Source organism: Trichosurus vulpecula, chromosome 1 (assembly GCF_011100635.1).
Source record: "Trichosurus vulpecula isolate mTriVul1 chromosome 1, mTriVul1.pri, whole genome shotgun sequence".
NCBI lineage: Eukaryota > Metazoa > Chordata > Mammalia > Diprotodontia > Phalangeridae > Trichosurus > Trichosurus vulpecula.
Genome location: NC_050573.1, coordinates 396,803,588 through 396,875,676, shown reverse-complemented (window position 1 = coordinate 396,875,676; position 72,089 = coordinate 396,803,588). Strand labels below are relative to the sequence as shown.

Below are 72,089 nucleotides of genomic sequence, written 5' to 3'. Positions count from 1 at the left end.
AAATGTGCAGATGAGAATAATCATTCCAAAGGCCATGAAGGCTGCTAAAGCAGGTGCTGTGAAGTGCTTAGAGCTTGGTCAGATATAGAAGACACCAAGGTGATCTACTGCATCCTGGGCCATCACCAGTCATCTTGTCTGTTCTGCCATTAGACTCTGAGGACTTTGGAAGAGACAGTGAAACCAAAGACTTGGGGCAATTCTGCCTCACTTCAACCCAATTCACAAACAAGTGAAGACATCACCCTGTGATGTCATTGGTCCTCTTCAAAAATGAAGGACATACAACAACATTCCATAGAAATGTGTTTTAGAATGGCCTTTCCAAAAGCTTAAGAATTAACTAAAACTTTGATTTAAAGAGCTGCCAAATCTCCCTTGCAACCGTATATGTCCTCTTTATTTAATCCTGTGTTCTTTTATTCCTGCGTCTCCCCTTCTCCTGAATAGTCAGTTTTACCAGAAAGGAAAAATAAGCAGGTGATGGCCTCTCCCTGAGAAGTCTCAGAATAGTGATCTGGCTCTCCTGGGAGTGCCAAAGAGAGGATCAATCTTATGTCAATAGGATGTGTGTGATGCATGGAAAAAATTTAGGGGAAAATTTAAGGCAAAGTTCAGATGATTCAATAATTCCCCAAATCCTTTTGCCTCTAATTACTTTATGCAGGTGAAACTATAAACAATGAAGTCTTGAAATTCCACAGAAGATGATCACCTAGATGGTGAAGGGATATCAAACCATGTCATACACAGCACAATTGAAAGTCCTAGAGAGTATAGAGAAGAGAAAGTTTAGAGAGGATGTCAGTTGTGTCCTCAAGCAGATGAAGTTTTCTTACGTAAAAGAGAAATAAGAATACTTGGCCTGAAATGGCTAAATTAGGCATGAAAGCTAAAGAAGCCAGATCTCCATTGTATATGAAGAAAAGCTTCCTCATAACTAAAGCCAACTGGAAATGGAATGAGCTGGCTGCTTCGAATAGAGTACCCCAGAAATGGAAGTCAATGGACAAAAACTGGGTGGATCCCATGAGAGATGCTACAGAGAAGACTCATGCTTTAGGAAAAGGATCAAATTGGATGACCTTTTGGATCCTTTTGAGAGCCATTCCAACTCTGTAATTCTATTATTCTGTATCATGGCTCATGGAATCTACTAGTCTTAGCTCTACTATGGACATTTCAGGCCAAAGTGGACTGGGAGCTAGTAATATCCTGGGAATTATCTCAGCTCTCTCCCTTCACATTGTATCTACAGAACAACATGCTCTTCTAACTCGGAATGAAATAAACACATTTGAAGAAATCCTAGTTTTAAAGCTGGAAAGAACCTTAGAGACCAGCTAGCTCTACCTCCTCATTTTACAGAGAATGAATCGAGTCCCTGTTTTAACAATCGGCTAGCAGCTTCTGTGGGGGCGTAAGATGCCCCCAACAGCCAGCACCCAGGAGGCTGCTGGGATGCCAGGAAAGCACAGGTTCTTTTTATCTGCTTAATCAAGGAAAGCACGGTGAAGGGGTTGACCAGCTTACTTTAATCCAGCATTCAGTTAGCATACAGACAACATTCATTTAGTTCAGGGGGAAAACGCCAGCATTCAGTTAGCATTCAGTTAGTTCAGGGGAGCATACACACAAGCATCAAGAGACATACTTCAGGGGAGAAAACCAGCACGCTGAGGTTCAGAACATTCATTTAGTTCAGGGGAAAAGAACCAGCATTCCGAACCTCAAAATAAAAATACAAACAAATTACAAATATCAACAGACAGACCCAATACAATTCATAGTTACCAACATCTGGGCTCGGCCCGAGAGCAAAGGCTGGCCCAGAGTCATGCTCCCCACCGCTGCCGCGCCAACTGGAAAAGGAAAGAGAGCTCTTCAAGCTGTCCTCTCCCCTCTTATAGAGTTTTTGACATCATCAAACTCCGCCTGAATGACCAGGGCCGATTGGTTCTTGAGTTGACCTCTCCCTCTAGCGTAGACTAGGTTAACACCCAATAGGGTGTGGCTCTGGAGTCAACACCTCCCCTCAGCCAGCCCCATGACTCATCACACAGGAAGTTCTCTTCTTCCTGGCATGGTTTCTGGGCTTCCTGCCCCGGAAGAGAAGCCCCCAGTACCCAGCGAGGCTCAATGAGGCAAACTGAGTCACTCAAAGAAAACGAAGGTCACTCTGGTTACAGTCCCACAGAAGCAAAGAGTAATGCCCAAAGCCATAGAAGGAGTATGTACAAAGCCAGGATTTGAACCCAAGCTCTCTGACCTCTAATCGAGTATTCTTTCTACTATGCTACACTACTAAAAACTTGGGGCAGTGAAAGAAATTATTATTTTAATATTATATTATATCACATTATATCATATCATATCATATTATTATAATATTATTATATTGTACTATTTATATCATATTAATAACTAATTATTTAAAATAAGATTGCGGTTTTTCCTTTCTATTTCCTTATTCAAGGAGTAGTCCCTGCATGTCAGTTCATCTCTGAAGGACATTGCTGATAGATGAAATTGCCCAAATCCTCCTGGTACACTCTCTTTGATGGGACTCTGCCCAATTAGAGGACCTTACAAACAGAATCTAATCTAGATGAATTTTTGCCCTTAGGAAATGAGCCCCCATCCTTGGAACCCTCCATTAGAATTTAGAGTGGCTCAGCTTATGAAGGAAAAAACCAACCAGAGTGGTCTGGGTAGAGCTGGATTCCTTTGTCCAGATTGCTGGTGGCAGCTGAGCCTCATAATCAAGTCATTCTCAGCAGGAGGAGCTGAAGACTTTTAGCCCATCTCCTCAATATGTCGAACCCCTTATTAATTGTTTGCCAACTAAGGTTGATTTTCACCTGTGAGGCACCTCCTTTTCTAAAAGTATTTAAGCATTCAGGGATCTCCACGGTTTTTCTCTGGTTACCAAGAAACATCACTGCCCATCAAATTATTATTTGCTAACCTACTTAATACATTGATTATTAATGACCCAGAAACTGTCTCTCAGATTTTCATTCATCTCAACAGCTAGGTGGCACAGCAGATGGAGTGCTGAGTCTGGAGTCAGGAAGACTCATCTTCCTGAGTTCAAACATGACCTCAGACACTTACTTGCTATGTGACCCTGGGCAAGTCACTCAACCCTGTTTGTCTCAATTTCCTCATCTATGAAGAAAATTGAAGAAGGAAATGGAAAACCACTCCAGTTTCTTTGCCAATAAAACCCCAAATGGGTCACAAAGAGTCATACACAACTGAAACAACTGAACAAAAACACTGAAGACTCATTCTTTTGGTCTAGTCTGCTAACAGGAAAAGCATTATACACAGAGTGAAGGGACCTCCCATCCAACCCTTCCCTCCCCATCTCTAGATAACAATCTATTCCTAGCATGAAAGAAAGGCATCACAGGAATCTCAATCTCAAAAAACTGTGGGTGTTTGACACTGTCTCCTCCAGTCCCCAATCAGATCCATCTCTAGAGCTTGGACTCTCTCAGACTACATCTTAATACCCACCCAGAGGGGGCTGGTAGAGAAGCCTTTGGCAGGCCTGGCATCCTTTCAAATTGAGAGACAAACCACCCAAGTCCAATTGAACAGGGTCTTTGAATCAATACAGGCCTTTTGTTAAGGTCCCATTGGTCCCTCTCAGGAGAAAAGCTGATAAGATTCAGAGGAAACCTCCAAGGAATACTACAGAAGACTTCCAGCTATCCTGGCTCCACTCCAGAAGCTAATCTGAAAGCCTGACAAGTTGGTTTCACCCCATTTGATGTTTGGGGAAACTTCTCATCTATACTCTACTATTTTTCTATCCAGACTCAGCTTGTCTGAGGGACAAACCCAGTGAGATCTAAGACAATGGAAAGGGGGAATAAAAGCGGAGAAAACATTCCGAAGTTTTTCCTTCCCTGATGGAGATAAACCAACACGAATTCTCTACTTCTGAGCATTGCCAAATGAATTGTTCTGCCTGAGTAAGAGGCCAAGAGGCCTATTGTAAAAATGCATACAATTTTCCACATTATGAGTACTATACAGCCAAAGATGTGGATATCCAGCCCTTTAGTGACTATCGAAACCACATGATGGGATGGAGTGACACACACTGAATCACAATTGACAATCTCCATGCTACTTGTCAAGAAGTTCTCATTGTTTCTGTGTCTTAAGCCCTAATATTTTGACTCTTGGGATTTCCTGGGGCGGTGGGGGCGGGGGGGGAGCGGGTCGTGGAGCGAGCACAGCTTTGTTTTTTGCTTCTGCTTTAATTTTAAATATAGGGACCCAGATCTGTGTAAAAGGTAGAACAGCATTTGAAGGCCAGTACTTTCTTATAAGAAAACGAAATAAATGAGAAAATATCAAGTATGTTTTGGAGGAGTCCCTTTGAGCCAAAAAAAACCTGAAAGAATTATAGTCATATTTCGGGCCAAAATTAAAATGTTATATCCCAAGCTACACAGACCACAGTCAAAGCGCCCATCTGAAAAAGATGTTTAGGGACAAGATAAGCCACATCTACCACACAGGACTCAACAGTCAGAATGATCATTACCAAGATTAATAGCATTTCCTTTTCTTCTTTACACTTTTATTTTTCATTTACAAGAGCTGTTTGCAGTGTGTAAGAGTGGATATTTTAAGAAAGAATCTGAGGGCTGGAGAATCATTTGTCCACATTCATACAAGATAATGTCAACATGGGCAGCATTTGCATCAACCCAATCCATGTTCTATACTGAACTTGTAAGACCTTAAATGAAATGCTTTTCTCTCTATCTCTGCCTCTGTCTCTTTTTGTCTCTCTCTCTATCTCTGTCTCTCTCTCTTTCTCAGTCTCTCTGTTTCTACCTCTGTCTCTCTGCACTTCTCTGTCTCTGTCCCTTTTTCTGTCTAACTCTCTATCTGTCTCTCTGTATATCCCTCTCTTTCTGTCTGTATCTTTCCATCTCTCTCTGTCTCTCTGTCTCTCTTTCTGTCGTTCCCTCTCCACTCCCCCTACCCTGTGTGTGTGTCTCACACCTATTCTTAACTCCGCCTTATTTAGCAGAAAGTAACTTATGCAGGTGAACAGCAAAAATTGCTAAGGTGCCTATGCAGGAATGTCAATTATGACAATATTTTTTGGAAGCTGAGGAAAAGAGGAGTCACACAGAGGGAGTGCTTCTTGGGGTGTTAGCCTCATTTGTTGAGAGTGTTGGGCTAGTTGAGTGAGCCTGCCCAAAGTTTACCTTGGAGCCCCAGGTTTTAAATTTCTGCTACAGCCCCATCCCATTTATTTTTCCAAATGATTTGATACATCTGTCCTTCTAACTAAACCTGTGCAAAGCTCAGGGTCTCCCAAGTAATGTTGCCAAATATGCAGCTGAATGTGTGTGTGTGTGTGTGTGTGTGCGTGTGTGTGTCTTGCGCGCGTGCATTTGGCTCAAATCTCTTCAGAATGTTCCTGTCTCGCTCTGGTCCCAGTGGTCTCTCTGATGTCTGGGAAGCAGCACCCTGGGTGGAGGAGATTTCTAACTAAAGGAATTCTGGGTTCTGGAGTAAGAAACCAGCAACAGACTCCAGAATCTCCCACCCATACCATCAAAGAGAAGGTGAGTTAAAAAGAGAGGCTAAGCAAAAGGACAGATGAAAATCAATGTCATACAGTGGTAGCTTTAAAAGAAAATGGGCAGCACTGAACATAAAATTCACGCTCACCTACCAATAACTTAAGACTCTTAAATTGGTAAAGAAAATTTACAAACTAAATCCATTGTGCAGCTATATAGCCTGTTGCTTATAATCATTAAAAAGGGAATTGTAAAAACTGTGAAACCATATGGACAAGGGACATCAAAAGGAAGACAGCTGATGGAGGCAGACCTTCTACAAACATTTTTTTGTCTGTCTGAAGTGTTCCCATTAACTCCTTCAGCAAGATATCATCATGGAAAGAGGCAGGACAACTGGTGTTCATCTAAACAAATTATGCTCAATTAAAATAATGGAATATTATTATACCAATAAAAATGATGAAATAGACTGTTTCATAGGAAACTAGGGAAACCTCTATGATCTGATGCGGAGTGAAGCTAGTTAGTCAATAAGCATATATTAAGCACCCACTGTGTGCCAGGCACTATGCTAAGTGCTGGGGACACAAAGAAAGGCAAAAGACAGGCCCTGCTCTCAAGAAGCTTTTGGCTCTTCAATGTATGCAGACAAATTATTTTGCTTCTCTGGGCCTCAGTTAGCTTATTTATAAAATTGAGATAATGATACCTACCTTGCAAAATTGGTTTGAGGATCAAACGCAATGATCCTATGAAGGTTTTTAATACCATAGAGCCCTGTATAAAATGAAATGGGGATTAGTCTTCTTTAGTACCATAGAACAAGCCAGTGGGGTGAGTTCTTATGCTTTTCCAGAGTATTGTTCAGTTGTGTTCAATTCTGTGTGACCCTGTGGACCATAGCAACACCAACACTGTCCATGGAGTTTTCTTGGCAAAGATACAAGAATGGTTGGCCGTTTCTTTCTCTAATGGATTAAGGTAAACAGAATGACTTGCCTAGGGTCACATGGCTAGTAAGTGTCTGAGACCGAATTTGAACTCAGGTCTTTCTGACGCCAGGGATGGTGTTCTATCCACTGTGCCATGTAATTGCCTCCTTTTCACTACATACCTTGACTAAATCTATTTAACTTCACTCTCAAACGCAGGTAATGTTTCACAAAGAACTTTCCCTACAGACAGGTATGTTGAAATCAAGTTAAATGCAGAGATGAAATATGGACCTTGGCTTTAAAGACATACCTTTTAAGTGGCCTAAAACTGAATAAAGAATGAGAATGTGGGGCAGCTAGGTGACGCAGTGAGTAGAGCACCGGCCCTGGAGTCAGGAGGACCTGAGTTCAAATCCGGCCTCAGACACTTGACACTTGTACCAGCTGTGTGACCTTGGGCAAGTCACTTAACCCCAATTGCCCTGCCAAAAAGCAAAAAAAAAAAAAAGAATGAGAATGCATTAAGTCTTGATGGTTAGAGTTCTGTGATTCCAAGTCAATTAAAAGCAGTAACTGGTTTGGAACAGTTGGACTTTTTCACTTGTTGATTACTTTATAAATTACTTTAACGTTTCATCAAATTCAGAAAGAATGTCTTTTTTTCCCTCAAATGACTTCAGTTTGGAGAAAAAGTGTCAGACTTGAAGCAGATTTTTACAGCCAAGTTACCAAAAACTGACAAAGTTTATTATGGGAATGTTGACATCACTTTCAGAACACCAACAGAGCCACTGTAATGTAATCAAAATATGTGGGAAACAAATTTTTTTGTTCAGTAAAAGACAAGAGAGTATGAAATCCATGCCCCCTCCCCCATGGAAATAAAGGACACTTGTTTGTATTTACTAGATTCTACCAACCACAACAATTTCAAAATTGAGAGTACATGAGAGACATGGAGGATAGCCTTGGACAATTTTTTAAAACTCATAACAAATATGCAGAGTCCAACAAAATAAATCCCCATATTGGCCATAGCCAAAAAATGCATGCCTCATTCTGTATTTTAAGTCCATCACCCTTCCAACAGGAGGTGGATAGAGTGCTTCATTTTTAGTCTTCTAGACTTGTGGTTTATGATTGCATTAATTAGACTTACAAAGTCTTTCAAAGTTGTTTTTTCTATAGTATCTTTGTCATTGTATAAATTATTCTAGTTTTCACTTCACTCTGGATCAGATCATAGAAGTCTCCCTAGTTTCCTCTGAAACAATCCATTCCATCATTTTATTGCTATGCTAATATCCCATTATATTAATTTACCATAATTTGTTTAGGCGAGCACCCAATAGGTGATCATTCCCTTGGTTTCCAGTTGGAGCTACCACAAAAGGACCTGCTATAAACGTTTTTGTACATATGGAACTACTTCCTCTTACTTTGATCTCTCTGGGGCATAGCAGCTCTGATTTTCAAAGCATTTTTCACCAAGAAGTTTGAAAGGGTGAAAGGAAACAGCTACATGCCTGGCCCACATGAAATGTAAACAGCAACAGGTTCTTTCATTTGCCCAACCAAAAGGCAGGAAAAAAATTAAAATGAGAATGCTATGTGGAAGCATGCTATCCTGGCCTAGATATTCCTTTGTATGGAGACTAAAGAGAAAAAAATTAAGAAAAAAATAATAACAGAAAAGAAACTTTCTGACAATCAAACATCACTACCATGAACTTACAAAGTGAATCTGATAATAGAGAGACATTTATTTACATTCACTAGTGGATATGCTATGAGCTATTCTAGCTCCCAGTAACTATCTGTTGGCCAATCTCAGAGTATATAAAGCAGGCCCACTTGTACATGTAATCATGGTAGAGTAGATAGGGCACTGAACCTGGAGTCAGAAAGACCTGAGTTCGAATCCCAACTCCCTTACAACTACATGACCTTGGGCAAGTCACTTAATCTCTCTGGACCTCAGTATCCTTATATGTAAAAGGAGGAGGTGGGACTCAACAACATCCTCCAAACCTACAAAACTGGACAAAAACCCCTGAATGAATGTTACCCTATTTACTACACTGAACACTATCTCAGAATAATTGAGCTAAAATAGAAATTCAGGCCATAAACAAACGTTGGCACCTTTCTTCTTTATTTTCTCATTTAGCCCCTTGTAAGCTCATGACTACCTGGGCAAGGCAGCAGACCCCTGAGCTCTGGGAAATTTTTTTAGGACCCAGCCAAGGTCATTAAAACAGGTCCAAGAAAGTTGGCATTGGGAATGAGTCAGACTGGATCCTCATTTCTTTTTTTCTCTCCTTCACCCCCTCAACCAATGGGGGGATGGGTAATTTATTAGGTGCTTACCATGAGCTAGACATTGTGTCATATCCTGGGAATACAAAGACAAGCAAGCAAAATAATCCCTGAATACAACACATAAAGGAGAGCTGAAAATGAGAGAGGAAGGAAGGAAAGACCTGGTGAGAGGATGGCTGGGAAGCTGTGTGGAGGCCTGCAGTCAAGATACAAGGGAAGCTCACCTATCAGAGCCTTAGAAACCCTGGGCAGAATCCAAGGTGGCTAAGGGATGGAGAAGGAGGGAAAGAGAAAGACGAGGAAATGGTCAGAAGGTGTGGTTCCAGGTTCCCCAAAGGGGACTGCAAAGGGTAGATCTGGGAGACTAGGTTTTAAATAAAAATTTAAACCCTGGTTTCCCCACCAATCATTAGCTTAGAGCCCCTAGAAAGTACAAAACACTCTTGAAACATCACTAACATATGTCAGAGATGGGACCTTTCCTGTATGAAAAGGGAAAGCTGCTGGGTTATCTTTGGAACTGCACTCTACCCATCATTATAAACTGAATCAAAGCAAAATTAAAAATTAATACCATTCCCTCATTTCTAGCCCTTTGGAAACCTCAGGCAGTGCTCAAAAATGTCAGAGGGAGGGAGAGAAGAGTGAATAGACACTGAAACATCACACGCACAAAAATCATTCATTTGGAGAGGCATTTACTGCCAAACATAGGAATTTATACGGATGGGAAAGATAGATCACTTAACCCCATTTCATTTTAAGAAAAAAAAAATCCAGCAAACTAGGCTTCTTAAAATTAATTTAATTTGAAGAGGATTCTGGGAAGATGGTGAAATTAGACAGGAAATACTGGGCTCTCTAAAATTTTCCCACAAACAAGTGAACTTCGAGCTGCAGAAATAATTAAAAGTCAAGATAAAGTAATTGTCATCCTAAGACAACTTGAGAGGACCTTGGGAAAGACTTGACCTCCCAGGGCTGAGGTTTGGCTTGGATTGTAGCACAAACAACTCCAGGCAGATACCTCAGAATCAACAAATAGCAAACCCTGGGGGCAGCTAGGTCAGGGCTTCAGGAATTTTCACATCACAGAGAGTGTTGAACAACTGAGCAGGGTAAGATTGAAGGGACCCTCTGCTGTCATGGGATGCCAGACCCAGATGTGCTGACCAGACGTCATCTCAGGATGCTGCTATGGGTGAAGAGGAGCAAGTTCACACATGGTCGGTGAGTGTGGTAGCAGAGGGGAAGGAACTCTGCTGCTATAGGAGGGCAAACTTCCTGGTTTTGGCTGCAGAGCAGAGAATAGAGACAGAAGTTTGTGGCCACAGGAGGGACCACAGGGAGCAAGGGCATTTGCAGTGACAGCATGGCTGGGGGCCCTGGCCATGGCTCAGGAGTGGAAAGGAGTGCCCAAGGTCAGGTCCCCAGAGAGAGCTCAGAAAACAACAGTAAGAAAAACCTGAATCCTGAGGCATTATCCCTCATACCTTAGGACTAGAACTTGACTATAACAATAAGCTGCTAAAAAAAAAAAAATGAGTAAGCAAAGGAGAAAGAACCTGACCATAGATAGCTACTGTGGGAATAGAGAAGATTTGGTTTCATACTCAGAAGAAGATAGATCAAACAAGAGGGGTGGAGGAAAAATTAGGGAAAAAATATATGAGCAATCCAAGCAAATTATGAAAAGAAAGTCAACCAATTGGAAAGAGAGATCATATGATAAAATGCTCTATATCATTATAGATTAGAGAAATGCAAATTAAAACAACTTTGAGATATCATTTTATACCTAAAAGATTGGCAAGGATGATATAAGGAAAAAGCAACAAATGTTGGAGGGAATGTGAAAAAATTGGGACACTAATTTGCTGTTGGTGGAATTGTGGATTGATCCAACCATTTTAGAGAACAATCCGGAATTAAGCCCAAAGAGTTATTAAATTGCCTATGCCCTTTGACCTATCAATACCACTATGAGGGCTGTTTCCCAAGAAGACTAGGGAAAAGAACCTATATGTTCCAAAATATTTATGGTGGCAAAGAACTGGAAATTGAGGGGATGCCCATCATTTGGGGAATAGCTGAACAAGTCATGGTATATGACCATAATGGAATACTACTATGTTATAAGAAATGATGAGCAGGTTGACTTTAGAAAAACATGGAAAGATTTGCATGAAATAATGAAGAGTAAATTGAGCAGAACCAAGAGAAGGTTATACACAGTAACAGCAATACTGTTCTAAGAACAACTTTGAACAGCTAAATCATTTTGAATATTATACTCAAATCAACTATAAAGGACCTATGAAGAAAGATGCTACCTGTCTCCAGAGAAAGAACTGATAAATAGAAGTATGTATAGTATGGTCTTACATATATATGTACATATATATGTACACATGCACACATACACACATACATATTTGTGTCTAATGGTGGCCTTTTCTAGAGTGGGGTGAGGAGGGAGGGAGAAAAAAATTAAAAGTGCACAGCAGCAAACAAAAAAACTTAGAAGACAGCCTAGTAAAACAGAATAGCTTTAAAATGATGTGTAGCATTTATTACATAGCTTTTCTTTTTTATTAGTATTTATTTAGTATTTTATTTTCCTAAAATTCGTTTTTAAAATTTTAAGTTCCAAATTCCTCTCCTCTCCTTGTCCCACTCATTGAGAAAGCAAGCAATTTAATGTAGGTTATACATGTATAGTCAATGTTACATAGTATAGTTTTTCAAAAAAAGTAAAGTGTTAGACGAATGTTCACGGTTTTAAATTTAGTCCTCTTTTTGTGTTGTGCTGTATACATGGAAAAGTTCTCTCTTTTTTGTCTTTTTGTATTTAAGTCCAAAAGGAATAAAAAAATTTTAAAAACCAATATTGAAAAAAATTAATTTAATTCATTCATTTATAACTGCTTCTAAGAGGCATGAGAAGGCATCACTCATGATTCATCCCCAAAATGTCCTTTTGTCTATCATCAGTGAAGAATGCAGAGAATCCTCTAAATAACTAAACCTTTTCCCTTAGTGGGAAATCATTTTATTTCAATAATTTAATAATTACAGATGAAAATCTTTCTGGATGATTTACTTCCCTGCCTACAATTTCACTTTGAACATCTGTTATTATATTGTGTAATAGTGCATTTCTGCCTATGCTTTCTAGTTTTTCTCTTGTCAAGATGTCAGCTGTCACTTCTGCTGTATCAGAGTGTGGATCTCCAACGACTCCCTTCTCAACTCTCATTCTGGCTTTTACTTAGCTGCTTTTGCCCATTGTGCATTGGGGAAATTAGGCAACTAAGCTGAATACTTATTTTCTAGATAAGTCAGTAAGGTTCTGAGGGAGAGAAAAGGGACTTTGTGGCTCTTACTTCAGATGCCCTTCCCCTACTCATTGCTCTCCAACCTCCCTATGCCTCAATCATTTTAGTTGCCCTTCTCAATACTTTATCTATCACGTTTCTCTTGAGGTTCATGGTTAAGAGAAAGCTTGGGGAAGTATAAATTCAAATTCAAAAAGCTTTTATTAACCACCCATAGTCTGCAGAGTCCTATATGCAAATACTCTCCCTGTCCTCATGGATCCTATTGTCTAATAGGGGATTAGACACAGACAGAAATGTCGATGATGCATATTACATGGCAGGTACATGAGAGAAGTAGCAAACGTTCTACATGAGATCAAAGGGGAAAACTTGTCATTTGAGCTGGGCTCTAAGGTAGGATAAGAGTTCAACAGAAGTAGGGAGGCTGTTCCAGGCAGAGGGGGCAGTGTGAATAAAGTCATGGAGGTGGGAAAACATGTATAGAAAATTACAAATATGACAAATCCCAAGAAACCTGGAAAAACTTGTATGAACTAAATGTAGAGCTAAATTAGAAAGAGGAAAATGATTTACACAATGATCATAGTAATGTAAAGGAAAATAGCTTTGAAAGTTTCCATAGCCAAACCCAACAGCAACCAATTATATGACTTCAGAAGAAGATGATGAAATATGCCTCCCACCTCCTGACCAAAGGCGATGGACTAGATGAAACCAGAGCTGAAAAATGAAACATGCATTCTCATTCACAGCCGATGTCTAGATATGTTTTGCCTGACTATACTTATTCAGTCAACAAAGTCAACGCCTATTAAAAGGGAAGGGAAGAAAAAGGAAAAAAGGGAGGTGAAGGGAAGAAGAGAAAAGAAAAGGGAAAGGAAGAGATGACCTGGAGGTATCCTCAGTCTTCTTCTCCTTTCCAATCTATCCCTCAGAGACTCAGGTAGAGTCCTCAATGAGAAATAAAATAATAAAAGACCATCAAAATTCTTATTAGAGCAATGAGATAATGATCATATGGTCATTAATTTCCTCACATTTCAGAGATTATCCAATCCAATTGAACAAGCATTTTTAAACACAATACATGCAAGACACTCTGCTAATCCCCAGGGTGTTTCTTCTTAGAAACGCTGCTCAGTGCATAGAAAGAACTCTGAACAGGCCATGAGGAGATCTGGTTTCTAGTCTGTGCAGCTTTGGAGAAGTCACGCAACTTGTTTGTGCCTCAGTTTCTTCATCCGTAAGATGAGGAGGGGACGGGAGACTGTGACACAATGTGGCACCAGGAATACAGAACCAGTTAATTCCAATTTATTATCCTCTTATATTCAGGTACAACCTCTTAAATGGAAACAAGGATGAGAAAAATACGGGGATGTAGTGACATCTAGTGGTGTAATACTTTATCTACAAGTCTATCTGGTTATAAATGCCAGTGGACAGTTACCATTCATTTAGAAAATCACATATGTGTGCTCCTCATTAACACACAAAGCAGAAACAGGGCAATAAATGACCATCAAAAGTTTTGTCACTGGATTCAGTGAGATCATCATCAATCATTCATTTTCCACCTTCCACCATGATTCATAGTTGATTCCTTCTTAGAAGCATGTGACTAAAAAATTAGTTTCCGGGGAATAGCAAAAATTTTCAGGTTATTTTACTCACAACTAGACAGTCTCTGAATGAGTGAGAAGAGGAAAGGTAATGTCCCATCACTAAACATATGAGCTGCTTATCCGTCCACAGAGCTATCATTATAACAACGATAATAGGGGCGGCTTTAATTTATATAGCGTCTGAAGGCATGCAAAGTGTTCTTACATACATTACAGTACCATTTGATACCGTCACATTTAATATTCCACCACTAATTTGGCACTTAATATACCTTACCTTTCCCCCTCCAGGGAAAGGTGAGGAATGTGTCTCTGTTCTATCCTCCCAATAACTGTAAACGCCTTGAGAAGAGCAATTATATCTTTTACTTCTGTAATCCTTTTTTTTTTTCCTTTTTCTTTATTGGACGCTTTGTAGGGGTGTTGGGTAGATCTGGTAGTTACATTGTTAAATAATACTTTAAAAGCCAACCAGGATCAGAACCAGGGCCCCAGCCCCTAGCTCTGAATCAGAAGCAGAAGGGGAGAAGAGAAGTGGAAGTGGGAGGGGAGGAGAGGTGGAGTTGGAACCTTCCTTCATACCTCCCTGAACCCAAGTTCCCTTCATTGTGGCCCAACTCTAAGGGTTGGGGCCCCAGGGCTGCCCTCAGGTGGCCCTGGGCATCAACATCTGGGTGTGGATAAGGTCAACAATATGGGAGTGGGGGAGGGCAGGCAACTGTGGTCCAGACATGGATAAAGGTAAGCAGAGAGAGGGTGGGAAACAGACAGGTGTTGTCTGCAGAGGTCAGAGTACTGCTAAGGCAGGAACAGAGAGTTAATGGGAGAGGAAAGGGAAGAGATGGCAAGGGATGAGGAATATTGCAGTGATGCAAGAGCATAGCCCTGGGCTTCAGACCTGGGTGGCTGGTCAGGGCGGCAGATAGTCCCCAGACCGAGGTCCTGCCCCAAACCTGTGGTGGCTAGCTCACACATTGTGGGTCCTCTTGGTGAGCTGGGGCTCCTCATCCACCAGCTTGGACTTAAGGTGTTCCTTGTAGGCTAGAATGTCACCAGACCATTTGGTGATTGTCTGCTTCTCACAGACCCAGATCTCCTGGGCAACCTGCCGGATGAGCCAGAAGTCGTGGCTGACTAGCATCATGCCGCCCTCAAACTTGATGGCATCAGCCAAAGCATCTATTGTCTTAATGTCTAAATGGTTGGTAGGCACGTCCAGGAAGAGCATGCGGGGGTTCTGCCAAGACAAGCACACTCGACACTTCTGCCCATCTGAAAGGTTCCAGTTTGGGCTCACCTCCTGCTTCCCATTTAGGCCATAGCGACCAATGATCTTCCTCATTTCCTCTTTCTCTTTGATCTCTGGGTAGCACTTCAGCATATATTCTGAGGAGGACAGATCCAAGTCCAGTTGCTCTTGTAAATGCTGGTGATAGTGGCCAATCTTGACATGAGAGTGTTTTCGAATATCCCATCTGTGGGCAGCAGCTGTCCTGTTAGCAGCTTCAGCAGGATTGACTTTCCAGCTCCATTGGGCCCCAGCAGAGCCACGTTGTATCCAGGTCAATTCCAAACTACAGATTGTTATAGATGCAGGGCCCATCATCTGTGTACTTGAAGCTCACATTCTGCACCATGATAACAGGTGGAGGAATCTTCCCACTGTTTCAACAATACGGCTAGCAGCTGCTGTGGGGGTGTAAAACCAACAACAACCAGCTCACAAAATGCTGCAAGCCCAGGTTCTTTTGATCTGCTTTGCTAAGGAAAGCAACGTTAAGGGGTTAACAACCTTACTTCAATCCAGCATACAAACACCATTCACTTAGTTCAGTGGAAAAAGCCAGCATCCTGAACTTCAGAGCAAATACAAACAAATTACAAACAGACCAAATACAATTCATAATTACCAAGAAAACCATCAACATCTGAGTTCAGCCAGAAAGGGAAGGCCCTTACAGCGGCTGCCCCCAGTCCCGAGTGTGAGAGCCTTAAGCAAATAGCTCTGTTCTCCCTTTTTATACAGTTTCAGACGTCATCAAACGTCATCTGAGCAACCAGAACTTAGGCTCCTATGATTGACTCTGGTGTTAGCACCTCCCTTCTTTGGCCCCACCTGGAACCCCACCTTAGTTACCGCTTAACACCTAATAGATAGGGGTTTGGGCCTGGGGCTTAGCACCTAGTAAGACTCAATCAAAGACACTGAATTAATCAAAGGAAACAAAGGCCAAACTCTTCAAGGATCCCCAATACACCCACAGGGCAGGAAATAAAATGAAAGTGTCTTATCACTAACAATCCTCTCTGTCAGCCCTGATGCCATCATCTTCTGCAGCATCTTCTCTTTGCTCTGGGCCTGCCGGGCCAGCTTGGTACTGCCATGGCCAAACCAAGCAATGTAGTTCTTCATGTGAGCAATCTGATCCTGTTCCCAGTGGAAACATTTCATCTGATTTTCTTCCAGTTCCAAACGTATCTTCACTCACTGGTCATATTCCCTGTGTAATACTTGAGCTTCTGATTATGCATGTGGATGATATTAGTACAAACACCACTCAGGAAGTCCTGGGAATGGGAGACAAGGACCAGAATTCTCTTGAAGGTCTTGAGTTCTTCTTCTAACCAAACGCAGGCATCCAGGTGCAGGTGGTTGGTGGGCTCATCTAACAGCAGCATGAAGGGCCAGATAAACAGGGCTCTGGCAAGAGCAACTCTCTTCCTCCAGCCGCCACTGAAGTCCTTGAGTTTCTTTTGTTGCATGGCAGGTGTGAAGCCCACACCATGTAGAATTTGAGAGGCCCTCACCTCTGCCTTATCAACATCCAACTCCTCTAACGGTTCATATAACTCCATCAGCTTCTCACATTCCGCATCCTCATGGGCAAGCCACTCAGCCTCTCTCTCCAGCATGGCCCGCTCTGTATCCACCTCCATCACACACTGTGGGGGTGTCTTGTCACCCGGGGGGCATCTCCCTAGGCAGGTGGTAGATATCAATGTGCTCTGGAATAGGCACTTCCCGCTTCCCAATAGCAGATAGCAGCACAGATTTTCCAATTCCATTCAGCCCAATGAGGCCATAGCGATGTCCTGAGTTCAGCTCCAACTTTGTGTTGCCGAGTAACTCCTCACCATGGAAAGTGAGGGAGAGGCTAATGATGTGGACTTCAGTGCTGTTGGAGTGAGAGGCCAAGATACTAGTTACAGCTCGGGTGGCAACTTTCTTCATCTCAAAGTCTTCCAGCTCCTGGGTCAGCAAATCCACTTCTAAGGTTTCTTTGCCATTGGCTTCCTCATTTTTCTCCTCTACCACCTGTGGCTCAGTGACAGCATCTCCATTTTCTTCACGCCCCTTTCTGGGCCGCTGCCTGGCTTTGACAGCTTCCTTCTTCTTGACTGCCTTTGTCTTGGCCAGATCAGAGGGCATGGTGATGAGCCACAGGTGTTAATTCTTTCAGCTTAACCAGGCCTCGCCCCTTGGCCTCTGTCGCAACCTGTAAAACTTTTTTATCAGTGGTGCCCATTACATAAAGAGTCCTGTGTTCATTTGGTAGGGTTCGATATCCCAAGGATACCAGCTCTAATTCCACACCTGTGAGTATGTTGGCCATAATGTAATATAGTGCATAAGAAAGTTTTAATAAAAAGAAAAAATAAGAATCAAAGAATATGATGCACTGCCAGAGGTGAATTGTATAGAACATCTCCAATTCCCACAATATCACGTACTAAATATTCCCCCAGAGCATCACTTGCAGTCCTGATTTCAAGGTTCCCTTCATACCGGCTTCCCTTCTGTGGCAAATTACTTCAAAAATCCCAGATGACTTCTGAGGTCCCTTCCAGCTCTAGATGCAGAACTTTTTCTGGGACCCCTTTTGCAATCTGATGAAACCTATAGAGCCATTCTCAAAATAATGTTTTCAAATATGTAAAATAAAATACAGAGCAGTGCAGAAGAAAGCAATTATACTAAACTAGTTATCAAAAAGCCTCTTTAAAAAAAAAAAGGTCACAAACCCCAGGTTAAGAACTCCTGATTGATCATTACCCATCTAATGTCCTCAGCTGTGGCTCTCTGCTGCTCCCCACCAGGCTGGAATGGCCCTTTACATTATCCTTTTATGGGATTCTCTTCCTCCCCCCATCCCAAAACTAACAAGCATCTAGTCTGAACCCTTCACTTTATAGCTGAGTAAACTAAGGCCCCAAGAGTTGAAGTGACTCTTCCAAGGTAACACATGTGGTAAGTAGCAGAAATGGGATTGAATTCAGGTCCTCCAAGCTGGGATCTGATCTTAGGTACTTTGATTCTAAAGAATAAGAATGATGATGATAGCTATCATGTCTATTGTGCTTTAAGGTTTGGAAAGTCTTTTATATGTTATCTTATTTGATCTCTATATCCTGTAAGGTATTATTTATTATCCCCATTTTACACATGTGGAAACAGAGGCTGAAAGGTAACGTGACTAGCCCAGGGTCACTCCTCTAGTAAATATCTGAGACAGAATTTGAACTCAAGTCTCCCTGGCTCCATTCTATCTACTTCGCCACTTAACTGCCTCTTTCCACCGTACCATGCTGTTTACAGATATTTTGATGTTCAAGGTTCGCAATCACATAGCATTAACCAGAAGAACATCTGTATTCTTTAAAAAAAAAAAAAAGAGTAGGCTTTTTTTAAGAGTAGGCTTTATTTGCCTCTAAGGAGGAATTGCTCACACATATGTTAAAATCACATAAGATTCCTTGATAGAGGAAACCACAGTAAAAAAACTCTCTTCAACAGCATAGTCATTATAAATGTCAAGCGTGAGGGAAAATAAGAAGATATATATTCTCCCAAGGCGCTCACCATGGTCATAAAGGATATCCTATACAGCATCCAAATGGAAGGAGGGTATAGACCAGGAGCTCTTGACCTTCTTTTGTGTTGTGGACCCCTCTGGCAGTCTGATGAAGCCTATGGACTTCTCAGAAAAATGTTTTAAATGAATAAAATAAAATACACAGAATTACAAAAGAAACCCATTATGTTGAAACACAGTTATCAAAATATTTTTTTAAACAACAGTTGACCAAGCAGTTACTAATAATGTAATATTCACTACATTATTTCCCAAGGCTTCCTCATGGAAATTTATGATTACTCAGTAAACATCGGCTAACAAACCATTACAAAAACAAGCAAAAACAAAAACCCTATGTATATGCCTGTCTTTCTACAGTTCCTCCAATAGTGACTTCTCATTTTTTGTTATCTTTGACAATTCACAGAAGATGCAGTAAAACTTCAGAATTGTTTTAATCTGCATTTCTGTTATTGAAGGATTGTTCAAACATTCCAACTGATGTGCCATCTTTCAAACACTGAATTTCTACCTCCATGCCTTTGTTTAGAATGTTCCATCCAGCCATTCCTTAATTGCTAAATGGTTAAGGAATATGAATAGAGCATTTTCAGAGAAAGAAAACCAAGATATCAATAGCCATGTGAAGAAATGCTCTAAGTCACCAATAATTAGAGGGATCCAAGTTAAAACAATTCTTGATTAGCACCTCACATCCATCAGATTGGCAAAGACAACAAAAAAGAAAATAACAAATAATGGAGGTACTGTGGAAAAACAGGTAAACTAATGCAATGCTGGTGGAACTATGAATTGTTCTAATCATTGTAGAAATGTAGAGGGAGAAATGAACCCAGGGATGTAGAAATCCCAAACCAAAATTCCCAAGGCAAGGCCACCTGGAATGAATTTGCGGACCCAAGCATTCTTTAAGTCAGGGAGGCAAAGATTTATTACACTTTAAGTAAATAAAGTGGGCAAGAGTTCTTAGGGAACCTGCAACCATACGGGGCTACAGGGAAAGTTTAAGTACAAGATTTAGGGATGAAACCTGTCAATTAGGTGTGTTGGGGTGGGATTAGGGAATGGTCAAGGCATGATTAGGGGTTGGTCAGTTCTTAAAGGAACATGCCCTTTTTGAACCTACCACGCAGGTATCTTACTCAGAGTTCACTGGGAAATAGCCCAAAGTGGGACTACCCAGGGGTGTGGTTTTGCCTGTGAAATGTCACTAAGTCACCAAAAGTTCACAACTGACTGGGAATATCCAGGTGGAGTTTACATTTGACTATGTCCAGGATACATGTTAGACTCAGTGTATGGTCAGTTATCAGCATCCTGAATCAATCTATAATTGGGCATAGATGCTTACTGAGGAAGAAGCAGAGATAATTTGGGGGCACACTGCCCTTTAGCTAGAGAGGCTGCCTGGGAAAGAATATGTTTGAGAACTAGATGTGTTCTGAAATTAGAATTCTGCCACAGGCACAGGCACCCAGGCAGAGGCTAAGGGGAAATGTGATGTTAGAATTAGGGTCCAAGCACAAGCACCCCATCAAAAAACAGTTTAGAACTATGCCCAAAAAGGTTTGAGACTGTGGATACCTCTTGACCAGGAGTAGGTCTACACCCTAAAATATCAAGGGAAGAGGAAAAGGACTCATATGTACAAAAATATTTATAGCAGCTCCTTTTGTGGTGGCAAAGAATTGGGAACAGAGGGGGTGCTCATTATTCGGGGAAATGGCTGAACAAGTTACAGTATATGTATATGATGGAATACCGTTGTGCTATAAGAAATGAGGAAGGAGATGGATTCAGAGAAACCTGGGAGGACTTGTATAAACTGATAAAAAATGAAACTGAACTAGATAAAAAAGAAACTAGAACAATTCATGCAACAACATTGTAAAGACAAATAACTTTGAAAGACTTAGGAAGTCTGATCAATACAACAACCAACCACAGTTCCAGATGACTGCTACCCATCTCTAGATAGAGAAATGATAGACTCAGTACAAATTGAGTTTTATGGGTTTGTTTTGTTGGGTTTGGGGGCTTGCTTTTTTGTTTTTGTTTTCTTTTGTTTGGGAGGGGTTGGACATGGCTAATGTAGAAGTTTGTTTTGCTTAACTATATGTAATTGTTACACTTTGTTTTTCTTGCTTTTTTCTAGATGGAGGTAAAGGGTAGGGGGAGGCAGGAGGGAGAAAACTTGGACCAAAAAATAAAATAAAATGGAATTTTCTTTTAAATCTTAAAACAAAGACTCAGAGCTAGAGGCAGGAAGAAACTCCATCTGCCTGAAGAGCTTTTTCAACCCAGCTCTGCTGAATTCTTACCCATTACTCCAGACTCAGGTTAAAGGACACCTTCTTCACAAAACCTGCTTGATCCTCACAGCAATAAAAGATTGCTCTCCCTCTCTGTGCTCACATAGCAATTTGCTAACCGCTGCCCTCTCGAGAGGAGCTTTGATACTTTGGAGGATCTTGTTTTCCATGGTTATTATCACATTCTGCCTTCATCCTAGTCTATTGTAGCTACTTGGGGGGTATGGGTAAGGAGGGGGAAAACCTTAGCAGTTTCAGAGTAGCAAAATGATCAGTGATTCTAAAAGCAATATACCTTTATTTTTGTGTACTTTAACTTAAACTAGAAAATCAGTCAACAAGAAATATTCCCATTTTTGTCATCTTATTACGTATCAGGCCCTATGCCAAACACTGGAGCCAAGAAAACCAAAAATCAGGCTCTGCCCTCAAGAAACATTCATTTTAATGAGAGACAGCATGTAACTGACAAGGTGCATAGAAAATAAATACAGAGTAGATACAAAGTAATAACTTTTTTCCTGAAATACATTATTTTCTTGTTTTACAAATTATTTTAAAAATATATTCATTTATTTGTTTTACAAGCATTTATTGTCTCTTCCTCCAACTGTACCAAAAAAACTTTCATAATATTAATTTTAGCAAAATAAATTCATACAATGGTTATGTATGTCTCATTCTGCATTTTAAGTCCATCACCCCTCTAGCAGGAGGTAAGTGGAGTGATTCATCTCCATTTCCCAAAACTCAAGGTTTATCATTCATTATTCAGACTTAAAAAGTCTTTCAAAGATGTTTTTCTTCATAATGTTGTCATTGTACCAATGGGTCTCCTAACTCTGCTTATTTCACTCTACATGAGTTCACAGAGGTCTTCCAAGATGCCTCTGAAACAATCCATTTTGTCATTTGTTGTGGCTCAATAATATTCCATTACATTCATATAATTGTTTATTTTTTCCTCATTAGGCAGGTAACCCTTAGTTTCCTTGGGTTTTCTCTACTATAAAGAGCTGCTATAAATATTTTTTGTATATATAGGTCCTTTTCCTTTTCAAAAAAAATTTTCTTTGGGGTATAGATCTGATATAGTCAGGTCAAAGAATATGCACAGTTTAGTTCCAAACTACTTTTCAGAATAGCTAGGCCAGTTTGCACCTCTACCAACAGAGTACAAATTTGCAGTTTCCCCTCAAATACTTATTTTCCTATTTAGTCATCTTTGCCAGTCTGTAGGGAGTTAGTGCCGACCCTGGGGCTGCTCGGACCCTAGCGCTTGGCCTGTTTCCTGGGTAATACCAGACAGGCTTAGTAGGAGTTGGAACGTAGGCACCCGGAGGAAAGACTTCCGTCCCTAGCAGCCCCCCTAACAGCCCCCCCCCTTGCTCTGATAGCCATCCTTTCTCATGCAGGCAGAGTCCATTCACCAAGGACTCACAAGTCCAATAGGAGGAACACAGCTGGCCACTACCTAATGCTCTTGAACCAGTGCCTAACACAAACATGCTTTAATTAATGGGAACTTCTTTGATACTTTACAAGGGCATCCTGCCCCGTGCCTCACATAGCTCATACAGCTCTGATATCAGCTGGCTACATGCCTGAGCCTTCCCATGCCTCCGTAGATACTGTAGGACAGCACCCCGTTCTGTTCCCATACTCCTATGGAAACCTTACCACAGCCCTAGTTTTCCCATACGCTTGTAGGCAACATAGTTTACAATAATCCAGATTCTTCCCACCAGATATTGCTACTTACATCTAATCTAAGTGCAACAATACATTACTGAAGCACATCTCCTTTTTCCCATGCTTTCATCCCCTTGAACACCTGCTTCTGCTTATGTAGTACAAAACCCTATAAAACTGGATAATGTCTGCCAATAAATCGGAGTTATAACCATCTTTGCTCCTGCCTCATCATTGCGTACTGAGATAGGGCAACTTGCTGGTCAAGACCCTAGCACCAGTCTTGTAGGTATGAAGTGGAACTTCATAGTTGTGTTCTTGTATTGGTGACTGGGAATATTTTTTCATATCATTGTTAACAGCTTAGATTTCTTTCTTTGAAAACAGTCTGTACATATCCTTTACCATTTATCTAATGGGGAATGGTTCTTAGTATCATAAATTTAAATCAGCTCCTTACATATTTCCTTATATATCTCGGAAATGAAAACTTTATCAGAAAAACTTATGGCAAAGAATTGTTTTCCCCACTTACCCATTTCCTGGTGGAAACAGGCAACTGGAAGGTGATCCCAGGTAACAGGGAATCTCAGAGATGAAAGCAGGAGCAACTGGGGAGACAGGAAAAAGTCTCCTATGGAAGGTAGCATTCCAACCAAGCCCTGAGAAAAGCCAGGGATTCTAAGAGGAGGAAGAGAGGAAAGAGTACATTCTAAGAATGAGAGACCAATGAAAAGGGATAGAGACCGGAGATAGAGTGTCAGGTGTGAGAGAGGCCAATTTAGCTGGAGGATAGAATATGTAGAAGGGAATAAGGTATGAAAAGACTAGAAAGGTCAGAAAGGTCCAAACTGTGAAAAGTTCTCCACACACATCCCTAAATCACAAACATAGGATTTTAATTTATGAATGGAAGAAATGAGAAGCCACTAGAGTTTATTGAGTAGAACAGTGATATGGTCAGACCTTCATAAGAAAATCATTTTGGCAGCTGTGTGAATGATGGATCTAAATGGGGAAGACTTAAGGCAAAGATACCAGTTAGAAGGCTTGTAATAGCCCGAGCAAAAGGTGATAAGAATCTAATCTAGGTTGGTGGCTACGTGAGCAGAGAGAAAGAGACCCATACATGAGAGGTTGTGAAAGCAGAAACAAGAAGCTTTGACAATAGACTGCACACAGGAAATGAGAGTGAAGAGTTGAGAAGGACACTAGGTTACAAACTTGTATGACTTGGAGGATGGTGGTGTCCTTGACAAAAATACAGAAGTTTAGAAGCAAAGGTTTGAAGAGAAAATTAACAAGTTGTTTCAAATATGCTAAGTTTGAAATGCCCAAGAAGCAGTTGGTGATGTAGGACTATGGCTCAGGAGAGAGCCAAGTGCTAGATATATAGATCTGGGAATCATCTGTGTAGACACAATGATTAAACCTGTGGAACTGATGAGATAGTGTAGGGGAAAAAAAGGCCCAGATCGGAGCTTTGGGGCATATACCCTGTCAGTGGGTATGACATGGATGGAGGGCCATTAAAGGAGACTGAGAAGAAATGGAAGGACAAGAAGAAAGAGAACTGGGGGCGGGGGTGGGGGTGCAGAGCCAAGATGGTGGCTTAAAAACAGATACTCGCTTAAGCTCTCCCCTAAATCCCTCCAAACACCTGTAAAAAATGACTCTAAACAAATTCTAGAGCTACAAAACCCCCAAAATGACAGGGTGAAATACGTCTCCAGCCCAAGATGGCCTGGATGTTCATTGAGAAGGGTCTATCGCACCATCCTGGGAGCAGAGCACAGCCCACCCTAGGTCACATCGGAAGAGACCAGGCTGGAGTAGAGTGAACAGAGCAGGCCTCAGGGCACTGAATCACTGAGCTGTGGCAGTTTCCAGATTTCTCAACCCACAAACGCCAAAGACAACTTAGCAGGTCAGTGGGAAAACTGTTGGACCTAGGTGAGAGAAGTGCGTGGTCCGGCCCCAGCCCCAGGGTGGCAGAGGTGGCTGCAGCTGTGGTGGCTACTTCTGGCTGCTTCCAGAACTCCACGCCCACAGACACTGGGGGGAATCAAGTGGCTGATCAGAGCAGGAGTGCAGAGATCTCTTTGCTGGCACTGAGGCAAGGTTCTCTTGCTTTGCCCTGCTTGGATCTGGGTCATAGTTCTGATTGGTGGTCCTTGGGGGAGGAGGCGCACTGGTGTGGGTTTGTGGTGACTGTGGAGAGGGAGTGCTCCTGGTAGTTACACAGCAGAAAGGAGTGTTTGCACTCACAGACCAGAGCACAGGCCAGGAGAGGAGTATCATACCACCTCAGAACAGAAGTACTCAGAAAACAGCAGCGCAAAACCCCTGAAGCTTGAGACAGAGCACTCTCCACTCTGGAAGCAGTCATACCCTGACAAAGAGGACAAAAGTCAAGTAACTGGCTGGGAAAATGAGCAGGCAGTGTAAAAGGCAGATTCTAAGAAACTGATTTGTTCATCTGCAACTAGGATGTCAGAAACAGTGGGGTGGGAGTATACTAAACTTTGAGAAAGGAGTCCAAGCAAAGAATCAGTGGATAGGGAGAAGTCCTTTAAGGGAGGCAATTAATTACATGGTGTAAGATTTTCTCTACAGTCCTGAACTCAGGGCAAGCGATATCCCAGGAAGCCCAAACAAAATGAGATGTTGTGAAGGTAGAAATGTTAAGATTTGGTGACTCCCTAGATATAAGGATAAGTTAGAGTGAGGAGCTAAGGATGACAGTTGTGGTTGCAAAACTGGGTGATAATAGGGAAATTCCAAAGAATGATGCATTTGAGAGGGAAATGATGTAATGAGATCCGTGAGATAAATTACAAACTATCCATACCAGCTCATCCTGTGCAACTCACTGTGTCCCATCAAAACTAAAGGGGGGAGGAGGGAGGGGGGCAGCTCTTACTCACCAGAGTCTAGAGATAACCAAAGGGTGTAAAACCAGCTCAGGAGTGCCTGCTACAGCAACAAAGTGGGTACACTGGAAGCCAGGGCACAGGAGGGAGAATCACAGCCTAGGTTCAGGTATAATTATTCACTGGGGCAGAAGAGAAGATGGGAGTCTGCACAGCTATAGGAAGGAGCCAAGCCCCTCATTTACCAACAAGGGGTAGAAGAAGACATGCAACAAGCCTTTCTACCATCTCTGACTGGTTGATCGTACATCCCTTGGGCTTATGGCATGCTTTCCCACCCAGGGTGACAGGACCCTACTTTCAAGATCATTGCTATAATGAATAACACACCAGACTCTAAGTTGGGCAAACCTGGTGTTGAGTCCTGCTTCTGACACGTAATAACTTTCTGATTCTAGGCAAATCACTTAATACTTTGGTGTCCCCAAGAAACTCTCTAAGTTTCAGAGCAGATGCTGATCTACACTAGCAGGGGAAGTCTTCTCTTTGGAAGTTCCATATATCAATGAAATCAGTCACACACACACCCCCCCCAAAATGCCCAGTGGCCGTGGGCTGTCACAAACCAGGGTCTGAGAGAAGTGTTCCATAGAAATCACCAGGGGGCGTCCTACCACCACATCAATCAGAACAGGCAGGCATTATTAACTCTTTTTTTCCCTCATGTACTCCAAGGATTAGATAAGAACCCATTTGTTGCCAAAGGGCATAATAATTGGTGAAGACACTGGAATGAGGAGAGTAGAAAGGAGGATTCCTCATCTACAGAATTAGGAGACAAATAAATACTCTAAAATTTAGAGTAATAGGTCCCTCTAGGTCCTTGGGTGCAGTCTTTTGACTGAGTCCAAGTTTTACAGAACAAATCCTTTTATTAAGGGGCTTTGTTCTGTGAAGTTTGGATTTGGTCAAAGGGCTGCACTTGAGGACCTAGAGGGCCACATGTGGCCTCAGGGTCGCAGGTTCCCCACCCCCACTCTATGGTTCTATTCAACAAACAAACATTTTTGAAGGGCCTATATACCAAGGGCAAAGGTGATAGAGGTCCTGCCTTCAAGGACTTCATAGGTCTAGGAGTGGGGATAAGACCCAAGCACAGATAACACAATACAGAACATTACTAGATTAGTACAATTGAGAGATCTAAGGTGCAAGGTGAGATCCTAGGAGGAAGAAGTTCCAGGAGGAAAAGGCAAAGCATTTGAATTGGGCCTTAAAAGGTAGATAAGAATTCAATAGGTGGAGAGGGGGAGAGAGAGAAAAGGGGGATGGAGAGCTAAAGAGATCCAAGGCTTAGTGAATAGAGCCTCCACCTTGGGGTTCAGAAACCTGTGTTAAAAACCAATCTCAGACACTGGCTTTGTGACCACAGATAAGTAATTTCACCTCTGGGTCTTATTTTGTTCATATGTAAAATGAGGAAAATGACATCTGTGTTACCCAATAATATGTCTATATCCGTGTAATGGATTTTGCAAATCTTCAAGTGCTACGCAAATGTCACTTGTATGAATAAAGAAGAATATGAGTAAAGGTCCAGGAGGTAAAAGAAGGTAGCATCCTGGTTAGAGTGCAAAATACACAGAGGAAAGTGCCATGAGTTGGAAAGGAGGATGGCAGTTAGAAAAATAAACATTTATTGAGCACCTACTTGTACTAGGCACTGTGCTAAGTGCTGGGGATATAAAGAAAGGAAAAGACAAATCTTAGTCTCAAGGAGCTCACAGTCTATTGGGTGAAACAACATGCTAACAACTTTGTACAAACTATATACAAGGATAAATTGGAAATAATCAACAGAGGAAAGGCCCTAGGTTTAAGGGGAATTGAGGATAACTGCTTGTAGAAGAGGGATTTTAGCTGGAACTTGAAGGAAGCCAGGGAGCCGAGAGGCCAAGGGATGAGAAGGAAAGAGTATTTCAGGCATTGAGGGACATGCAGTGAAAATTCCTGGCATTTAGAGATGGAATATCTTGTTAGAGAAACACGAAGGTGGTCCAGTGTCATTGGATGAAGAGTACATGAAGGGGATAAAGTATGAGAAGACTGGCAAGGTGGGGATGAGGAGGAAGACAGCATTAAACAGGGCTTTGAAAAGACAAAAGGAGGATTTTATATTTGACCCAGGAGCTGAGGCCTTGACTGAGAGGCAAAGGAGTTGAAATTTTATTCAGGAAGCAACAGGGAACTACTGGAGATTTAAAACAGAGAAAAGATACAACCTGTGATTCCAAATTGTTAAATTGAAGTAACTCAATCAATGTTCTCTATCTTCACTGAGACCAAAAGAATAAACAGACTCAATATGTATATGTATATATGTGTATGTATGCATATATACAAAGATACATAATATATGAAGACATGTACATATACACATTAATAGATAAATGCTTATATATCTTTATATACAGAATAATATTGACATCTTACATTTGCATAGCAAAGAACTTACCAGCCACGGAGATAGTTAAGCACAGGAAAACCTCTTTCTGAAAGAGGTTATGAAACCTCATTCCTTGGTTATATTTTGAAGCAATATCTCAGCTGGCCACCACTCCATTATGGATTAGTATTGTCAGGACTGTATGTGCCACACAACATCTGGAGATGGTTTTTTTTTTTTTAGCCTTTCCATGCTATGGTTCCATCCAAAGCAAAGCAAGATGACAAAGTTGGTGACTTTGAGATGTGGTCTTAGAATGATCTGATAAATCAAGAATGCATGTACAAAGGATTTCTTAAAATCCCAGAAGACAGCAGTAATTTCCACCAGCTCCATAATTTGTTACAGCTTTCTCAGTGTAATATCCAGTGATTGGTTTCGGGGGTGAGGAGAGGATGGTTTTTTTTCTTACTTAAAAGAACTCTGATTTCAGCAGTGAGGGTCCTCCTTCCAAGGATACACATCAAACTTCTTCTGTACCCAGGCAGACACTTTCCCTTAGTTGCTGTGACTAAAACCAGACACGTGGATCATTACTTTCTTTATTGCTCCATGGACAAATGTCTGTTTAATGATGAGCCTCTCAAAATTTATTTGGGTTATTCCTTGAATGCAAGGCACATAACCCTGGCACAATTCAAAAACTCTCTAGCTTGTTAAGACCTGCCAGAACTTGGGTCCTTCTGGGATGGCCGTGCCACAATGAGGCATCGGAATAGGATTTTTTGTGAAAGACTGTTTTCTCATTAGATTGTTAAATCTTAAAACCTTTGAATGTGTTTTTTTTTCATCATGCTCTTACAACATCCACAAAGGTTAACAAATCTTTGACCCAAATGCAGAGCTTTGCCTGATTCAATCATATGGCACCCATCCTATTGCCTTTTCTGCCTCATTCTGACCTTGTGTGTCATCACAAACTGCAAAGTAACTTAGTCCTAAAAAGCCCATAGTTGCTAGAGCTTTCATCCCAAAACCACTAGATCTGGAGCCACAGGGTCTGAATTCAAAAGCTACTCCTGAAGTGGTCAGCACCGGTGTAAACTTGGACAAATCCCTTGTGCCTCTTGGGCCTGTTTCCCCATCTATGAAATAAGCAAATTGGACTACATGGCTTTACAACTCTAGATCCATGACCTCTTGTCCTATGTGATTCAGAAGGACCAGTTGAGGGAAAAAGAAAAGGAGTTCTATTTTATCCTGTTGAAGTTAAGATGTCTCTAGGACATCCAGTTTGAAATGTCCAATAGGCCTGCCTCTAGTCTCTTACCGCTTCAATCCATCCTCCATTCAGCTACTTAAGTGATTCTGCTAAAGCTCAGGCCCAATCAGGTCACCCCTCTCTCCCCACCCCAACCCCATTTACTCAATAAACTCCAGTGGTTCCATATTACCTCCAGGATCAAACACAAAAACCTGCTAGATGTCAGAGCCCTTCATCACCTAGCCTCCTCCAACCTTTCCAGTCTCCTTACACCTCATTCCCCAACACAGACTCTTCCATTCAGTGACACTCCCCCCCTCCCCCCGGCTGTTTCACGTACAAGACATTCCATCTCTCAGCTCAGAGCATTTTCTCTGGCTGTCTATCGTTCCCTCCTCTACTCCAACTACTGACCTCCCCAGCTTCCTTTAAGTCCCAACTAAAATCTCACCTTCTTTAGGAAGCCTTCCCTAACCCCTCTTAATTCCAGAGCTTTCCCTCTTTGAATTATTTCCTATTTATCCTGTATGTGTCTTGATTTTCATACCTTTGTTTGCATGTTGTCTCTCCCATTAGAGTGTGCGCTCCTTGAAGGCAAGGACTGGTTTTTGCCTCTTTTTTTTTTTTGGTATTGTCAGCGATTAGCCCAGTGCATATAGTAGGCACTTAATAAATGTTTATTGCAATTACAATAGTAACATCAAAGATCACTGATCACAGATCACCATAACAGACATAATAATAATGAAAAAGTTTGAAATATTACGAGTGTTACTAAAATGTGACACAGACACACGAAGCAAGCATTGGAAAAATGGCACCAATAGACTTGTTCGACACAGGGTTGCCACAAACCCTCAATTTATAAAAAAATGCAGTGTCTGCAAAGCACAATAAAGTGAGCCCAATAAAAATTTTTAAAAAATGTTTATTGATTGATCTTTTATCCATCTGTCATCTAAAGAGAGATGGTAATTAAAGGCAGAAGAGGTCACCAAAAGAGCCTAAAGAAGAGATTCAACCTCTAAACATCCCTTACATCTGTCTCCTTTTCTCCACCTTGATTTGTTTCTATATCTACATTTCTCTCACACAATATCTTCTTTCTACTCACATAGTGACCACCAGTTCAGTTCTTTATCACCCCTTGGCTGAGCTATAATAAGGATAACAATAGTCAGCACTTATATAGACATACAGATTTACAAAGGGCTTTACAAATATTCTCATTTTATCCTCAAACAACCCTAGGAGGTAGGTGCTATTATCTCCTCCACTTTTCAGATGAGGAAACCAAGGCTGAGTGAGGTTAAGTGACTTGCCCAGGGTCACATAGTAAGTGCCTGAGGCTAGATTTAAACTCAGATCTTTCTTGTTCCTATTCCAACACCGTCCACAGGCCAACAGCCTGGTTTAGCCCTTCCTCATGGCTGATTTAGACTTATGACAACCTCCTAATTTGATTTCCCTGCCTCGAGCCTCTCTCTATTTCCATTCTAATCTCCCCACAGATGTCAAAGTGATATACCCAAAGCAAAGGTCCAATCTGGTCATTCCCATTGCTCATTAAGCACCAATGGCCCCCTATTATGATTTAGGATCTAATGAAAACTCTGGGATTTCAAGCCTTTCACAACCTGAGTCCAACATGTCTCTCCAGCCTTACATCCACTCTTTCACACACTTCTAAAGTGCCACTACGTCTTCCTTCTTTCTGTTCTTCAGCACAACAATCCAGATCTAAATGTCTCCAGGACTTTGACCAATCCCCTATGCCTGGAATGCATCCTCAGCCTTGCCTCTACCTCTTAGAAACCCCATTTCTTTTGAATCTTAGCCCCAGAGCCACCTTCAACATGAGGCCTTCCTTTCTTTATCCCTACCCCAGTGCAGTCATTCCTTCCCCAATTGCACTTTTTTTTTTGGTATAAACTTATATGTACATGTTTCCACTTATGGAACTCCATGAGGGCAAGGAATATTTCATTTTTATCTTTGTATCCCCAGCATCTGACAAAAAGGTGCTTAATCAATGTTTCTTGACGTCTCCCTCTAGTTAATCATTATAACAGCTAACATTTATTTAGTGCTTAGTAAGTGCCTGGCACTATGCTAAGTGCTTTACGACTATTTTCTCATTTGGTACTCACAACAACCCTGGGAAGTAGGTACTAGTATTTTTTACAGATGAGGAAACCAAGATAGAGGTTAAGTGACTTGCCCAGGGTCACACAGCTAGTCAAGTGTCTGAGACCACATTTGAACTCATCTTCCTGACTCCAGGCCAAACATTCTATCCATTGAGCTACGCTTCTCCTTTATTTATGTAACCTTTTATATTGAGGTCGTGTATTCATTTGGACCTTATTCTGACATATGATATCAGGCTATTTTCTGCCAAACTGCCAAAGTTTTCCCAGCAGTTCTTGTCAAACACAGGACCCCAACCAACATAGTTTCTATTTGAGATTTTGTCTAATGGTCTCATGTCACCCTTGTGGACAAGATAGAGTAGCATTGGTTAGTTGGTGGATTCGGTCATTAGCGGTCTTAGAAGGTATCTGTGCTTGGTCCCATGCTCTTTAGCATTTTTATCAATGACTTAGATAAAGGCATAGAGGCCATGATTAATTATCAAATTAGCAGATGACACTAAGCTAGGAGGAGGGAGTGCTAACAAATGGATGACAGAGTTAGGATCAAAAAAGTCTCAGACAAGAACACTGAGCTGAATGTTATAAGAAATTCAATAGCAGTAAATATAAAAGTCTTAGCCTTGGGTTCAAAAAATTCAGCTTCATGTAAACTGATTCAACCATTTTGGAAAGCAATTTAGAACTATGCCCAAAGGGCTATAAAATTGTGTATACCCAGGGCAGCTAGGTGGGGCAGTGAGTAGAGCACCAGTCCTGGAGTCAGGAGGACCTGAGTTCAAATCCAACCTCAGACACTTGACAAACTTATTGTGTGACCTTGGGCAAGTCACTTAACCCCAATTGCCCTGCCTTCCCCCACAAAAAAAAAAATTGTGTATACCCTCTGATCCAGTGATACCACTGCTAAGTCTATATTCCCAAAGACATCATAAAAAGGGAGGGGGAAGGATCTATTTCTACAAAGAATATTTATAGCAGCTCTTCTTGTGGTGGCTAAGAATTGGAAATCAAAGGGATGAATGCCCGTCAATTGGGGAATGACTAAACAAACTGTGGAATATGATTGTGATGGAATATTATTGTGTTATAAGAAATGACAAGCAGGATGATTTCAGAAAAACCTGGAGAAAGACTTACATGAACCGATGCAAAGTGTTGTACACAGTAACAGCAATATTGTACAATGAAGAATTGTGAATGACTTGGCTATCCTTAGGAATACAATGACCCAAGACACTCCCAAACGACTAATGATAAAGCATGCTATCCACCTCCAAAGAACTGATATTGTCTGAATAGACTGAAGCAATTTTTTACTTTCATTTTTTTGAGTCTTCTTCTACAAAATGACTACTATGGAAATATTTTACATAATTACACATGTATAACCTATATCTGATTGCTTATCATCTCAAGGAGAGGGGAGGGGGGAGAATAAAGGAGGGATAGAATTTGGAGCTCAAAATTTTTTTAAAATGTTAAAAATTAATTTAAGTATATTTTTGTAAAGATTCACTTATTTAAGTTGTACGCTTTATTGGAGAATATTTGACGAAAGTTATTTCAATATCTTTTATTATATCTCAATTTGTTGTGTTTTTCACTTTCAATAAAAGCAATTTGATTTCGTTTTTTCTTCTATTTAATAAAATTAGTTATTGGTTTATCTTTTTCTTTTTTTCAGATTGTTCCTAGTTTTATTGCATTTTCTGTTTTGAATTAAATCTTTGGTTTCAAATAGTTTTTAAAATTTGTTGAAGTTCTAGTATTTCTAGCTGCATTCCCTATTCAGCAATATTGTTCTCTCTCTTTTTAGTTAATAAAAATATTTAAAGACATTCTCCTCCAAGGAAAAAAAATAAAAAAATAAAATGTTAAAAATTGTTTTAACATAATTGGAGAAAAAAATAAAATATATATATATTTTTTAAATCAACTTCACAAATATAGAATAATGGAGAGGCTGGGCTAAATGAAACTTGTCTGAAAAAGATCTAGGTGCTTTAGTAGACTATAAGCTTAATAAATCAACAGTAATATGGTAGTCAAAAGAACTGATTTTAGGTAGCACTGAGCAGTACTGTCCAGACCCATGAAAATGACACCTTATTTTGCTCTAGTCAGACCACATCTAGAGTCCTACATTTAGATCTGGGTGCCCCATTTTAGATAGGTCAGTGAAATATCTGAGGAAGTTCAGAATTCAGAAGAGGGCAATCAAAATAGTAAAAATGCAATGAGCTGCCTAAGAAGTTATTAGTTTCTAGTACATCGGAGGTCTTCATGCAAAGGTACAATGACCACTTGTCCAGGACGTTGGGTAGGGGATCCTTGTTCCAGCAGGATCAGACTAAAGGCCTCTCGGCTCCCAACTAGGAAAACTGCAACTGAATATGGGAGAAAGAGAAAAAAGCCTTTGCTGAATTGGGAAAAGTGAAGAAAGGATCTGAGATGCCAAGGTAGAATACACGCATTGAGCGGTTTAAAAAAAAGAGTGAAAAAATAGCTCTGGAAGGCGCTACCTGAGTAGGCAAGAGACATTAGATAATTAGATAATTCGTTATTTTAACTACCAGCTGACCCTGTTAACCCAGGACAGCTTGGTTACTCTCTACCTGTAGTAGCCTCAGTGTGGGGTGGGGAATGAAGTGTGTATCAGGCTGTTAGAATGAATGATAAGGAGAGCTTGTATACTGAAATGGCCATGAATTATAAAGCATCAAAGAGAAACAACTGAAATAACGAGATTTGGGAAATAGACCCTATGTGTAATTTCACTTCTGAATCTACTCCCATTTTGATTAAATTAAAGGAACTTGGTTTATTTTAACAGAGAAGGCAAAGAAGAAACTAAATATTAATATTAAAGTAGCAATCAACAACTTCTGCTTTCCCTATGAACAGTTATGTTTTAAAAGTAACATTTAAGTTTGACATTAGGAACACTCAATTCCAAGGATCAGAAGCCAGAACTAATGAAGTTTCTAGACATTTTAGAGAAAGGAACAATTATTTCTTCTGGCAGGAGGCAGTCCTGTCTAGGAATAGGGGACTGGATTAGATCACCTCTCAGATCCTTCCAGTCTGTGATTCAAAGAAATAAGGGGGGCATGGGAAACTGTACCCAAATTCTAAAGTAAAAACACTTGATGGCCAAATCCATGCCTCAGAAATGCATGTCAGACAGATATCATGCCACCTGTTATTTTTTTAATGAGAAAAGTCTTTAAGAAAACACAATTGACTGCAATCTATAAACAGCTTCAAGTTTGCTACTGACAAACCATGAATATTATTGAAAAATAAACACAAATCGAAATGCTGAATTTACAATTTGCATTGGGATTTTAAGGTTTGCAGAGCTGTTTTCTGATTTTTCCTACCTGTCCAGTACATAATGGAAATAGCATCCCCCGTTTTGCACAAAGAAACTGAGGCTGAGTTTTGACTTAGTCAAGTAGCCGGTGTCTATGGCATGATTTGAATACAGGTCTGACTCTAAGTCTGTCTTCTTCTACTTCACTATTGTAGAGACTCAAAGTAGATAATGGACATGTGTTTTGAAAAGTACAAATTCATAAGCATTATTTAGCACTTCGTTTCAAAAAGTTCAAATTGCTTCGTGTTGTGATGTTTTTTCCATACACACCCACCACCCCACCCAAGGAACCAAGGACACAAGGACCTTTTTTTGTATTTTTGCATTCAGACCAGTCAGGGTGGGTAGTTATGCCAGAAAGTTCTACTACCATTTTCTCCTAGCCAAAAAAATCACTAATTACTGATGGATAAGCATGGCACTGAATTGGTTAAGTAACCAACATTAGGCATTAATCCATGAATATAATGTGCACCGCATTCTGGCTTCAATTATCATTCCATTAATTTATCCTGCTTTCCTTGTTCCTAGAACCAAAAAGTTATATGCGAAATTTCAGTATCAAAGTTTAGAACAAAACAGGGAACTTGTAGAAGAATGCATAAGCTTAAAATATTAATAAAAAGGTCAATTATGCAAGGAAAAGCATATGCCAAGGGATCCTAAGACTTATCTAAGGTGTCTTGAGGGGTCTGAGTGCTCCATACAGCTAAGTATTTACATGGTTTGGGAGATAATGAATGGGAAACCAGCCCACAAATTCCACAGGACTTATACAGAACAAGGTTCCGTTAAAAAAAAAAAAAACCCACAAGACAGATGTCTCATCTATTCATTTTCAAATTGTCAAACTGGGATCACATAAACAGCACATTTCTCATTTTTATTTCAACATTTAAGATATTCACAGATGGAGCATTATATTCTCCATGGCAGACAGTACCAAAGCATACAGACATTCCACAATGATTAACAAACTGATTTTAGTTACCAGAATTATACATTTGTAATTTGTGAATTTTTACCCCTTAGAGATAGCATTCTTATGTTTTATCCAAACAATTTTTCAGTTTTGAGCGTTTTGCTGGCCTCATTTCCATTAGAAGAAATACCTGAAAAACAGTATATGGTACAGGCATACTCAAATTGTATTTACATTTCCCATTGATGGTTTTTCAGCCTATTGGCATTTATCAGATATAAATCATACTGTATACATCAATGATAAACTATTACACCAGTGTGAACCATTAACTATACCATGTAGTATATTCAACCAGTCAATGGACTTAAATATTTTATTCAAAGACTTTATTCTATATCACCAAATTCCAAATATGGTTTCCGAGTTGTCAATCTACCACACTGATCTACTCAACTCTTGATTCTTTTGAACACTGAATTTTATTAATATTGGATAGCTTTAATTTTTATGGGTTATATACCAAATCTTAAACCACCAAAGTACAATGCACAGCTATCAAGGAACAATGTTGCCTAAAAACTCAGTAAAACAGACAATGTGCATTAGTCACCTGCAACACATTTGTTTTTAGTTTTTTGGAGCTATTCAAACACTTCTTCCAGACTACAAGGAACACTTCAGAAATTAGCTTGAATTGCAAATAACCTCTTACATTTTGCAATAAACTTACAAAGATGGTTTCTGTCTTTCATCATCAGTCAAAAAATTTCTTCTAATTTTTCTAAATATCCTTAGCATTTTTATATAAACACTCCTTTAAGGCTTACAAAGCACTTTCCTCACAACCAGAAACAAACTATTATCATGTCCATTTTACAGACTAGAAAACTGATATGCAAAGACATGACTTGCCCGTGGTCAGTGTCAGAGCCCAAGACTGAATTACAGGATTATAGATTTAGATCACAGATTTAGAAGGATTTCATAGGCCATGATCTGGTCCAACCCCCTCATTTTACAGATGAGAAAAGTAACTCCACATCTAGCACTTTCTCCATTACATGCTACTGCTTCTTCTATTTAAAAAAAGGCTGAACGTCATCATAACATCTTCAAGAGCTGACAAAGTAGGTGGTTTTCTCTGAAAGACATTTTGTACTTATAAAGCATAAAAGGGACAATGCATCAGAGAATTTTTTGCTGCATTAATAACAGGTTCGCACACTGGAGTAATAGTGCAATTTACTGAGGCCTAAATGTCAATACGTCAGTTCTGTAAGTGTTATACTTACTTCCATGGCCAAATTTTACTTGTCAAGGGATTTTATTTTGAAGAATGATGAATAAGGTAATGCTTCCCTTTAACTTGTCCCAACACCCTAACCCACACAAACGATAATAAAATTAACTATGTACTGAATACTCAGTGGGTGTATTTGATGTGTCATTTTAACAGATAACAAGTTAATACTAATATCAATGCAACTACTTGTACATATAGGTATTTTAACAAGCTGCTCAACACCTAGATTACTGATGGATTTCAGCACCATCTTCACCATAGCAAAGTCTATTAATGTGTTAGCTTACAAATCCATTTAAAGCTTTGAAATACACCATCTCATTATTCCCTAACAACCAAACTCAAGTCCTTTGCTTTAAAACTCACTCTTGTTAGTCAAAAAGGAACAATGCATTTAAATTATATCTTAGATAACTTGATAGGGTAAGATGCTTCCCTCAAAAATTGGGCAAAATTGCAGCCTAGAGAAACACAATTTGAATCTTTTGGTCTATATTATAGGTACTATTATATATCAAGAATTTCCTTATTCCCTCAAAGTATTTACTTAATCACAGGTAATGTAAGATACTATAAGAGTTCATCTAAAAAGTACAAAATCTCACTTATAAAGAGTAACTTTCAGTTAAGAATCAGCAACTATATTCATTGGCCAGATAGTCTTAAAATTAAGCTCCTGACTATTCTACTATAAAATATTTTCTGGACTGCAAATCAAACAAATACACTTAATAGGAAGGGTGGAGTTCCTAGGCATTTGCAGAGGACCAATGAAACACTGCCAAATATCTAAGCTGACTGATGGCAGTAGCCATTCGGGGTTTGCTACCAAATTTAAAGCCACTTTGTCAACAAGAATTTATTCTCAAAAGGCCTTCAAGAAACAACATATATGAGTAAATCATAATCGCATAGTTATATGAATTGATCTTAAAGTGCCACCACAGTAAAAGAATCACATTTTTCATAGTGCTACCTGAATGTATATTCTATTCTAAAAATGTTATCAAGTTTGGATCAGTCAAAATATAAGTATTCTTATCCCTACTTGCCTTCAATCTAAAGCTGTATGACCATTAGTCTCCCCATCTTTTCTAACTACTCAGTTACATTTCCCTTTAAGATTACCACAAGTATTGCATGGTTTCACACACACCCCTATCGATGCCCTCTTCAGATCTTATAGCTATTATGTCCATCACCATAGTGTTTGTGCATTTTCTATTTCACCATTCCTGTGCCTCCCTCTTCAGACACAATAGGGTAAAAAGGAGCTAAAAGCTAAGCGTAGGTCAATCAAATCCACTTAGGTACATGCTGGCACTTAAGTGCATGGCCAAAACAATATCATTCCCAACAGACTAATGTGGGAGAAACCACAGAAAACAAGTATCAGCCTACTCTTATAAAAGTTTACTATACTAATATAGCAACATGGTTAAGCGTAATTATTTCTCTGATGACAAAGTTTATATACTATCGTACTCTCGGATGGCAAAGTCTATATACTCTCCATACTCTCCATATCTAAAATAAAAAGTTAGGACCAGTAAACTTTCTGGATTTTTATTAAATCCTAATCTGAGGTAATTTAACAATAATATCTGATTTTACAGACATCATCCTAAAATCTGTAAACATCTTTCAAAAGTAAAGGCAAATTAAGACTTTCATATCATGATTTTCTGCAGACTAAACAAGGTGGCTTGGTAACTACACAGAACTCTGGGGTAATTAACATACACTTGCTTAGAGTAAATACAAGCAATGTTCATTTTTAAGTGTAATGCAATATTTATTACAGTGGAATTAATTCTAAGGCTTCCACATACAGTATTTAAATTGACAATTGGTACCTTAGTGAGTGATACCTTAGTATTTCAATACCACTGAAGTCTCTAAAAACTAACATTATATCATTTAGGGAAAGAAATGAAATTAAGTTTCAAAAAGACAAGCCACCCTAGGGAAAAATGAAAGAAATAAAGGGTAAAAGAAGTAAAATTATGACAGTGAAAAAAGTTTAAGTCAAATCAGTTTTGGATATTTGGATATTTTGAAGAGAAAAGATGATAAGCTCTAGCTTTCACATATCAAATGTTTATTGTTAAATTCAATGCTATTCAATGCCTCCTTAACATTAGTTGAGCTGAAACTAAAAGATCTACAAATTGTTAATACTGGCCTTACCAGCAACCAACACTTCTAATCAAACAAGGCCACAACAGTTAGATTTTATTACTTGGTTTTATTTTACACCAGGTGGTGGATGCAAAGCATTCCTTTTTAATAAAGTATAGACAATTAGCTTCACTCAGAATACACTTTTTAATAATGCACATTTAAAAAAAAGGATTCATCTTACAAATTGTTTTGCAATCCAAATATACAATAGCTTGGAAAACAAATAGTTTAGAAAACAAAAGCCAATGTAAAAAGACTGATTAAAACAACTAAAACAGTACAGGTTTCATATGGCTCTGATTTTACAGTTTTCTTACTGCATCATCAATATCAGAAATCTGTTCCTTCAGCTGGCTCCATTGTTCTGGATTTAAAGAAATACCTAAAACACAATTTTTTAAAAAACAGGGTTAAAATTTATTTTCAGTGCATATCTTTACAAATGAAACTTTACAACTGAAATATCACAATTCAAATTTTTTATTACCAATCTTAAATACCATTAACAGTTTTTAAAAAATTACTACTATGTACTTTATTTCTCCACAAAGCGCTCTCTGGCCAGGCCAAACAAGATCATTATTGCTCTTTACACCAGCTCCACTTTGATCGACTAGTGTATCTTTCAATTTTTAAACACATTCCTATGCAATCTTGGGAAGTAATAAGAGCAAATCATCAGGAAATTAGCAAACCAAGCAAGCATGCACAAATTAGCTAAATAACAACCAAATCCAGCACCCAGCAAGGTTTTCTCCAAAGGCCCAGAAGAACCCAGGTAAATCACTTAGTTCTAGAGTGTTACACAGCAGCTGCTAGGGTGCAGGCCCCAGGTCAGGACTCTTAAGACATCTCTGATGAAGCTAACTTGGGACAGGGAGACCACATAGTGAAGGATACATTAAGTAGTATTTCTCAAAACTATACAACACACTAAATAGTCAAATTTCACTAAGTTCTAGGGGTTACAAAACCTACAGTACAAATGAAGGGACAATAATCAACCTAGAAATAGTAAAGAAAGTAAACTTTATTTTTACTATCACATCTCCAAAAGTTAGCATGGGCTATATATATATGGCATATGTATGTGTGTGTGTATGTATGTGTATGTGCGTGTGTGTGTGTGTGCATGCATATCACACATGTGGTACATTAGCAAATTATCATATTTTGTACAAAGTTACCATTATGGGCACAATTAACTATTAAGAGTGATAAACTCTTTCACCTTGTCTAAATTTGAATGTAAGCTTATCAAGCCAGGTATTACATCTTTTTCTATCTTATTCTCCAAACCTCCAATATTTAATGAATTCTATGAGTAAATAAGTGGAGGAAAAGAATTAATTTTGGAGATTTCTGTATGCACAGAGGTAATAACAAAACTGTGAAATGCATTAAGGAACTAGGGAAAGGCTATTTATTCAAATAGTTTAACATTTGCAGCAACAAAAAATCTGACTAACATGCTGGCCTGACTACTGCTGAAAACAGAAAGGGAAGGAAGACAAATGAGACACCAATATTCAAGACTTGATTTGAACAAAAGATTTAAAGAAAGTGATAGATATCATAGAAAAATCATTAAGTTTAACAATATCACGTGCGAGACAATGAAATTTTATATAAAGAGGGAGGCCAGCAAGTGGAACTCTCCAAATGACAGGGAAGTGTGGTAAATAGAGAAAATAAGCAGCATTCTGTCTCAAGTTAATATTTTGAGGCTGTCCAAATGGTTGCCCATATGTTCATGTGGCTGCTTTGTCAAGGTTCTCTACTGTTTGATATGTGCACTGCTTCTATTACAGAATAACTCTTACTTTGGATTCAATGACTCACCAACCACTACTGGTTTTATAAGCTCTCTCTAATCACTCCCTAATAAGACTTCCATCTCTTTCAACCTGTTAGGGTTAAGTTCTCTCCAAGTCCCATCCTTGGCCCTCTTCTCTTTTCTCAGCATTCCTTCCCTATGCAAACTTAAGCACTTACAAAACTTCAAGAATCCCTTCTATGCAGGTAAATCTCCAATTTGAATCTCCAGCCTGATCTCTTTTCTAATCTACAGACGTACCTCTATACAATCTCTACCTGGATGTCATTACCACTGGTACTTCTAAATCACTATGCCCAAAACTGAGCTCATTATCTTCATCCCTAAACATTTCCCTAAGACTACCACTCATGAGAATAATAACACCTACCTCCCAGAGTCATTGTGAAACATCAAATTTGATTATAAAAATTTTAAAACACTATATAAATGCTGATTGTTATTCCCTATGCCTGCAATGTCCTCTCTCTTCAATTTAACCTATTGCATTCCTACCCATTGCTCATTAAAGGCCAAATAATATGCTACTTCTTCCATGGAACCTCCCACTAGTAATGATGGCTCCCCTCCCTTAAGCCACACAAAATACTTTGCTCTGCACCTTAGTGAACTTAAATAATTATGCATGTTATAGTAATATGTGTTTCTGTCTTCTACCCTGCCCCCAACCCCCACTAAACTCAATAATGTAGCATGCCTTAAGTCCTAGAGTCAGGTGAGCCCTGGGTTTGAATCTCAACTCCTGGAACTTAACAGGGATTTGATCTCCCAAGCAAGTCACCACTCTGAGGCGGTTTCCTCATCTATAACAAGCACTACCACAAAGGCACATTTCAAAAAAAGTGCTTTGTAAACTTTAAAGTACCGTAAGAAGCATGCCAACTTTTATTACTGTTCTATCTCTCAAGCACCAAACAATGTTCTGTACACAAATGGCCCTTAAATAAATGTTTGCTGAACTGAAAAATGAATTAAGCTATTTCCCTAATTCAAATGCAAAGATTAAGTCTTCTCTTTCCTTTGTGGCACCTAATATGGGACTCATTAAAGCAGGTACTCAACTAATGCTTCTTGCATAAACAAAGAAGATTTCAATAAAACAGACTGAGACAAGATGAAGAAGGGAAAGGTCAGAGATAGGGATAAATGTCAACAATTAATCTCTCTTACAAATCAAAGACAGAGACTATGTCCCTCCTAGGGAAGTGAACCTAAAAATATAGTATTCCTAACTAATTCTGTGACAGTCCAGTTGGTCTCCAATTATCCAAAGAAATGGCATAAGATAAAATAATTTCAATCAAAAATAATTAAAATATCAACTTGATGGATTATAAACGGACATTCTGGAAGTTCTCTAGACTATGATCAAAAAATGTTACATTAAACTTTACATGACTATACATAATATTTAAATCTGTGCAATAACAAATCATGTTTTTAAAAATTTCTAACTGGAACACATCCACAAGGGTGTCAAGGAGTAACAGAATAAAGTTAATCACATCATTAAGATTTCACAAGTGAAAGTACTCTTTCCACTGATAATTCATAATTCCTCCTTGCCTTAGTAGATGGTTTCATGAGTTTCTGTAGCCAAAAAGTTTGATCACTTTGTAACCAACTTTCTGGTGATAGGCTTCATGACCATAGCTGAAGTCTTTCTTGTATGGTAGTACCTGCCATGAACACAACAGACCCCACTGGAATAGCCTAAAAGAAGCTAAAGTCCCCATCTACAAGCCAAAAGGAAGCTTCAGAAAAAGATTTTTTTTTATCTTACACTAATATAAGTCCATAAAGAGGAGATTTACTTAACTTTGATAATTAATGATAAAATTTCCTAATGAGAAATCAGAACAATTAGGTTTTAAGCAAATTATAGAGACAAGAACCCTTGATATTCTGGTATATGTATTCTTTAGAGACACAGAAGTATAGTTCCATCTAAACAATCCTCACAGTTATCTTTCAAAGAAGAAAAAAAAAAAAACTCTCACCTTTTCTACCAGGTTTCATTTCGCCTTCCTGATCCATCCAGTATTCTCTAATATCAATTAGGACTTTTCCTTTAAAGTCCCGAACACTGACATATCTCATTTTTCCAATCTGCAAATAAAATAAGGTCATGAAAGATTCCTATAGATATTTATTTGCACAATAAATTGTGTATAGACTTAAATTACATTAATCATTGAATATTTCATTAAAACTACCTGATTCTACTATTTGGTTATGAAAAATCTCATGACTACTATTTGACTACTGATCTCAATAAAGTCAAATTATCTACATAATAAAATCCAATAAAATTTCTCTTAAAAATCTTCCAAATATTTTCAAAAACAGCTAGGAACGAAGGAAAATATTTACAAAATCTGTATTAATAAATTTGGAAAAGAAACTATTATTTTGGGTTTGTCAAAATAAATTTTTATTGATGTCTTACGTTTCTTACATTATCATAATTATGCCCAGTGTCCTCACCAACTCCCTCTCAGAAAGTCATCCCATATATCAAGTAGTACTTTTAAAAAATTTAAAAAAAAAAAAATCAACACAATTGATTGGCATATGGAAAAAGTCCAAAAACATGTATAATGTTAACCCCTGTCACTTCTACAAAGGAGTAGGTTATGGGTTTCCCCTCACATATCTTTGTTCAGGTCACATTTGATCTTTATTATTCTGTTACATTCACTTCTGATTTTTTTGGGGGGGGGAGGAGGGAATGTGGTTATTCTTTCCATTTAATATTGTTGTAATTATTGCGTATACTGTTTAACTGGCTCTACTTATTTCATTCTGCATCAGTTCATATAGATCTTTCCATGCTTTTCTGTATTTATCACATAGATCACTTCTAATAGCATAGTAATATCCACTACATTTATGTACCACAATATGATTAGTCATTCACCAGCCAATGGGCATCTATCTTGTTTCCAATTCTTTGCTATCACAAAAAATCCTGCTATAAATGTTTTGGTGTTTTATGGGAACTTTCGTCTCACTGATGGCTTCCTTAGAGTATAAGCCCATTAAAAGAGTTTCTGGTTCATAGGATATGGACATTTTAATCACTTTATTTGCATAATTTCAAATTGCTTTCCAAAATGACTGTACCATTTCACAGATCCACTATCAATGTATTAGTGTGCCTATGATTCTATAATCACTCCAACATTGACTACTGCCATTTTTTGTCATCTTTGACAAGTTACAGAGTGTGAAGTAAAACCTTAGAAGTTGTTTTGGTTTTCATTTCTCCTACTGTGACTTAAAGTTTTCTTTCATGTGTTTGTGAATACTTTGCAATTCTTTTGAAAATCGTTTGTTCATACCCTTTGACCACTTATTTATGAGGAAATGGCTACTACTCATATATATGTGTGTGTATGCACTATATGTTTATATTAGTTATACAGACATATTTATCAACTTTATACATGTTTAATATTAAACCTTTGTCAAAGAGATTACACAAAGATTTTTTCCCATTCAACCACTTCCTTTCTTATCCTAGATGTGTTAATTTTGTCTGTGCAGGATCTTTTCAGTTTCATATAATCAGTTATCTGTTTTGTATTTTGTAATTGCCACTTTCTCTTGTTTGGTTAAGAATACTTCTACTCATAGCTTTGAGAGGCACATGATCTGTTTCTCTCCTAATTTTTTTATGATATGATCTTTAATATTAAGGTCACACGTCCATTAAAATGTCAGCATAGAGTATAGTGTAAGGTATTAGTCTAAGCTTGATTTCTGCCTGACTGATTTCCAGTTTTTCCATCAGTTTTTAATTAATCCAAAAGGTTTTTTCCTAAGTAATTTATGTTTTCCACTTTATCAAACACTGGATTATTGAGTTCCATCATTTCTGATTCTCCCTTTTCTAGTATATTCCAATGGTCAATCAAATATTTTAATCAATACCAGATGATTTTGATGACTGATGCTTTAGAATAGTTTGATGTCTAGAAATGCTATTGTCCCTTGATCTCATTTTCTTTTCATCATTTTCTTCAATATTCTATTTTATCAAGTTCAATAAAATATCCCCTTAGAAATTTGATTAGTATAGGAAACTTGTCTTTGAAAGAAAATTCTTTAGAGTACAAACTACAGGGACATCTATTCCCAATTGATACTAAGTGATAAAATGCACGAATTTAATGCTTTTTGTTTTAGCCAAATGCTAGTTCCAGAGAAGAGAGACAGCAATCAACGAGCATTTTTTTAAGTGCCTATTATGTGACAAGCACTACGCTAGTAACTAGCAATACCAAGACAGAAATAAAAGTCTCACATATGCAACTTGCAAAATATATTTTAAAATAACATACAAATTCAAACAAATTACTTCCTATAGGAAAAGACCACACATACAACTTGTAAAATATAATTATTTTAAAATTACATACAAAGTAATCATATTTTCAGCAACCGGCATGGGGAGAGCATTCACAACTAGAGGTGGGAGAATCAGAAAAGGACTCCCATAAAACTGCTTCCAATAAGTTTTGAAAGCAACTAGGGATTTTAAGAGGCAGAGGTGAGAAGAGCATGCATTCCAGGCATGGGGGACAGAGGCACTGTGAATGCAGGAAGATGGGAAATGGAAGTGTCATGCATGAGGAATAAAAAAGCTAGTATGGCTGGACCAGAGTGCATAAAGAGGTTATGAAGTTTTAAATGGATTGGGGCTACTAAAGAAAGTTTTTCCTTTTAGATATCGTTTTTAAGTTTTGATGATCACTACGCTTGTTGTTTAGGGGAAATACAAATTTAAATGGATTACTAAAGTGATCAAGATACAAGATATAACATTAGGGAAACTACCATTCCTTGCAAGATGGAAGAAGGTGACATAGAAAGAACAGTAATAAATGCTTTAAACAAGGACTAAAGAAATGGCTCATAAAATAAGCTGAACAGCTTAGGTAATACTAATGGATGATAATTTTTAAAAAGATGACCATGGCTTTTTCTAATCCACCAAATTATCTTTTACATATTCTGTATATTCTTATGCATATACATGTCTCCTGGTATACCTTAAGACCAGGGATTGTTTCTTTTTTGTCTTTGCATGCCCAGTGTTTGGCACATAAGAAGTCCTTAATAAATAGCTATTGACTAAGAAAATATATCTAGCAAGTGACCTGTTAGAATAATAAACATTAACTATCTACTATATGTCAAGTTGTTTAAGTGCTAGAGAAAATTCAACTATTTCTATGGCCTGGTGAATAACCCTAAAATTGTTTTCCTGAAATGAATTTTTAAACTTCTTTTGAACCAAAAATTTTACATAACAGATCTTTGATGTTCAGTTGCATTCAACTCTTTGTAACCTGGCCCTTCTATCCTCCAGTACCTCTTTAAAGCTATCCAAGTTCACGTTTGTTGCTTCCATGAAACTACCTACTCATCTCATCCTCTGCTGTCCCCTTTTCCTTTTGCCATCAATCTTTCCAAACATGAGGGTCTTTTCCAGTGAGTCCTGTCTTCTCACTATGTGGGCAAAGTATTAAAGCTTCAGCTTTAGTATTTGACCTTCTAGTGAACAATTTCTTTAGGTATTGACTGATTTAACCTCCTTGCTGTCCAAGGGACTCTCAAATGTCTTTTTCAACACCACAATTCAAAAGCACTGATTCTGTGATGCTCAGCTCTCCTCTTAGGTCAACTCTCACAGCCATACATTGCTATATGAAAAACCATAGCTTTGACTACATGGACCTTTGTTGGCAAGGTGATGTTTCTACTTTTTTGGTATGCTATCCAGGTTTACCATAACTTTCCTTCCAAGGAGCAAGTGTCTTTTAATTTCATGGCTACAGTTGCCATCTATAGTGATCTTCGGGCCCAAGAATTTATAAAATCTGACACTGTTTCCATTTCTCCTCCTTCTATTTGCCAGGAAATGATGGGACTGGTTGCCAAGATCTTAGTTTGTTGCTTTTTTTTTTTAATATTAAGCTTCAAGCCAGCTTTTATACCCCCTTTTTTCATCCTCATCTAGAGGCTTCTTAATTCTTCTTCACTCTCTGCCAACAGAAAGCTATCTGCTGCATTTCTAAGATTGTTGATATTTGTCACTGCAACCAGCTTTTGCTTCATCCTGCATGGCATTTCAAATGATGTATTCTGCATATAAGTGAAATAAATCAGGTGACACTGTAGAGCCTTGTCTTACTCCTTTCCCAATCTTAAAGCAATCAGCTGTTCCATGTCTGGTTCTAACTGTAGCTTCCTGGCCCACATACAAGTTCCTGAAGGACAAGTAAGATGATCTGGTATTCCCATCTCTTTGAGGACTTGTGATCCACATAGTCAAAGGCTTCAGTGTAGTCAATGAAGCAGAAGTAGATGCTTTTCCAGAACTGCCTTGCTTCCTCAATAGTCCAGCGAATGTTGGCAAGTTGGTCTCTAGTGCCTCTGTCTCTTCAAAAACCAGCCTGTCTTTCTGGTAATTCTCAGTTCACATATTGCTGGAGCCTAGCTTGTGGAATCTTAAGCATAACCTTGTTGGGAGTGTGAATGAGCACAAGTGTTCAGTAATTTGAACACTCCTTGGCATTGCCCTTCTTTAGGATAGGAATATAAACTGATCTTTCCCAATGCAGTGGCCACTGTTGAGTTTTCCAAATTTGCTGACATATTGAATGCAACACTTTAACAGCATCATCTTTTAGGGTTTTAAATAGTTTAAGCTAGAATTCCATCACCTTCACTAGCCTTACTGTTAGCAATGCTTCCCTGAGGGCCACTTCACTTCATTCTCCGGGAGGTCTGGCTCTAGATTAGTAACCACACTATCTTGATTATCAGTGACATTAAGATCTTTCTTGCATAGTTCTTTTGTGTATTCTTGCCACCTCTTTTTAATCTCTTCGGCTTCTGTTAAATCTCTGCTATGTTTGTCTTTTATCATGCCAATTCTACATGAAATCTCCCTTGATATCTCTAATCGTCTTGAAGAGATGTCTTTCTCATTCCATTGTTTTTTTCTATTTCTTTGCATTGTTCATTTGAGAAAACATTATCTGTCTTGCTATGCTCTGTAATTCTGCCTTCAGTTGGGTATATCTTTCCCTTTCTCTTTCACCTTTCACTTTTCTTTCCTCAGCTATTTGTAAAGCCTCATCGGACATCCATTTTGCTTTCTCACTCTTCTTTTTCTTTGGAATGTTTTTTTGTTGCTGCCTCCCATACAATATCACAAACCTCTGTCCACAGTTCTTCAGGCACTCTGGCAATATTTATCAGATCTATCTCTGAAATCTCTACTTCTTATTCATAAGGGATGTTATTTAGGTCATACCTATATAGTCTAATAGGTGACAGCGAGGTGGCACGCTGGATAGAGCATTAGGCCTAGAGTCAGGAAGACTCATCTTCCCAAGTTCAAATCCCACCTCAGACACTAGCTGTGTAACCCTGGGCAAATCACTTAACCCTGTTTCCCTCAGTTTCCTCATCTGTAAAACGAGCCGGAGAAGGAAATAGCAATCCTTTCCAGTATTTTTGCCAAGAAACCCCTAAATGGGGGTCACGAAGAGTTGGACACAACTGAAAAAAATGACTGAGCAAACATACGGTCTGATGGTTTTCCCTAACTGCTTCAACTTCAGTCTGAATTTTGCAATAAGAAACTCATGAACTACACCACAGTCAGCTCCAAGTCTTGTTTAAACTGACTGTATACAGCTTCATCTTTGGCTGCAAAGTATATAATCTATCTGATTTTTATACTGACCACCTGGTGATGTCCATGTGTAGAGAGGCCTTTTGGGTTGTTGAAAAAGAGTGTTATGACCAGCAAGTTATCTTGACAAAACTCTAGTAGTCTCTGCCCTACTTCATTTTGTACTCCAAGGTGAAATGTGCCTGTTATTTCAATTATCTTTTGATTTCCTACTAAAATTTAGCATTCCAAACCCTTAAGATGAATGTGACATCTTTTTTTGGTGTTTTTCCTAGATGATGATGTAGGTCTTCATAGAACTAATGCCTCTTTGGTATCAGTGGTTAGAGCATAGATTTGTATTTCTGTGATGATGAACAATGTGCCTTGGATTCAAATAGAAAATTTGGTCATTTTTAGAAATAACATATTTACTTCAAAATAGTAGTAAATTGATCAGTATAGATGATCCTGTATAGATGACACATATAGTACTATGACTTCACACCTTGATTTCACACCTTAGAGATTATTTCATGAGTTACTATGTTAAAAGAAATCATTTGGTGGCAGTCTTCTAGCAACAGGCCTTTTCAAACTTAAATCAGAGGGGTCCTTACACAGCAGACTGTGGCCCAACCTGTATCCAAAGCCTTTCCCAGCTTACTTCCTACTTTCCAGAGGTTACACTCCAGTGGCGCAACCTTCAGAATCCAGGGATCACTTCCATGCCACAGGATCATATTAGAATTATATTCAAAAATTCCCATGTTCATGTTAAGTCTAACAAGGATGGTTTTTCTTGCAGTAAAGCACCTATATAGGGATATCTATCTGTTTCCAAGATATTTCAAACATGTCTAAAATAGAACTTATACCCTCTTCCAAATCCCTCCATTTCTGTTAAGGGCCCTACAGTCTGAGTCATCCTCAATTCAGCATTTTCCATATCCCTAAAATACTTAATCAACTGCCAAGAATTATCATTTCTCCCTCCACAACAACTCTTCCCTTCATCCTCTTCTCTGCACTCAAAGGGCCAGGCCTTTACCACCTGCGATGCCTGTGAAATTTACATGTTAACACAAAGCTGGGAGAAAAAACTAACACTGGATAATGGAGTGAGAATCCAAAAAGATCCTGACAAGTTAGAACACTGGGCTAAATCTAGTAAGAAGAAAACCAACGGGAATAAATATAAAGTCTTACACTGGGTATAAAATATCAACTCCACATGTACAGGATGATAAAGGAGACCTGACTAGGTAACATTTCGTCTGAAAAAGATCTTGAGTTTTAGTGGACTACAAACTCAATATGAATTAGTAATGTGATGTGTTGATCAAAAAAGCAAAATTAAAATCTCAGTCTGTTCATATAAAGATTCCTTTAGAGTATAATGGGTACATTATACTCTAAACTGTCACCAAATGACCTTTAAGGTCCTTTCCAGCTCTAAATCTACAACCTAGTTATCCTAAAATGAGATCTCATCACACAGCTAAAATTATTCTCTCCCAAGTTACCAACTGTCTCTTAATCATCTAATCAGATGGTCTTTCAGTCCTAATTCTTCTCCATCTCTCTACTGAATCTGACAGAGCTAACCACCCTCTCCTCCTAGAGTCTCTACTCTTCAGGGTTCTTGTGACATTACTCTTTCCTGGTTCTGTTCTCCTCGGTCTCTTTGGCTGGCACATCATGCCCCTCCCCCGAAGAGCAGGTACTCTTCTGTCCAAGGATCTCTTCTCTTCTCCCTGACATTCTCTTGTTAACCTCATAAGTTTACCTGAGTTTAACTATATCCTCTCTAAGCAGATGACTCCCTACATAATCAGCCCCAGTTTTTCTCCTGAACCACAGACCCATATCAACAATTTCCTTTAGGATATTTCAAATTGGATATCCCAGGATCATTTTAAAACTCAAGCTGTCCAAAACTGAACCCATTATCTTTCCCCTGAACCCTCTCTTCTTCCAAACTCCTCTACTTTTTCTGTTGAAAGCACACCATCCTTCTAGTCTCCCAAGTTCATAACTTCAGTATTATCCTGGACTCCTCACTCTCCCTCATCATTAGCAAATCCTGTCATTTCTATCTTCACAACATCTCACATCTGACCCCCTTTCTCTCCATTCACACAGTTGCCACCTCAATTCAGGCCCTTATCACTTCTCACTTAGATTGTTATAATCGCCCCACCTCAAGTCTCCAATTTAACTAACTCCAATGTCTTCCTAGGATAAAATGTAAATTTCTCTGTTCAGTTTTTAAAGCCTGTAAAAACTTGATCCCCAATTTATTTTTTCAGACTGACTATACATTCCTCCTCCTTCTATACTCTGTAACCAATCCAAATTGTTCTTCCTGTTCCTCATACACAACACTTCACATTCCGTCTCCATACTTTCACACTGGCCAATCCCACATGCCTGGAATGCCCTCCCTCCTTACCTCTGCCTTAATGCCCCTATCCTTCCTAGAACATGCTGCTCAGGCACCATCTTTTGCAAGAAGCTTTTCCTGATACTCCCAACTGCCAGAGCCCTCCTTCTAAAACCACCTCATATTTAACCACTTTAACTAACTGCATATATTTGTATTTATTAACTTTATATTTATGATAAATATATTTTATATGTACTACTTATCTCCTCCATTAGAATATAAGCTCACTGAAAGTAGAGACTATTTCATTCTTTATAATTGTATTCTCAACACCTAACACAGTGCCTGACACATAGTAGGTGCTAAATAGATATTTGATATTGAGTGATAACTGTGTTAGAGTACTTTTTTACATTTATTAAACCAATGTCAAGTACAAGAGTTCTGATACTACCATTTCAACATCGAAATGGAAAAAAATCTTACTATCATGTATTTCAAGTGTCAGAACACTAAGTGAATGTACCCCCAGCCCTACCTTTCAAAATACCTTGACTCCATACTCCCACTCTGGCAAATATCTCCTCTATGTATAGCTTAGATTAACAACAAGGAATTATTACTTTTATTCTAAATTGCATATAAACATTATACAATCTCACAAAGCATGTTCCTAAATTTCAGGCTTATAAGGTAACTTTAGTTATGTTATTTTACCCTTTGCTTTGCTCATAGGCTGAAAAGATGGGAAAAATATGAAACACCTTCTCCTCCCCCCAGTCCTCCCAACATACAAAAAGGGCAAACTGGTTACTTGTTATCTCTAAACAACTTTGATCAGCTCTTCAGAAACAGGCCCTGGCTCATACAGGCATCACTAATAACTGTGTATTCAGCTTCACAAAGAGACCCTTAGTACTCATCAAATCTATTTACTTGTCCCTAGAGACAGGATTCTAAGTCATTAGAGAGGGATTTCTTTTTTACAAGACTGCTTCACTGAATTAAAACCTATAATAACCTTTGACTAACAAAAATGTACTTTAAAAAACTTTACGGTCATAAAGTCCTTATTTGTACCTAAGAGAAAATCTCTCTTGCTGTAATTTATGATTGTTGTCACTTGTTTTATTCCTCCAGAACAGACTTTTTTCAGAGGTTGAGGGAATAAGAGTGGCAATCTTTCTCCTGGTCCTTAAATTTTCTTCCAGGACAACTAAAACTGGTCTAGGTCACTAATGAACTCCTTTTTTCAAAATACAATCACTTTTTATGCATCCTTATTTCTCTTTGGAGAGGCAGCCTTGACATTTAAGAGTCTAGAGACACCTGGGTTAAAAATCTCACTTTAAATACATACTATTTGTGTAAGTATGGATAAATCTTTTAATATCTCTGAAGCCACATCATCTCATGTATAAAACCTCAATGGTAATATCTCTAGTATTTCCCAAAACAACTGTGACAATCAAATGTAATAATTCATGTAAAATGCTTTGAAAACTTTACAGCACTACATAAAGGTCATCCATTATTATTTCTGATATAGCTGATAAATATCTCCCTCTTGAAACTCACATTCTTCTATCCTGTGATACTTTACCCTCCATATTTTCTTCTTCTCTCTTAACCTACATCTTCCTTGCTCTTCTACCTTCTACATATTGGCTGCAAGTTTTCATAGAAGTTTTCATAGAAGCCTCTTACACCTCTCTGCCTATACTCACTTCTTCAGAGAATTCAACCAACCTTAAAATTTCCACTTTCACCAATGATACCCAAAAATCTACACTTCAGGCCACGACTTCTCATTTATTCTAGTACAGAATGTCCTGTTAAAAACCATAAATAATGAAGACTATAAAGAATTCAAAGAAATCTGGGAATACTGAGAAATTGATACTGAAAAAAGTAAGTAGAACTAAAACAAGTTACACCACAATGATCACAATAATGTAAAAGAAAACAACGCTAAAGAATGAGAACTCTGGTCCCTTACCTTTAACATTCTTTTTTCTAGGTGGATCAATCAAATATTTATTAAGCACCTAATGGGGATTCAACTACAAAGAATGAAATACTCTACTCTTTAAGGAGTTTACATTCTAACTGGGAGGACAAGTGCTTATCTAAGTACAAACAGAATATAAAGAGAATAAATACAAAGTAAAAAAAATAAACTGTAGTTTTGAAGGGAGGGCAATGGCATTGGGAGTATCAGAAAAAGCTTTATGCGGAAGATGATGTTTGAGCTGTGTTTTGGAGGAACAGAAGGATTCTATGAGGAAGAGAAAGAATAGATTCTAAGCATGGAGAGATGGCCAAGGAAATGTGAATAAGGAACAAAGATTTATCTTAGAGGCATATGGGCAATAGGCAAAACGCAATAAGAGGCAATAGGGGGGCCCATGGGAGCAACACGATCAGATAATTACTTAAAGGCAAAGTGATGGGGTATACAATATATAAATAAATAGGTAGATGCAAGATACATATAAGAGGATATGGTATTCTAAATGGTCTTTGTATCCAGTTGTGATATGATCTCCCAACCCCAAGGAATAAACCATCCTGTACACTAATCCAAATTACTCTTCCTAAAACAATGCTTTCATCAAACCATTTCCCTATTTAAGACCCCTACGCTCTATTAAAAAAAAAAAAAACTCCCTATTGCTTACCAAAACAAGATCAGAGTCCTTAATCTGGCATTCAAGGCCTACTGATGAAGGTACAACTTTGCCTAGTCATATACCTCACATAATCCTTCCTGATCAGAATTAGACAGGGCTCCTTATCATCTCCTTCATAACAAATTCATTCCTATTTCTGTCTTTGATTATTCCATTAACTCAGCTAAAATGCAGTCTTTTTGCTAATTAATAGTCTATCTATCTCTTAAAGCTCAGCTCAAAACTCACATACAATTTATTTTTCACTTTGAATTTCTGTAACATTTCTTTTGTGTGAATTTGCCATCTAGGTGTTTCACAAAGTAATCAAGCAATACATACACAACTTCAGCCATAATATTCCAGCTACTATCCTATGCTAATTCTCAGTGTTGTCCAAACAACTATTTCACTTGAAAGAACAATGAAATGTTTCAACTAAGACAATGATGATGACTACAAAAGAAAGTCATATTATTATATAGGATCAGACAGGGTAGGAAAGTCACCAGAACCAAACTCTTCATTTCACAGGGCAGACATTCAGGGTGTCTTATCCAGTGATTTACTCAATATTACAGAGTAGTAAATACCAGTCAGAATGCAAAATGCAGTCCTGTCACTCCAAATCAAATGTCCTTTCTACTTCCTTTTTATTGCATGATCTTTAGCACCAAAATATATGGGAACTATTCTGATTCTAAGAATACATAACTGTCAGATTTACCTGGAACATATGATCATCTCGGCTGCTGCTTTGCTTGGACGAAGCTGGTGCTTTAGAACTTTCTCCTGTCTTTTGCTTCTTTATGGGTTTTTCTGGAAGTGCTTGCTTTTTCCTCTTTGCCTTAAAATACAAATTTTAAATATGGTCAAAGTATGCAAACAGAAAATGTATTTTTAAGTTCAACATGATGCCACAGTTGATAAAACCACAAAGAACCAAAATCTCAAATGTGGGGCAATGTTTTAAAAGGAATAACCTCATTTATTCATTAGGAACATAGTCTTCAATCCATACATACAAACTAGGTAGTGGGTTTTCTTTCTTATTCAAATGTATTACTTGCACTTTTTTCTTTAAGGTCACTGTAATTTTCCAATGCCTTCCTGTGAAAATAAGCTCCCTCCCTTACCACAAATAAGTACAGTCAAGAAAGCAATCAGCACATTGGTCCATTGGCCAATTCTGACAGTTCACCAACTCCATTGAGAAGTATGAGACATTCTTAATCAATAGTCTTCTGAAGTCGCTATTTGAAATACCGTTTGAATAAAGAGTAAAACCATGACTGGAATTTGTGACCCATTAAGTTATATTAGTTATTAAATTGTTTATTATTTATTTAGAGCAAATCACACAGTATATAGTAAACGAATGAGGAGGGCAACTTAGAACACTCCTACCACATACTGAATAGAACAAAATAAAGACATATTTTGGGCTGGGCTCTTAAAGTTAACATCTTGAACTTGTGTAATATTATGGAAATCATCAAAATAATGACATTTTTCAGTGTTATATTAAAAGCTTTCTAAATAGTCATTGAAAACTAGCCAAAAAGCCCTAATAGTATTTAAAGGAAGTCCTTTTCCAAATCAGTAGAGGGCAGTCATGATCTTTAACTGGAAAAAAAAAAAATTTTATGGGAGAGTACAAGAGACACCAAACCAGTGAGATTTCACTGGTACTGGGAATTCCTAGCCAGGGAACAACTTCTACCAATAGGAATGAAACTGTTCTATAACTTATAGACTTAGAGCATAAAGCACTGAAATGTTACATTGCCACTACGCATCAGAGAAGTGAGACTCAAGCACTAAACCATAATGTCTCTCAATATATGAATAAAATTATTATACTCAGCATTTTATTGGGTATGATGAAAGAAAACTAAAAGCTTCAATGAATTAAAGTGAAGCACAGTCAGGATTTGTAGTACCATTTAGATCTAAGTAGTTAAAATTAAATCATACAGAAGCCTGTTAATGGGTAAATTAAAAGCACTTTAGTCAAATCAAGAGGTTTCCCCTTTATTCCATCTTCTTGAATATCAAAGCTTTGTTTAATAAGCACTGAGGGTAAAAGATCTCTATTATCTTTTTAAGGCTCTAAATAACTAGATACAACTTTTTAAAAATTCTTTCATTTTCATTTAACAAACAGATGCAACAGATGAAAAAACTGGAACACCAAAGACCTAAGTCTACATATTGCATGTGCCTATAGCATAACACAAACAAGTTCAGTCAGGTTACTGTTGCTGGAAATAAAATGCTTTCAGAAGAAATTGACAGCTAAAAAAATTCCAATCGGATATCTAATATAAGTTTGAAAAAACATTATTTTGACCGGAATAGAAAGATTATTGTACTCCTTGAGATTATCCGGTAGTAACCTCAACAAACAAGGAGTAAAGTTAACGGAAAACTTGACCTATTTCTTCATATTTGCTTACAAATAAATAGTTCCATTCAAAATATACACAATGCAAAGTGTACCAAATATAAAATTTGAATAATTCTTATAGACAAAATTAACATGATAATGTTAAACAATAGCTTGGGAATGGTGGTTAAGCCTATAAAATCAACAGCAGGGTACGAGAATTCAAGGATGGTCTAGTCTCATTACTGAATATAGGCATCATGGAAGAAAGAACAGAATGCTAAACTTAAAGAGGAAGGAAGACCTGGGTTCCAATCAACCTCTTACACTTACCAGCTGTGTGACCATGGATAAATGACTTAACACCTCTCTAAGCCTCACACAATTCTCTAAGAATTCTACTAAACTATAGAAATAAAGGCAGTGATCCGTTCCATACCAGTAAAATCACAGACCTTTGACATACACACTGATAGATCTCAACATTCTACAAAGGAAAATTATATCCTAAGACTTAAAATGAGAGCAAATAGTAGCTCCTTCCATTGTCCTATAGAGATATATGTTAGTGTTGTAGATTTGCAATCAGAAGACCCTGGTTCCAAACTTAGCTCTCCCACGTGCTACCTGTTCTGGGTTTTTAATATGTCACTTGCTCATCTGTAAACTAGAAGACTTCGCGATCTTTAAGATCGCTTCTAATTCTGAAATCCTATAATTCTTGGTACAAAAAAGGAAGCACAGCACACCACTTTTAGACAGATATACCACCACAGACATTATGCAAATGAACTGTTTCAAATGATCACCTTTTTGTCAATTTCACTGTCAGAATCACTCCCAGATGAGCTTGAAGAAACAAGTTCCTTTGATTTGGGCATCCTAGAAAGAAAATATACTGTAAGAATGTCTTATAAGTTAATTTAAAATGTATTCTAATCATTTTAACTTAATTTCATGCCATAGAGGAGCCACGGGCCAAATTCTATTACAAATAATCATTATGTTATAGTCAATCTCTATTGCAGTAGGAGTGCTATGATAAGTACATTGCTAGAAATCACACTTCTGGTCTGTGTGAACTAAACAAAACAGAGTATAGCCGTAAATTACCAAGTGAAAAAAGTATCCTGAACCCAGGGGAAGCAAAGAGGGAAGTGAAATACAAACACCAACATTTTCCTCCATGCTCCTGGATTTTTTTGAGCTTATTATTCAACTTGATTTAACAAATGTTAAACATTTATTGTGAGAGAGAAAAAATTAAAGACAAGGCCCCCTACCCTATGGGGGGTGGGGGAGGAAGGGGATACATACACACATTAAATTCTGTAGTGTCATACAACGTAGAGTGCTGGATTAGGAGTCAAAGTAACTGGGTTCAAATATTGGCTTTGTCACTTACCACCCACCTTGGGCAAATTACTATCTGGGATCCTCAACTGTAAAAGGTCCCTCTCAGCTCTAAATCTATCATCCTACTACATTATGTTAAGAGAGATACAAAACAAAATGCTATGATAGGTACAAAAGGGAAGATTCTTAGTATCAGGGAAAATTTCATGAAGGAAGTAGCAGCATTTGGAACATTTAAAATAGGGAAAATGTTACAAAATAATGTTGAAAATTAGAGTGAACATCCAATTGAAGAGTGCCTTGAATGCCAAAGATGTCTAAAATCAATAGGCAATTCAAGGAACCACATAGCCTAGGAGTAACAAAATTTAGAAGATGGATTAGAAGAGAATGAAGGCAGAAAAACCACAGGAGGTTTCTGCAATAGCCCAGATGGGTGTAAATAAGGGCTTTGTGCTAGGATGGTAGTAGTGGAGACTGAGATAAGGGGGGAAAGGAGCAAGGTATTTGAGGATAGCATGAAAGAAGGGAGGTGGTAATAAACTGTGTGAAGCTGGAACAAAAGAACTGTGGGTTACTCAGCTGGGCTCTGCTGTCCTACTTCTCACTAGGAAAGCAAAGAGCACACACAATAAGATATTTGTTAAGGAGAGATATAAGGTCAGAGGAAGCATTTGAAATTCAGGATTATTCACTGTATAGGATTACATTATTTCAATCAACAAATACTGAGTGCCTACTATGTGCAAAATATTCTTGTGATAGATATAAAGACTGGCATTACTGCTGTCTTCAAAGAAATGAGCAGGAGAGGAAAAAGGGGGAAGAGAGCATACAGTGGGGAGAGATGGTAAGTACACAAATGACTATAATAAAAGAAGACCATGATAGATACTACTAAATTCAGAGACGGTTACAGTGTAAAGCTCACTGGCAAGGAGCAGGAGTCTGGAAGATTCGAGTTCAAAATCCCACCTTAGACACTTAACTTAGCTGTGTGACTCTGGGTAAGTCACTTAACCTGCATTTGCCTTTTTTTCCTTATCTGTAAACTGGGGATAATGATAACACCTATCTCTCAGCCTTGCTGAGAGCATAAAATTAGGTATTTGTCAAGCACTTTTGCAAACCTCTAAGGCTATATAAATGCTAGTTGTTTAAGTAATCTCAGCTTAGAAACTAACCTATTGAGTGACCTTAGGCAAGTGGTTTCATCAGTGTGGGGCTGAGTACATAGCACTTCGTAAATCTTTGTTGACTGAGGGATGATGCCTAAGGTCCTTTCCAGTTCTAACATTTTCTTTAACTCAGAGTAAGGAGAGATTATATACAACTGGAAAGTCTTCTGAAATAGGAAGCACTAGAAGGTCTGAATTGGTAAAACAGTATAAGGGAAAAATAAGTTCAAAGAAAGAAAAGGGAAAAACATTTAGTAAGCCCCTACTAAGTGCTAGGCACTGTGGTTAGCACTTTACAAGTATTACCTCATTTAATTCTCACAACCACCCTGGAAGGTGGGTGTTAATCTTATCGCCATTTTACAGTTGAGGAAACTGAGGCAGAGGTTGTGACTTAGGCTAAGGCTGGATTTTAAGGCAGGTATTCCTGACTCGAGGCTTAGCACTTTGAAACATGCAAAGTGTGCATTCAGGAAAAAGCAGGTAATTTGATTTGAATTCAGCCTCCTTTTAATGTAAGATACCTAGAACATGAAGGCCCTAGAATGCCAAGCTGAAGGCAATGATGAAATATTAAAGGATTCTGAGTAAGAGAGTAGTAAGACTCTACTAACTTATATGCAGATATATTTGTCATAACATTTCATAATAATTTTATTAACACATTCTTAATTTTCACATAGCATTAAGACAAAGCATTATCTGGTAATCAATGTAACCTGTCACTTTTCTTTTCATACCTAGTGCTAACCCTGTACTAATTATAGGCTTTCACAATTCACAAAATTATAAGTAATCAGTTCCTAAGACTATAATAAACCAGAACAATTACCAACTATGTTACACCCACTTCAAAATATCCCTACACTTAGAAAAACAATTCATCTTGCCATGACACTTCAGATTTTAATTCAAGATAGCCTTACTAGTAGGTAGAAACCAAATTGGGTATTTTGAGATTCTACCTCTTTTTCCTTTCTAGAAAATCAAAGTAATGAGAACATCTCCAATTTCTTCCTCAAGTCAATCATTACTAACCAGCTGTCTATAGCTGAAAATATATGCTAAATAAGCTTCAACATATTCCTTATTAGGTCAAGGTAAAAATAAAAAACTGGGACATCCTCCACCGGTAGCTTACTCCAAAAGTACATATCATATACTCAAAATAGTTGTCAATTTTGACTGTTAAAATCCTGAAGGTGAAGAGAAAAAAGACAGGATACTACCATTGTTCATATTCACCTTCTTTAAGTGGCCAAACTCTTAAAACACACTATTTACCACTACCCTGAATCAGGTGTCAATAGACTGACTTCAATTACCTGCTCTAGGAGCCAGTATTCTGCAAGGATGAAAGATCATGAATTAAATATAAGCCACTGCAATTCGCTTAACTACCAAAAGCACAATCTCACCCAACTCCTTTAGTAAACACTTCCCTGGAAGATTATTTAGTACTCTTCACCACAAGCATTATCTCAAAACAGCAGTACAGCTTTCATCTAGATTAAGAACTAGCTAAACGGTAAAGAAAGCAAACTCAAAATAACCAAAGCCCTACCACCAAACCAGCTTCAATTCATATTCATTCTGTCAAGACAGCATTTCTCAAAGAAAGCAACTAAGCGCTTTTAATTTTTTTTTCCTAAACAGTATCTACCCAGCATTAATCCCACCTAATTTAAGCAGGAGGGGAAGGTTGTCCTGGATAGGTTATACAATGCATGCAATGTGAAGAAAGGTGTCTTGTCTTTCAGAATGGATGGATGGGGGCGGGGGAGGGGGAGTGAAGAAAGAAGGAAACTGAGGAGGAGAAGGAGGAGGGGGATGGTGATAAATGAGGAAAATCAGCACTAGAAGGCCAGGAATCATACATGAAAAGGAGAAGAGAAACTGCGGAAAGATGGAAGGTTAGGGAGGACGACTTGGGGAGGAGATGCGCGGTGCATCAAGCAGCTGGGAAGGGGCTGGTAGTGGGGGACATGGGGGGGAGGGGACTGAGGGAGGGTGGTGGTGGGAGGAGGGTTGGGGGCCCACCAGGGTGGGATGGCTGGAGAGGAGCCGAGGAGACTCTGTGTGTGGTAAGGGGAGGGACTTGCTCCAAGCGCCATTTTCTCCTTCTCTCCTTTCAATGCGTTTCCTTTCCCTGCCCCCCGCCCAAGGCCAAGACCAGCCCTCCCCCAATCCCTTGGACCCACTCCCCGTCCGCTCCAGCCCAGCACGAGCCCGCGGCACGAACCACGGGCGGAGGGAGGGAGGCCGGGTGGTCCGCGCTGCCGCATGGTCCCTGCCCGTGGCAGAGCGCGCTGCAGCCCCGGCCCCCAGCCCTGGGCCCGCGGCCCATCCGCCGCCACCCTCGGGGGCCCAGGTTTCTTCCTAAGAGCCAAGGATTCGACAGCGGGTCCCGCCCCTGGAGGCGCCTACTGCTGCAGCCACGGCCGCTGCCTCCTCCTCGGCCACCCCGGGGGCGCGGGGCGTGGGGTCCGCCTCCCGAGGGTGGGAGCCGAGAGAAGGTCAGGGACTCCGCCATTTCCCGTCCCGGGACCCGAAGCGGCCGCTCGGCCCACGGCACGCACGGGCTCCGGCGGCGCCGAGGTCCCCCGGCCTTGGATGGTGCCCCGGAGCGGCGCGATCGGCGGAGGGAAGGGAAGGGGAGGGCAGGAGGCGCCGGCCTCGATGACTCACGCTCCGTTCCTGCGGCCGCACACTCTGCTGTTAGCTTGGGAGTGACAGGGAGCCGGAAATGACGAAAGGAAAGAGTTGTCCCGCCCCTCCTCCCTTGGGGGCGGGGACAGGGATATGTTAGGTGTGGGGGAGTGTCCTTTTGAGCGAACCGGAGGCCCTTTTCCAGGTGTTTAAAGGGACCGCTTCCAAGAAGGAAGGGAAGGAAGAGGAAGGAAAAGGAAGGAAGGAAGGGAGGAAGGGAGGAAGGAAGGGAGGAAGGAAGGAGCAAAATAGTGTAGTGCATCATCCCATCATCCCCACCCTTGACAGGCTTCTTGCAAAGGGTTCTGTTGATTCCAGAGCTGACTGGGTGACACCAAAAGCAGAAAAAGTCTTTCAATAAATATTTATTAAGAACATACCATTAAAAAAAGACATCTTGGAAGAGTGGACAAAGTGCTAGCACCTCCGTTTGGAATCCCAGCTCTGCCAATTTACCTCTGTGTGACCTCAAAAGGAATTCACTTAACCTCTCTGCTGTCAATTCCTCACATAAAATGAGAGATTTGGACTAGATGGTCTCTAAGTTCCCTTCCATTAATAAATGCTTATTGACTTGACTTCCGGCTCTGAATCTGTGAGTTTATGGGACACTGCACAAAACTGATTTTAAACTATAAGAGAGTATAAAAGTGGATAGCATTGTTCAGTAGAGACTAAACCCATGATTTCATTGGTATAGAAACTCCCAGGTGAAGAAACTCCCTCTCAGTGCAAATTAACTGAAAGCTTCAGATGCAAGAGCACGGAGACACTAAATGACCCAGGGTCCCATAGACAGTAAATTTTAGAAGTAGGACTGGTTTTAAGGTTGGCCCTCTACCCACTACAGTATAGTCCTCTCCCACTTATGCTATCACTATTGTTCCAAAAGAGCTATAATGTACTGTCCCTAGCCTCAAGACTTTAATCTAGTTGGGCAAACAAGACATGCCCACGTAAGAAGGTAAATAGTTGCCCAAGAGTTAAGTAACAGTACCAGACAACAGTACAGTAATACCTTTGTTAAACAAAAGAATTTGTAAATTCCAAAGAGATGATGTTTGAAAGAACCCTAAAAGCCATAAAGTACCGTGTAAATGTCAGGATTAATTGCCAGTAATTTTGTTAGGAAAGATGGGAACTCCCAGGAATATGTCCCACAATAAGGATTCCTTCCCTTGGCCCTTTTTCCTCCATCCCTTCCTGTTTGAGCAAGCTGCATGTCTACAACCTGTGGTTCCAAAGGTGTCTCTGCTTCTCCTGGAAGAGTCTTGCCCACTGATCTGAAGGATGCCAAGTGCTGCAGGCAGTCAGGGAAGCACCTCCCCCACCAGTATGTAACTGGGCCATGCAAACCCTGGGAGTCTGACAGGTACCTAATACCATGCCACAGTGCCTCTTCATAAGCGTCTCAACTACCAATCCATGCTAGAATTTCCCCCACCACCCCCCTCCATGCCCAGGTCAATATTTTTAAATGAATCTGTGTTCCCAGATGATTTTTTTTAATGGAAGAATATAAGATATCACAAAACACTGTTTTTTAAGTTCCATTCAAGTTCAGAGAAAAGAGAACTCATTATGGTCTAGTGCATTCTAGAAAGGCATCATGGAAAAGGCAGGCCTAAAGCTATACATTAAAAGATGGGTAGAATTTGGATAGCAATTGTAATAAGCATAATGAGAGAATGAGCCACTTTTGGTAGAATAACTCAAGGTGGGGGAGAAGGGCATACTGAGTCAGAGAAAGCAGAGAAAAGCCTGTCTCCCTCTCTTTGGACTCAGACTCCCTAATACTAAATCCAAATTAAATAAATCTAGAGCAAAAGCTCCTTGTGAGAAAGGGGTACCCACTGGGCTGCAAATGACATAATATTGGGGGCTGCTTTTTAGCAATGGGCCAAAGCACATGTGTTTCTCTATACCCTTTGGTCTCTGGCAATTTAGTCAGCTAAATTGTAATTAGCTAATTGTAATAACAATTAGCTAATTTTCTAGCACATATAATGACCCTTCAGTCTCCTTCTCTACTTTATGGAGTTTATATCAAATAAAAAGTTAGGAGTACAATCTGATGGTTTTACCTATGAGCATGGCTTTTACCATACTTTGTATGGATCTGGACATTGTCTATGAATTAATTTGTGCTATTTCAAGGTAGTGGGGTAGAAAGGCCTTGTCATCAACTGTGATGTTTATGTCACTACTGGGTTTGTTTGAATTTATCACCTTTCCCTTAGTTGGTAATAAAGTACTTTTTTTGAAAATCCAAGCGTTGTCAAAGGATGTCCCTACCTATAATAAAAAACTCCAGAAGTAAATCTGAGATCTCTGAAACAGTGAGGCAAGGATTAGTGGTAAGGAGGGAGGGGGAAAATACCACCCAATAAATTTGAGGTATGCCTCATTAGAAATGAATAAAGAAAACCTCCAGTAGAACTGGGTCTTGATTGCCAATGCTGTCCCCTTCTTTCCAATTTTGTAATCATAGCTACAATTTAGGGATAGGGAGAAGAACCAGGAAAAGGAGACCATCACCAACCACCACACTATTGTGGTGTCAAGGAAGGCAGGAAAGAAGAGAGTTTCATTGAGAATGTAGTCAGCTATGTCAAATGCTGATGAGAGGTCAAGAAGAATGAGAACTGAGAACAGGTTATTGGATATGCAAATAAGATATTACTGGTGACTTTTGAGAAAAGTTTCAGCACAGTGGTAGGTACCGAAACCAGATATGTTAAACAAGAGTTAGTGATTGTGAGGAAACTGAAGTAGTGTGGTATTTATTAACTTTATATTTATGCAGCATATATGTTTTATATGTACCTGTCTCTCCTATTAGAATGTTAAGTTCCTTAGAGGGTAGGTATTATTTTATTCTTAGTGGTTATCTCATCAAGGCTGATTACAGTATCTGGCACTTAGTAGGAGCTTATCAAAAACTTGATTGATTGGTTTGATAAGCAACTCATTCAAGAACTTTGGCAATGAAAGGGAGAGAACTAGAACCATAACTAGAAGGAACAACAGAGTTCAGTAAAGTGTTTTGAGATGTGCGTGTGTGTGTGTGTGTGTGTGTGTGTGTGTGTGTGTGTGTGTGTTTGTGTTTACTTCCATATATATATATATATATAGATATATAGATATATATGTATGTATGTGTGTTTATATGGATATGGAGACAGCACACTATGTAGGTTTGAACAAAGCCAGTGTAGAAAGAAATTGGACATACTTAGGTGAGGACATGATTGAAGAAGTTAAGTTTCAAAAGATTTTGGAGGAGATAGAATTCCAAGATAACAAGATTAGCTAGTATATAGTGCTTTAAGGTTTACGAATATTGTCTATCTGGTCCTCACAGAAATCCTAGGAGGTAGGTGTTATTACCATCCTCATTTTACAAATGGGGAAATTGAAGCTATATGACTTGCCCTGGGTTACATAACTAATAAGTATCTGAGACAGAATTTGAACTCAGGCTTTCCCGACTCAAGGGCTAGCATTTTATCCTCTGCATCACATAAGCTGCCTGTATTAGCCTTGAAAGCAGAAGGGACACCTCTTGCTCTGAAACTGCTGGGAAGAATAAGAATCATGTCAAGACAGTTATTTAAAAGCAGAAAAGGCAAAAAATGAAGATGCTCTCACCTGATGATCTAGTTCTGTCTGCTGCCTTTTGTACAGCCAAGTCCAAGGGGGTGGCTCTAATCTAAAATAGCTCTGACCCAATTGTCATGATAACCAGTTCCAAGTTTGACCTAACCACTGGGCTGTTTCTAGAATTAATTGATTGATCCATAGGAGAGAGAGGGAAGGGAAGAAGGGGAATGGAATTAGGTACTTAAGAAAAGTAACATACTTTTGGAATAGACTGCAGTGGAGAGAACTTCAGGGAATCAGAAAGGGATTTCTGAAGGCCTATTTGAAGTCAAACTGCATGAATTTGTGGTGGATAAAATCAAAAGGTTTCCATGGAGTTCTCCAGCAACACTTAGCAACCCTATTATAGGGGTAAAGGAAGCAGATGATGGGGATGGCCATGGTTAGTGTGGAAAGCATAGAAGATCAAGGTCTAAGACAAAGCTTTCCTGGCAATAATCCTTCTCCTGATCTTGATTCCTTTGGACTTTTTCTTGTTGGTCTGGTTGAGAATTCACTAAAGTCAATTCATTCCCTATCTACATAAATACCCTCATCCAGGTGAGCTGACTTTTATTCAAAACCTGCCCTTTTCTGGCTATCAACAGCATTCTCAGCCAGATGATTGCAGTCACCATGATTCTGAAAATCTTTGCCTCAGACTCTGCATCTCTCTTCTCCATTGGCAAAATGCTTGGGACCCTAGTGAGCACAGGCCTAACAAAGGTACAGCCCCTCTATAATGGGACATGAAAGTCATTGAGGGCTGTGGAATCTAAGTGGTCTCTTTCTCCACAGGATTGGAGGGTAGCATAGAAAGAGGCAGAGAATTTCTGTATTTTAGAGTCAGTGGGAAATACCTCTTCAGACTTTTGGATAAACCTGTTTGTTTAGTACCAGCTGCCAAACTTCATGGAGTGTAAGCCAACCTCTACACTCTTTTAACAGATTAGTAGTTGTAATACTTAACTTTGAGAATCTTAATCACCAGAAGATGACATAAAACAGTCATGAAATTAAACGCAGGGCCTCACCTGAAAGAAATCATGCTCAGCTTTAAGGAAAGCAGAAGTCAGCCAAACAGAAATTTTGACCTCTCCTCCTTTTCCCGACTTAGTCTGGTTTTCATTCAGAATATGTATCTTGGAGGACACCAAAAAGTGTATTAGCTACCTGCTATTGCCCAATTCTCTTAACCTGGTGAGATAGTTCAGGGGTAAAAGGGTATTACTAGGATGGGGAAAGAAGACAATAGGTGAATTCAAATTTAAAGGGACTAAATTTTTGTGGGCTTGATGATTTCAGAAACTAAATCTGAATCATATGAATTCCTGTTAAAAGAAAAACCACAACAACAAACTAATGTGGAAATAAGGGTTAGAGACGAGTTTAGGAATAGACCTTATTCTACCAAAGCAGATGGGCCCCTTCTTTGAAACTTAAGGTTCCAGAGAATTGCCTAGAGCACTGAGTCCGACAGCTAGTATGGGTCAGAGGCAGGACTCTGAATACAGAAGTTAACAAATTAATTCCCTAAAGAGAATTTCCCCCAGAAGATTGTTACAGGAGATAGACAATGGGCTACCATAAATCAGTTTTCAGCATCCCTTTATAGGAATAGGTTGAGGAAGGGGAATAATATTGCCTCGCTATTTCCTCAGTCCCCACAATTGGTGGACACTGAGTTGGCAAGCTTATACACTGTGTAACACCAGAAAGGAAATAGTCTGGAAACAAGGTAAGAAAAGGCATGTTCTTTGGATCCGGGCTTTTGTTTTTTGTTTTTAAATTTTTATGGCTATGTTTTGTTTTTACATCGCTTTCATTTCTAAACATATCCCTTTCCCTCCTTTACCCTACCCCTCCAAAATCCACTGTGACAAAGAATAAAAAAGAAAGAGGAAAAAAAAGGAATTCAGCAAAACCAACCAACATGTGACCAAGTCTTAGAGTTTATGCAATGTTCTACAACCATAGTCCCCTACCTCTGCAAAAAAGAGAAGGAAGTATAATTTCCTACCTCTTTTTCTGGGCCGGACTTGGTCATTATAATTGCATAGCAACTAGTTTTAATATTTTTAGTTGTTTTCATTGTCATCACTGTAGTAACTATATATATTGTTTTCCTGGTTGTGCTTACTTCAATTTGTATCAGTTCATATATGTCTTCCAATTCTTCCCTTGATTCTTCATATTCATCATTCCTTTCAGCACAGTAATATTCTACTGTAGCAGAAACTTCCTACATGTCTCCCTCTATTAGAATATGAGCTCTTTGAGAACAGGGGCTACCTTACTTTTCTGTTTGTATCCTTAACTCTTAGCTCAGTGCTTTGCACAAAGTAACCACTCAATAAATGTTTTTGATTTATTCATTTATCACATTCGGTACCACAATTTGTTTAGCCATTCCCCAATTGCTGAGCTTTTACTTTGTTTTCTCATTCTTACAACTAGAAAAACTGATGTATATGAGACCATCTCTGGGCTATATGTCTAGCTGTGGAATCCCCGAGTCAGTAGGAATGAATATTTTAGTCTTTTCATTAACATAATTCTAAATTTCTTTACAAGGGCAGCTAGGATTTGAACCCAGATTCTCTCACTCCAGAGTCAATGCTCTTTCCACTAAATCAAAGCTATATTAGAGAAGACCAATCAGTAAAACAGGAACTATTCAGTATACTTTCAAGGGAGGGACTCTGCCCATCAAACTTTTCTCTCTTCCTGTCTACTAAGCATGTCAGGACTCTTTGAGCCTCCCCTGGGCATCCCATGAAAGGAGGAAGAACACCATCCCTCACTCTGGCAGAGATGTTCAACTCATTGAACATAGTAGCCAGTAACTCTTCTGCTGGCCTGTGTGAGCTTAAGACTGAATCTCAAATCCCTAGCTACCTTTTCTGCTTTGTATTTCTTTTCTGAGTGTAGGTGACCAAATGGTAGTCCTGAGATAGTTGTTTTCAGCCTTGAAGGCAACCTTGTGAGTCTGAGTGATCGGAAACTCCTAGTTCATTATACTACAGGAGGTGTCCCCTCCAATTACTATAATATTTCTTAGAAGCTGACCACCAGGTCTAGCCATACCAGATCTCAAACTATATTATAAAACGGTAATTATCAAAACAATCTGGTACTGGCTAAGAAATAGAATGGTGGATCAGTGGAATAGACTAGATACATAGTACATTATAATAAATGACCGTAGTAATCTAGTATATGTTAAACCCAAAGATCTAAGCTTTTGGAATAAAAACTCATTATTTAAGAAAAACTGCTGGGAAAACTAGAAAACAGTATGACAGAAACTAGGTATAGACCAACATCTCCTTCCATATACCAAGATAAGATGAAAATAGATATATGATTTACACATAAAGGAGGATACCATAACTAAATTAGGAGAGCATGAATTAGTTTATCTGTCAGATCTCTGGATAAGGGAAGAATTTAGGATCAAACAAGATATAGAGAATATTACAAAATGTAAAATGGATAATTTTGATTGTATAAAATTAAAAAGTTTTTACACAAATGAAACCAATGCAACCAAAATTAGAAAGATATCAGAAAACTTGGGGGGGAGGGATTTTTGCAACAAGTATCTTTTATAAAGGCCTCATCTCTCAAATACGTAGAGAACTGAGTCAAATTCATAAGAATATAAGTCATTCCTGAATTGATAAATGGTCAAAACTTATAAACAGGCAGTTTTCAGATGAAGAAATCAAAGCTACCTGTAGACATGTGGAAAAATGCTCTAAATCACTATTGATTAGAGAAATGCAAATTAAAACAAGTTTGAGATACCACCTCACACCTATCAGATTGGCTAATATGTCAAAAAAAAGGAAAATAATAAATGTTGGAAGGGATATGGGAAAACTGGGACATTAATGCATTGTTGGTGGAGTTGTGAACTGATCCAACTGTTCTGGAGAGCAATTTGAAACTATGCCCAAAGGACAACCAAATTGTGCATACGCGTTTATCCAGCAATACCACTGCTAAGTCTGTATCCCAAAGAGATTTTTTAAAAAGAGGGAAGAGGACCTGTCTGTACCAAAAAATATTTCTAGCAGCTCTTTTTGTGGTGGCTAAGAATTGGAAATCAAAGGGATACCCATCAGTTAGTTAAACAAACTGTGGCATATGATTGTGATGGAATGTTATTATGCTATAAGAAATGACAAGCAGGATAATTTCAGAAAAACCTGTAAAGACTTACAGGAACTGATGCAAAGTGAAGTGAATAGAACCAGGAGACTGTTGTACATAGTAACAATAATATTGTACAATGAAGAACTATGAATGACTTAGCTATTCTTCACAATGCAATAATCCAAGACAATCCCAAAGGACTCATTAAGCATGCTATCTGCCCCCAGAGAAAGAACCAAAGTTGTCTGAATACAGATTGAAGCATAGTATTCTTTTTCTTTCCTTCTTACCTTCTTTTTGTTTGTTTGAGGCTTCTTGTACAAAATGACTAACATGGAAATGTTTTACATGATTGTACATATATAACCTATATCAGATTGCTTACCCCCAAGGAGAGGAGAGGGGACAGCAGGGAGGGAAGAACAGAATATGGAACTCAAAACTTTAAAAAACAAACAAATTTTTTAAAAAATTGTTTTAACATGCAATTGGGGGGAAATTAAATGTTAATTTTTTAACATTCAATTTTTTTGATTTTGAATTCCAAAATTTTCTTCTTCTCTCCCCTCCCTAAGATAGCAAGCAATCTGATATATGTTATACATGTGTAATCAAGTGAAACATTTCCATATTAGTCATGTTGTAAAAGAATAAACAGAATAAAAGGGGGAAAAAGCCATGGGGGAAAAAAAGAAAGTGAAAATAGTCTACTTCGATCTGCATTCAGACCCCATCATTTCTCTCTCTGGATGTGGATAGCATTTTCCATCATGGGTCTTTTGGAATTGTCTTAGATCATTGTATTGCTGAGAAGAGCTAAGTCAATCATAGTTGATCAGCACACAATGTTGCTGTTGCTGGGTACAATGTTCTCCTGGTTCTGCTCACTTCACTCAGCACCAGTTCATGTAAGTCTTTCCAGGTTTTTCTGAAATTCGCCTGCTCATCATTTCTTATAGCACAATAGTATTCCATCACAATCTTATACCACTTGTTCAACCATTCACCAATTGATGGGCATCCTCTCGATTTCCAATCCTTTACCACCACAAAAAGAGCTGCTATAAATAAAATATTATTTATAAAAAAAGATGATGATGATGATGATGATGATGATGATGACAACCATAGGAAAGAAGAGCCCAGCTGTCTGGCTTGGCTTACCAGAGGGAGACAGTGTAACACTGACGTGAATGTGATATGCCCATTCAGCAGTCCCACAAGATTTTTTATTTTGATATTTTAAGTACAAACTTTACAAGAAAGTATAGCAGTAGCAGAAGTTATTGCTGCTTAAGTCTTTGTCAATGCACACTTGTGTGTCTTTTGTGTTTATCATTTCTTTTATATGGAGAAAATAAATACCTCATACTTGATTTAAATTGGACGTTGAATACCATTCTACTCTTCTCTTTTTTCAAGAATCAAATCTAAATTTTAAGTTATTTTCTCTGGGTTGGGATCATAAAGAGACATAGAGTGGGAGAAAAAAAAGAGCCTGATGGAGGAACCCTTCTTCAGAGGACAGGCTCCCCTAGGACTAAACCAAGTCCTTGCAAATGGGTCCAAAGCTAAGGACTTCTTAATGGGAGAGGAAGAAGCTGGTATCCCAGTCCTCCTAGGAATAATTTTGTGTTCTTTTGTTACACTGTGATAAAATGGAGAATGGGATAAGCACAAAGAGTACTAGACAAAGCCTTATATGACACTTAAGGAGGGAGGGATCATTCTTGGGATAAGCAAGTAGTAGTAACCGTTTTGGAGTTTGAGTTTTTTCCCAGCCAAGGTATAGCTTTATCCCATTTTACAGACTTGCAATCCTTTTTCCAAATGACTGAGTTTGGAGTTTAATGAACTATCATCTAGAAATAAGTATTTCTTTCCTTCCCTACTAGGACCCTGGTTGTGAATTTAAGCATATAAGGTCCATTAGTTCATACTAAGTGGTTCTCCTAATTGCCTGGTATCCAGATCTCCTTATCTCCTACTTTATGGTCCTAAAAAATTCCCTCTCTCAGATTGAGGTTCTCTGCCTCCCTTCCTCTCCTACTCCACCTAAATTACTAAATTGGAAGGAAGAGGCAAAGGTGGTTCAGTGAGAAAAAGCACATTCTGATTTTAAGATTTAGATTTGGCACTGAGACTTTATCAAGACATTTAACTTCCCTGGACCTCAATTTCATTACTTCAAAAATGAGCATAGCCATGATCTTGCCAGGGATGTACTGGTGCCCACTCAACCTGGCTCAAGAGAGACATTTGTTAAATTTTCATGGTGAGTCTTTACACCCAAGGAAATCAGCAAATGTTACATATCCGAACTTGATTTATTGTTTTATTGATTGTCTGGGTTTTAAAAAGTGATGGAGAAAAGTTTAATGCAGACCACACATAAAAGTGTCTTCCTTCTCCCTCCCCCCGCCACCTTGCCACCCCAGAGAACTGGTTGTTAAATATTTACCAGCACAACACAGGCCCTAAGCCTTCCTCTTCAGCTCTCTATGAGGTACCAATAAGATAGCCCATGTGAAATGGCTTGTTTCTCTATTAGTAAAGGTATCTTCCCTGATTAATAGATAAAACAAATTCCCTGATGACCTTAGTACTCAGGAACTCAGTTGGTATTTGCTATTCAGTGGCTTCCAGATTATGCCTATAAGCAGTGAAGAGGTAGGTTTAAGCTCTCCAAAGAGAAGAACTATGTTATTCTCCTTTTTAATTCCCTGTACTATTCTTCATTTAAGCATGCAACATGCATTTGTTAAATTCCTACTTTATGCCAAACACTGTTCTAAGCCCTGAGGAATATGAGGAAAGGCAAAAACAGTCCCTATTATCAAGGAATTCAACATGCAAAGAACT

General features: G+C 38.9%; 1 protein-coding gene and 1 pseudogene across 1 annotated transcript; both read right to left on the bottom strand.

The window, feature by feature from the left end:
* Positions 1-14,725: 14,725 nt before the first annotated feature.
* On the bottom strand, positions 14,726-17,220 carry LOC118834238 (annotated as a pseudogene).
* An 18,433-nt stretch (positions 17,221-35,653) lies between these two features.
* SUB1 (SUB1 regulator of transcription) lies at positions 35,654-61,459 on the bottom strand. Its single transcript, XM_036765031.1, has 5 exons — positions 61,404-61,459; positions 56,991-57,063; positions 54,520-54,639; positions 43,039-43,147; positions 35,654-39,583 (listed from the first exon to the last, which is right to left on the bottom strand). The coding sequence occupies exons 2-5, from the start codon at positions 57,060-57,062 to the stop codon at positions 39,504-39,506; spliced, it is 381 nt and encodes a 126-aa protein (XP_036620926.1). The 5' UTR covers position 57,063; positions 61,404-61,459; the 3' UTR covers positions 35,654-39,503.
* Between the last annotated feature and the right edge of the window lie 10,630 nt (positions 61,460-72,089).

Bases quoted from the DNA above. Each gene is read 5' to 3' on its own strand.
- SUB1 (XM_036765031.1), bottom strand. From the start codon at position 57,062: ATGCCCAAATCAAAGGAACTTGTTTCTTCAAGCTCATCTGGGAGTGAT. The intron at 54,640-56,990 runs GTGATCATTTGA...TTGTATTTTAAG, and splicing joins ACAGTGAAATTGACAAAAAG to GCAAAGAGGAAAAAGCAAGC. The intron at 39,584-43,038 runs GTGAGAGTTTTT...ATTGTGTTTTAG, and splicing joins AATGAAACCTGGTAGAAAAG to GTATTTCTTTAAATCCAGAA.